General features: G+C 51.8%; 4 protein-coding genes, 1 long non-coding RNA gene and 1 other non-coding gene across 12 annotated transcripts; 3 read left to right on the top strand and 3 right to left on the bottom strand.

Annotated features, from left to right (window-relative positions):
- The first annotated feature begins 6,027 nt into the window (after window positions 1-6,027).
- LRRC59 (leucine rich repeat containing 59) lies at window positions 6,028-21,056 on the top strand. Of its 4 annotated transcripts, none has more exons than XM_036339325.1 (8): window positions 6,028-6,358; window positions 7,296-7,356; window positions 8,100-8,159; window positions 10,253-10,411; window positions 10,671-10,775; window positions 14,967-15,039; window positions 17,084-17,257; window positions 19,135-21,056. In XM_036339325.1, exons 2-8 carry the CDS (start codon window positions 7,345-7,347, stop codon window positions 19,377-19,379), a joined length of 828 nt encoding a protein of 275 aa, XP_036195218.1. In that variant the 5' UTR covers window positions 6,028-6,358; window positions 7,296-7,344; the 3' UTR covers window positions 19,380-21,056. The 4 variants fall into 4 exon arrangements, with proteins under 4 accessions (XP_036195218.1, XP_036195217.1, XP_036195215.1 ...); XM_036339324.1 differs by having other exon boundaries at window positions 7,293-7,356; XM_036339322.1 differs by lacking the exon at window positions 7,296-7,356.
- On the bottom strand, window positions 18,916-38,950 carry EME1 (essential meiotic structure-specific endonuclease 1). Of its 4 annotated transcripts, XR_004972724.1 has the most exons (10): window positions 27,979-28,108; window positions 25,914-26,707; window positions 25,703-25,830; window positions 23,606-23,695; window positions 23,392-23,513; window positions 23,056-23,185; window positions 22,697-22,812; window positions 21,767-21,956; window positions 20,379-21,510; window positions 18,916-19,555 (listed from the first exon to the last, which is right to left on the bottom strand). XR_004972724.1 is itself a non-coding variant. In XM_036339318.1 (9 exons), the coding sequence occupies exons 2-9, from the start codon at window positions 26,680-26,682 to the stop codon at window positions 21,334-21,336; spliced, it is 1,722 nt and encodes a 573-aa protein (XP_036195211.1). In that variant the 5' UTR covers window positions 26,683-26,707; window positions 38,822-38,950; the 3' UTR covers window positions 20,821-21,333. The 4 variants fall into 4 exon arrangements, 3 of the variants coding, with proteins under 3 accessions (XP_036195211.1, XP_036195212.1, XP_036195213.1); XM_036339318.1 differs by lacking the exons at window positions 18,916-19,555; window positions 27,979-28,108 and adding an exon at window positions 38,822-38,950 and having other exon boundaries at window positions 20,821-21,510; XM_036339319.1 differs by lacking the exon at window positions 18,916-19,555 and having other exon boundaries at window positions 20,821-21,510; window positions 27,694-28,049.
- On the bottom strand, window positions 24,209-24,342 carry LOC118672548. Its single transcript, XR_004973112.1, has one exon. It is a non-coding gene; the product is annotated as a small nucleolar RNA SNORA13 (small nucleolar RNA).
- On the top strand, window positions 28,008-33,853 carry MRPL27 (mitochondrial ribosomal protein L27). Its single transcript, XM_036339326.1, has 4 exons — window positions 28,008-28,126; window positions 30,200-30,331; window positions 30,717-30,784; window positions 33,486-33,853. The coding sequence occupies exons 1-4, from the start codon at window positions 28,087-28,089 to the stop codon at window positions 33,690-33,692; spliced, it is 447 nt and encodes a 148-aa protein (XP_036195219.1). The 5' UTR covers window positions 28,008-28,086; the 3' UTR covers window positions 33,693-33,853.
- Window positions 36,253-47,843, bottom strand: XYLT2 (xylosyltransferase 2). The gene is made up of 11 exons (XM_036339317.1): window positions 47,643-47,843; window positions 42,952-43,444; window positions 42,506-42,681; window positions 42,045-42,247; window positions 41,534-41,614; window positions 41,173-41,389; window positions 40,905-41,081; window positions 40,430-40,692; window positions 39,964-40,159; window positions 38,822-39,155; window positions 36,253-37,422 (listed from the first exon to the last, which is right to left on the bottom strand). The coding sequence occupies exons 1-11, from the start codon at window positions 47,775-47,777 to the stop codon at window positions 37,100-37,102; spliced, it is 2,598 nt and encodes an 865-aa protein (XP_036195210.1). The 5' UTR covers window positions 47,778-47,843; the 3' UTR covers window positions 36,253-37,099.
- LOC118671298 lies at window positions 45,683-49,172 on the top strand. Its single transcript, XR_004972725.1, has 2 exons — window positions 45,683-47,127; window positions 48,767-49,172. It is a non-coding gene; the product is annotated as an uncharacterized LOC118671298 (long non-coding RNA).
- Window positions 49,173-61,255: the final 12,083 nt, after the last annotated feature.

The raw sequence follows: 61,255 nt of genomic DNA, 5'->3' as shown, positions 1-61,255 counted from the left end.
TACAAATTCTTACCTAGCAAACAAAACCAAGAAATAGCTGTATAACTATGTTGTTTGGAAGTAAATCACAGAAGATAATAAAGCAGAAATGGCTAAAATAGTTCAAAATGTTCTCCTTTGGACTTGAATAGACATTTCTCTAAAGAAGATACACGAATGGCCAATAGGCTCTAGGAATGACGACATTCCTAGTCATTAGGGGAATGCAAATCCAAACCAGAGTGAGAAATCTCCTCATATTCATTAGAATGACTATTCAAAAGAACAGAAAACAAGTGATGGTGAGGATGTGGAGAAGCTGGAACACTTGTGCACTGTTGGTAAAAATGTAAAACGGTGCAGTTGCTATGGAAAAAATGTTGACCGTTCCTCAAAAAATTAAAAACAGAATTTACCACATGATCCAGCAATTCTGCTTCTGGGTATGGGTCCAAAAGAATTGAAAGTAGGGCCCTGGCCAGGTTGTTCAGTGGTTAGAGCGTCGGCCTATGAACTGACGGGTCATCGGTTTGATCCCTGGCCCTTTTGGGGGCCCATGCAGGAGGCAACCAGTCAATCTCTCTCTCTCTCTCTCTCTCTCTCTCTCTCTCTCTCTCTCTCTCTCTCTCCCCCTCCTTCCTCCCTTCCACTCTTTCTGAAAAATCAATGGAAAAAATATCCTCACGTAAGAATTAAAAATATAAAGATTTGAAAGTAGGGATTCGAGCAGACATTTGTACACCAATGTTCATAGCAGTATTATTAACAGCCAAAACACAAAACAACCCAGATGTTCTTCAATGAATGGATAAATAAAATATGACATTCAGGGTGGGGCACAAGCAGGTTTACAGTTGTGAGTATGCAAAACACCAGAGTTTATTCTTGTATTATTATTATTTATTAATTACTAGAGGCCCAGTGCATGAAATCTGTGCACGGATAGAGTCCCTAGGCCTGGCCAGTGAACAGGTCCCATTGGGGCCTTTCAGGTGCTGGCTGGGCCTTCCTCCGGCTGCAGGCTGGGGCCCCCTTTCCCCAGCTGCCAGCTGCCAGCTGCCAGCCAGGGCCTTCCTTCATTCCGCACCACCCCCTGGTGGTCAGCACACGTCATAGCGAGCGATTGGTCTCCTGGTTGAACTCCCGCAGGGACAATTTGCATATTAGGCATATATATATATATATATATATATATATATATATATAGTATTATTTTTTGTATGAATAACTGTAAACCTACATTTGCTCCACCCTTACATTACAATAGAATATTATTCAGCCTTGGCCTGGCTGGCGTCGACCTATGAAGCTGGAGGCCATGGCTTGATTCTCGGTTAGGTTCCCATGCTCGGGCTGTGGGCTCAGTCCCCAATGTGGGGCGTGCAGGAGGTAGCCGATCAGTGGTTCTCTCTCATCATTGATGTTTCTATCTCTCTCCCTCCCCCTTCCTCTCTGAAATCAATAAAAATTCATTTAAAAAAGAAAAAGGATATTATTCAGCCTTATAAAGGAAGAAAATTCTGACACATGCTACAACAGGGACGAACCTTGAAAGCATACACTAAAGTGAAACAAGCCAGACACAAAAGGATGAATGCTGTATGATTTCACTTATATGAGGAGCCTAGAGAGTCGCATTCATAGCGACAGGAAGTAGAATGGTGGTTACTGGAGGGAGGGGCATGGGGAAGGTGAAAAAGTTCTGGAGATGGATGGTTACACAACAATGTGACTGTCCTACTGAGCGGCACACCTAAAATGTTTAACATGTTAAATTCTATTGTCTCCTTTACCACAATAACAGGAAATGGTTCTATTTGGAGCATGGGACTGAGAGGAGGTGTAAGGCAGAGAACGGCTGCTTTTTGTTAAAAAGCCTTTTTCTTGTTTTATTTTCCTAAGACAGCGTACATGCTTTATCTTAATAATTTTTTGGTAGCAGGGGCTACTAGTATGTGAGGTTTTTCACTCTAAAGCGATGAGTGCAAGGGGCTTACCCAGGCCTGTGGGCGGCCTGGGAAGAATCCATCTCTGCTTCTTTTTCTCTCAATGACCTTGAGCAAATATCTCCTCTCTGATGTAATTTTTCACAGCTCTCTGTTGTCATCGACTGTTTCCAAGTAGCATATGAAAAGCGTCCCTTTTAAAGAATTTTCTTCACTGTATGTCTGAGAAGGGAATGGTGTACTAAGAAATATCACAGAGTTGGGGGGGGGGGGGGGGGCGGGGCGGGGGGCAGAGAAGAGACAGCTGGCAGCCACATAAAGGAGAGGAAGGTGAGGAAGAGAGTTTTAATTTTGAAAGGAGATGATAGTGACTTGGAATATAATGCTTATACTTTGCCCATTAGATCCAATACCAAACAGTACATAACAGTAGCCAATACCCACCCCCACCCCCTCAAAAAAGGCTAATAAAAATGGTTCTAAAAACGAATGTTTCTGATTTTCAAATGGAAAGTGAAAAGAAGGAACTTGTTCTGGACTGCTGTGTAGGGTAAACTTATTCTGATCACCACTGATCATTGAAGGCGGACGCAGGCCGAGGTGATCTTAAACAATCAGTATTTTCTTGCAGGCAGCCCCAAATCGAAAAGCCGAATAAGCGGCAGTGCCAGCAGCTGCCAAACGCTGTGCAAACCTTGCTTTCATAGAGTGTGGGACAAAAAACTCGCTTTGGGTGATGTCATTTTTAACTTGAGTCAAAGTCAAGAGCTAAAGTTAACTGTACAGTCTTGGATAAAGACCCCGTGTCTTGATAAATTAGAACAAATCCCATTTATCTCCCTTTCCTCATTCATGGTCTCACAGACATTCACCGAATGCTGACGTCATACCAGGCGCCATGGTGGGTGCTCAGGCCGGAGATATGAATGAGACAGGGCGTCTGTCCTCAGGGAGATCACTGTCCAGTAAAAGACACCAACCCCGAGACCATGCTGTGGGTGAGAGGGTGTGGGGGACAGCATTTACCCTAGGCGTGTCGCAGAAGGTCTCCTGGAGGTCTGAGCCAAGGCCTGAGAAATGAGTCGTGCATGCATTTCCTATTGCTGCTGGAATAAATTGCACAAATGTAGTGGCCTAAACAGCAGAAGTTTATTCTCCTACAGTTCTACAGATCAGAAGTCTGAAGCATCTTCTGGGACTAAAATCAAAGTGTTGACAGGGCTGGTTCCTTCTAGAAGGTTCAGGGGAGAATCCTTATTGTCTCTTCCAGCTCCAGGGAGTCCTTGGCTGGTGGCCACAGCACTCTCATCTCTGCCTTCGTGGCCACACTGCCTCCCCTCCTATGTCCAGTCTCCCTCTGCCTTTCTTATAAGGACACTTGTGATTGCATTTAGGGCCCATCTGGAGAATCCTGGGTGGTCTCTCCATTTCAGTATTCTTTTTTTTTTAATATATTTTATTGATTTCTTACAGAGAGGAATAGAGAGTTAGAAACATCGATCAGCTGCCTCCTGCACACTCCCTACTGGGGATGTGCCCGCAATCAAGGTACATGCCCTTGGCCGGAATCGAACCTGGGACCCTTGAGTCTGCAGGCCGACGCTCTGTCCGTTGAGCCAAACCGGCCAGGTCCATTTCAGTATTCTTAATCACATTCTAATTTATTCAATCACTCTCCTTTTGATGGATTTCATATATATATATATATATATTTTTTATTTCAGAGAGGAAGGGAGAGGGAGAGAGAGAAACATCAGTGATGAGAGAGAATCATCGATCGGCTGCCTCCTGCACGCCCCCTAGTGGAGATCAAGCCTGAAACCCTGGCAGGTGTCCTGATAGGGAATTGAACCCTGACTTCCTGGTTCATGGGTCAATGCTCAATCACTGAACCATGCCGGCCAGGCTCATCATTGATGTTTCTATCTCTCTCCCCTTCTTCCTTCCTCTCTCTGAAATCAATAAAAACGTACTTTGAAAAAAAAAAAATCTCTCTCAAAGTGACAGCTGCTGTCAATTCCTCACTTTGCTGCCTCATTTCTCTGGGCTGTGTCTCTTCTTGTTGGAATCTGAGCCATTCTTCAAAGCTGGAGTTAAATGCCACCTCCGCTGTGGAGCCTTTTCTGATTTCTTCTTTCTTCCTAGGCTCCTCCTTCCTGCATACGCACCACTTCCCTTGGAATGCATTTACTTACTTGCTGCGACAGTCCTGCGATGACCTTTCTGAGCCTCAAGTAGTTCCTTTGTAAAACTGAAATAATATCTGCCGTTTATGGATGTTGTGAGTTAAGAGAAATAACGTATGTGAATCACAGTCCCAGGACACAGAATACACTTAACATATGTTAGTCAGACGTTATCACGTATGTCTGCGCAGCCCTGAAATTCACACACAGGTTTTTTCCTGTATGCGTTAGGGCTCTTATTCTTTCTACTTTATATAATAGCTATTTGTGTTGACTGTAGGCTCCTGGGGCGGGGGGAGGGAGTAGGAAGGGAGGGAAAATAGGGTATAGTGAAAAGAAACAGGATTTGGAATAAAAAGATTTGGATCTGCTCCTCAACCAGCTATGTGACGGAGGACAAGGTATTTCTCCTTCCTGAGTTTCTTTCTTCGTAAAAGGAAGATACACAAGAAATGTATGTTATCATGTACGTTATCAAAACAAAATAACGGATTGCCAAGCACTAATGTCTTACTACCCAATTGCCCTTGTCTATTTCCCAAAGCTCAGCACAGTGTTTGCCTGGGGGCGGGAGGAGTGTGCATACGGATTTGTTAAATAAGTAGGCCATTGCATTGACTTCATTTGGTCTTCACATTTCCCCTCTGAGATAAGCTTTAATATCCCCATTTCAAAGATGAGAGAACTGAGGCTTGGAGTGAATAAAGTGCTTCATCCATTCCTTCACTAGACACCTGAATGAGCAACTACCATGCATCAGACACTCAGATACTGGGGATACAAAGATTAAAAACCTCTGCCCCTCACAGTCCAGAGTGGCAGGCAGGCACTTAAAAATAAGTATAACTAGTATTTATTGGGTTCTTACTAAGTGCCAGTCACTATGGCAGCTCTTCCTGTGTTTCAGTCAATCAGTCCTTCCCAAACCCTTCAGCTAGGGAACATTCTTATGCCTGTTTCTCATGTATTCGTACATAAGGCATAGTGATTGCTTCAGGTTTCATAAGTAGCAAGAGGCAGAGCCAAGATTAATACCCAGTTGGTCTAGTCCCCACCTTAGCCACCAAGCTCCACCACCTCTGTCTACAAGGCAGCAGAGCCCCATCGACAGAGCCCCAGGGAGGGGCCTCTAACTCAGTCTGGGGTTCAGTGGGTGGCTGGAGGGGTTTCCTGAAGGACTGGGGGAATTAGCTAAGCCTCAGAGGTGCCTGAGGAAGGCAGGGCCATTCCAGGAGAGGGAAAGGTGAGGAGCCCCCCAGGGAATGTCTCACACAGCATCCCAGAGAGGGTCGGGGACTTAGGAGGAGGCTGCAGAAGCAGGCTGGGCCAGTCTAGAACGGAGAGTGCTCCATAGCTTAGAGGTCGCTGGAGGTTTGAAGGGTTCTAAGCAGAGGGGAGGCCTGGCTAGATTTTTAAAAACATCATGTGGGCAGCTGGGTAGAGGCGGATGGGAGGAAGAGAGACCCAGAGTAGTACCAGGTGCGAGTTGGTGGTGGCCTAGACAAGGTCTGGGGCGGTGAGGAGGGGATAAGAGACGGGCAGAGGTTGGGTTTTCCGGATGATTTGGAGGGAGATTGTTGGGTAGAGGACAAAGAGCAATTTTGAAGGACACACAGTTTCAGCTTCTAATCCAGGAGAATGGGGGTGATGTCATGAGGTCAGTTTTGCATGCAGCCCAGGTCTTCTGGCCCCATTCGCGTGCCCTTTCGCCTCTTAACGTGGTCAGCAATGATGCCCGCAGACGTGCCCCCAAGTCACCGGGGAACGCGGCGGCCCCGCCTCGCCAACCAGCTCGGAGCCTTGAACCCCACCCCTCCGGGGTTGGCGGCGCCTGCAGGGCGCGACCTCCGGCGCCAGAGGGCGCTCGGGCACCTGCGAGCGCCCCTCTAGCCCAGCGCGTCTCGGTGGCCGTGAAAGGTGACGTGGACACGGAAGTGGTCGTCGTCGCGGCGGCACCGGTGGGAGCGGGGCGCGGGGATCAGAGAGCGGCCGGCGGGCAGACGGGCGGCGGGGGTTTTGCACCGGCGGCGGAGGACTCAGTCCTTGTCGGTTGGGTGCGAGACCACTGAGCCCAAGGGCGGCTTCTGGAGCATCTCCTGCCGGTCGCAGCCCGAGAGACGGGGCCGCTCAGCCGGCGTCACCATGACCAAGGCCGGTGGCAAGGGCGGGAATCTCCGCGACAAGCTGGACGGCAACGAGCTGGACCTGAGCCTTAGCGACCTGAATGAGGTCCCGGTCAAGGAGCTGGTCAGTACAGTCGCGGGCCCCGGCGTCCACCGATCCTGCCCCTGGCGTGGGCCGCCCCCTTCCCCGCGCCCCCGTGGGGAGGTCCTGGAATCGGGTGGGGAGCGTGGGGCCGAGCCCCCCCGCGGGGAGGCCGCGTCGGGTCCCAGGGCTCTTCCGAGATGTACACGTGTCCCTTTGGCGCAGGTCCAGGAATGGGGTTTGCGGGCGGGGGGCTGCTGGTCCGGCCTCTGGCTTTGCCCGGGTCAAGAGTAAATCTCCCCCTGCCCCATCGGGGGGTGGGGGTCGGGGTTCACGACGCCCAGCGCCGTGCCTGACCCCCGGGAGGCGCCCACGGAGTATTGGGAGAATGAATGAGCAAATGAATGAATGACTAGGTCTGAGAAAGAGGCCTCCAGGTGGACCGGGGTGTGGCCCGGAGCCAGGGTTTCATAGGGAGCCGGCCTGCCCAGGTGGCCGCCCCAGCCCCGAGGCGTCCTTCCTTGAAGAAGCTGAGGCCTCCCTGCCTGGTTGGCAAGGTCTCTTGCCCACTGGGCTGAAACTGACCGGCATCCCCGCTGCCCGGGGGCCCACCCCTCCAACCCCCTACTCCCACCCTCCCACCCAGGAGAGGTCCGAGGCCCTTAGATTACACCAACTGGTTGCCAGCGTGGAGTGAGTGAGATGGGGCATCCCTGTTTTTCCCACCTGGTGCCCCACCTGCGCCCTCCTCGCCGGCCTCACTTGGGATGACGTAGACTTTTGTCAGGGCCTTTGGCACTGGACCCAGCCTTTCCCCCGCCTTGGCTGTGTAGGGTGGAGGCTAGCACAGGACTCCCAGTTCATATGTCAGCTCCCCATTGCTTCATAGCCGAGTGCCCTTGGCAAGCTACTTCACTCCCCCCCCCCCCTCGATTTCCTCTTTTATAAAATGGTGATAATAGTTCCCGTCTCATAGAAGTTATGAGGATTCGGTACGGTTGTGATGTGAACTGTTTGGCAGGTAGCAGATGCTGAAACATGTAGGTATGATGGCTTTCTTCCCACTGTAAAATCTAAAACTTTTTTTAGGTGGTCAGACTTATTCTCGGGACTTTCTGACAACTGGAAAGTGTAGGTTGGCCCAGGGTCCTTTATCGGAGTATTTGGCTTCTTTCCCACCCCGGGAAGATGGCCAGCCTTGTTTCCACCTGGCCCTGGGACTGCCGTGGGGAACCATGTACTCCAGGCATCTGGTCGGCGCAGCCTTGCCCCTAGGGAGAAAGAGGGTGGGTTTCGCTGAGCTCTTCTGGTCCTGAACACTAGGGAGAATGGAGATGGGGCCGGCGGGCCTTATTTTCACTCTGATAGTCTCTCGTTTACTCATTCATTCAGTCATGAACCAGCCAGCATGTATATTGAGAGCCCAGAAGGCCTGAACTAGGGAATATGGAAATTGCAAAGCCATATTAGACACAGTCCCTTTGTTAAAACGAATAAGGAAGGGCGCTAGAGAAAATATTAGAAATGCTAAGGAGAATTCCTTAAGAATCTGTTTTCCTTTCTTGGATGTTCCATAGCCAAACCCCTATTTGCCTTCTTCCATAGGTTTTGGTTGCTTGGCTCATTTTTCCCCCTCCTATCCCTAGGAACATTATACTTTAGTGTTAATTTTTTTTTTAAAAGGCCTTTCCTGATTGTGGGAACTGGTAAATGCTTCCTTAGCAGATGTCACTGAATCATTTCATGTGTTGATTTGATGTTTGGTTCTCATTCCCTTTCCTAGGCTGCCCTTCCAAAGGCCACCATACTGGATCTGTCCTGCAATAAACTGACTACTCTCCCGGTAAGACCGGCAAGCACGCACAATTCCTTCTGGAGCCCTGATGCTTCATTTTCCTGTTTGGACAAGTTGTGTCATAGGCATAGTTTCAGGCTAGGCCTGCAGGCAGCCTTCAGCTAAATCTGAGTGTGTTGGGGGTGGAGTCATCTCAGTGGGAAGGAAAGCAAGGTAGGGGCCTCGTTCTTTAGAACAGTGGGAAAGTCGGGCCACAGAAAACTAAAGTCAACAACAGGATGCTGGCTGAGTCCCTTACTGGGCTCACCCTTTTTTCTGCCTGATATCATTACTTTATAAAATAGTTTATCTCACTGTTGCATAGAGGAGACTGGAGAACTTCTTAAATTGCTCTGCATTTCAGAGAAAAAGCTGCTTATAAACAGCTTCCTGGTGCAACAGTTAATGGGAACAGGAAAAAGCGTGGTCGTATGGGACTACTGTGTCATTATCCTTTCAGTCTTTAATTGCTTGAGATAAGCACATCCAATCTATGGTCAAATCCTTTTGATCAATTTTCTGTACCAATTCTCCTTTGCTGCACCTGTGTAGGCGCTGGACTCGCTCATCCCTCAGCCTCTCCTGGGTGATGTGCTTTCTCCTCTATAGCAGTGCTCCCTCGCAGTCCGGTCCAAGTGGGTTGTCATTGTTGCCTTTCCCATCCATTACCCTGGCCAAGTCCCTCTTGCCATTCTCTGGTATTCACTCATTCACTCAGGAATCGAGTCTCAGGACCCAGTTTCTTCTCTGGGTCGGTAGTCCATTCCCCTCTCGGCATTCACCTGGACCTCACTCATTGTCTGCAGCATCATCCCACAGCTCATCAAGAACCATTTTTAATACTGAAAAGGCATCTGAGCTCCCACTTCTTCCAGGAAGTATTTTGTGCTGAATTAAAGAAGGGCAGAATTCCTTGCACCCTGACACCTGCTGTCCACTTTGTCGGATGGTCACTCAGCATTCCCACGTGTACTTTTCAATCAGTTGTCTTGCCTTCCTCGGCAGTGCAGGTCCCCTGGCGTAGGTCCCCTGGCGTAGATCCCTTGGCGTTTACAAGTCCCCAGAGAACACGAATAGTACCTTGAAGGCTTAATGACAAGAGGGATGTTTTGACATGAGCTGAAGAAGAGCCAGGATATGGGTAGGGTGTGCCTCAGCCAGTCATTTAAAGAACCTTCATAGGGCACCTGTGCTAAGTACTGTGCTAAGTGCGACAAAAATAAAAAGAATAACACTGGTATTCAAGGGGCACTTGATCTTAGGAAAATGGATGGTCTCACTATGTTTTTTTTGTTTGTTTTTGTTTTTTTTTTTTAATATATTTTATTGATTTTTTTACAGAGAGGAAGGAAGAGAGATAGAGAGTTAGAAACATCGATGAGATAGAAACATCGATCAGCTGCCTCCTGCACATCTCCCACTGGGGATGTGCCCACAACCCAGGTACATGCCCTTGACCGGAATCGAACCCGGGACCTTTCAGTCCGCAGGCTGACACTCTATCCACTGAGCCAAACCGGTTTCGGCTGGTCTCACTATGTTTTGACAGCTCCTGTGAAAGGTGAACATAGGCTGGTGTGTGAGGACAGAATGTGTCTCCAGTCAGTCTAGTAGCAATGTGGAGGACAGGTGCAGCAGTTCTCTACCTGTGGGTCGCGACCCCTTTGGTGGTTGAACAACCCTTTCACAGGGGTCGCCCAAGACCATCCTGCATATCAGATATTTACATTATGATTCATAACAGTAGCAAAATTACAGTTATGAAGTAGCAATGAAAATAATTTTATGGTTGGGGTCACAACATGAGGAACTGTATTTAAAGGGCCAGAAGGTTGAGAACCACTGGGTTAGAGGGAGAACTGAGGGTGAAGGGACCCACATTTATTTTGTGCCTACTTTGTGCTCAGCCCTTTTGCATACACTTCTCACTACTTATGACCAGGAGTGATGCTCATTATGTCCATTTTCATTTGAGATGGAATAGCTGGTAAAAAGTAGAGTCAGGATTTACACATACTAGTAGGGGCCTCTGAGCTGGGGGCTCCTGGGCTGTTCACCAGTGTGTGAGCGCCAGGCTTAGGTGTTCTCTCTTCGGGTCCTAGTCGGATTTCTGTGGCCTCACACACCTGGTGAAGCTGGACCTGAGTAAGAACAAACTGCAGCAACTGCCAGCCGACTTCGGCCGTCTGGTCAACCTCCAGCACCTGGATCTCCTCAAAAACAGACTGGTCACCCTGCCTGTCAGCTTTGCTCAGCTCAAGGTAATAATTCATGAACCAATGCTTCATGGCCAGGGATGGCCAAGGGAGGCTCAGGGTCTCCTGGACCATGGCTTTGAGAAAGGCTGACCGGAATAGGTGCTGCCTCATGGTGTTTCCTACAGCTGGGACACAGAGGCGCTCTCTCCCTACTCGTTTTGTTCCCCTTGGAGGGACTCCGTGTGTGAACTCAGGCTTAGCCAGTCTCAATGCCCCATCTCTTTCTTTTTTTAATTTTTTTATTTTTGCCCCATCTCTTTAGAGCCTGAAGTGGCTGGACCTGAAGGATAACCCCCTGGATCCTGCCCTGGCCAAAGTGGCAGGGGACTGCCTGGATGAGAAGCAGTGTAAGCAGTGTGCCAACAAGGTAAGCACCCCCCCCCCCCCCCCCACACACACACACACACACTGGTGTCTCTTCCACAGACTCTCCTGGGACTCGCCTCTGCCTCCTCTTGTTCTCCCTGCCAGGGCACCCGTAGCTGTGTGTTGATGAAAGTACTCAGGCCTCAGTAGTTTGTCTACTATGAACCTGGCAAGCAATGGGACCTTTGTTTCTGTGTTTACTTTACAAGTAGTAGAACAATACTACTTTGGCTCTACTGCAGGCCTTCCATTCTTAAGGAACCCGGACCTCCCTGATCCAACATTTCACTGTCACTGTTGTTTGAATGGGGCCAGAGAGTTAGGGGCAGTGGCCTTTCTGAGTCACAGAAAGGAACTTTGATAATAAAGGTATTGTTTGTATTTGTGAGGGTTTTTTAAAAAAATATATTTCTTTATTGATTTCAGAGAGGAAGGAAGAGGGAGAGAGAGAGAGAAACATCAATGATGAGAGAGAATCATTGATCGGCTGCCTCCTGCACACCCTTCACTGGGGATCGAGCCCGCAACCCAGGCATATGCCCTTGGCCGGAATCGAACCTGGGACCCTTCAGTCCGTAGGCTGACACTCTATCCACTGAGCCAAATAGGCTAGGGCCGTATTTGTGAGTTTATAGCTATAAACATCCTTTGCAGACCTGGCATTTGATTTCAGTCGAGTCATGTGAAATAGCGAGGAAATAAAGGCAGCATGGAAGGCAAACATTGCCAGTAACCTTGAAGACGCCTCACGTGGCTAAGAACAGCACTACTCCCATCTCTCAAAAATCCCCACCTCTAGTCATTTTCCCCTCCTGCTTCAGAACGGATTGCTGCTACTTCCGCTGGGCACCAGATGACTTTGGGAACTATTATCACCATTTTGGCCGGGTACCAGATGCCTTTGGCTTTTGCTTACATGGTGAACAAAAAGGCCTTAACTTTACACTTGATCTTAGCCAAAACGCCGAGAAGCAATAAGGCCTTAACTTTAAAAGCAAGAATTAATATAAGCGAGATGTGTGTATGATGAGTCTCTATAGGAATCTCGAGAGTAATGGACTTTCTTATCATTAGCTCAGGGCTTCTTAGATAGTCCCATCATCTGTACCACCTATTGTTATAAGAAACCAACAGCAAAATTAAGGCAGCCAAGTAACCAAGGTGACAGTGTGCCCGTGGCTGATGACACTGCAGGTGATCAGTGAAGTCCCATTTTGAAAACGTGGTGCTTTAGGAGTGAGGGTTTCGAAGAACAGTAGTAGCTACCATTGACTACCCTCTCGGCACTACACGCTCGGCGGGAAGTCTGTGTTCATATCTCTGACGCTAGACACCCTCGTTGTGCACAGGCCTTTCATTTGTCCATTTGGTCAACAAATAATACATTGAACCATATGAAACTGCTGATACGCTACAGGGTGTGACCTGTAGAAACAGTTTTTATTGAGTGCGAAGGTCTTGAGGAGTACGCACACACGTCTTGCAGACAAAGCCCCAGGTAGCACAGTGCACTGCGGATGTGGTAACGCCACCCTCCGGCATGCCGCCCCTGCGCTGTCTCCTGCAGCACACCTTTGGGCATTGCTGGGAAGTGGCCTGGGTCGTCAGAATGAGGTCACTAGACTCCATGAGTTAATTTAGATCTCACCTCGCGTGGGATAGTCGTAGTAACTGGTCAGCTTGGTACACAGTAAAGAATCTTTTAAGAATAATTTGTGCCCTCACCGGTTTGGCTCAGTGGATAGAGCGTCGGCCTGCGGACTGAAGGGTCCCAGGTTCGATTCTGGTCAAGGGCATGTACCTGGGTTGCAGGCACATCCCCCTGGGGGGTGTGCAGGCGGCACCTGATCGATGTTTCTCTGTCATCAGTGTTTCTAACTCTCTATCCCTCTCCCTTCCTCTCTGTAAAAAAATCAATAAAATATATTATAAAAAAAAAAAAAGAATAATTTGTTAGTTCAACAGTGTTCATCAGTGCTTACTATATGCTGTGAACTGGGATAAGTAGACAAAATCTACCCTCTAAGGCAGTGGTTCTCAACCTTCCTAAGGCCGCGACCCTTTAATACAGTTCCTCATGCTGTGGTGACCCCCCGTTTCATTGTTACAAATTGAACATAATTAAAGCATAGTGATTCATCACAAAAACAATATGTAATTATATATGTGTTTTCCGATGGCCTTAGGCGACCCCAGTGAACGGGTCGTTTGACCCCCAAAGGGGTCTCGACCCACAGGTTGAGAACCATTGCTCTAGGGCATGGATGGGGAATGTCTGGCCCACGGGCCATGTAAGGCCTGAGAAATCATTTGGTCTGACCCTGCTAAGGCAGTAGATGTAAGTTAATTAAATGTTTGCCCAGATACAGGCTAATTTTCAAGTTGATCATTTTGTATGGTCCGTGAATGATATAAATATCCAAATGGCACTTGGCAGAAAAAGGTTCCCCACCCCTGCTCTAGGGGCTTACAGCCTAGACTAGAAGAGTCCCTCCCATTTCTGAACTTGCTGAGTTTTCAGATAGATACAGGTTACTCCTGATATAAAGGTAAAGGGATGTCTCTTAAACCTCCTAGCTCTTTATTAGCCAGCTGTACACTCCCCAAAACCAACTGAATGGTTGATGCTTATTTAATATTCAGAGTGACGCAGGGACTGTCTCCTTCATGCTTTATACCTCCCTCTAGATCCTGTCACTCCTCGTTGAGAAGCCAATTTTTAGGAAGTTGATTCCCTTCAGAGAGAAGAGATTGGACTCCTGAGTTACACAGGATGGTTCCTTGTGGCTTCAAACCAGACCCTTGGAGGGAGCTGCTTTGGCAGGCCTGCCCCTGAGCCCTCTCATGATGGGCGTGTGTATGTCTGAAGTTCCCACGAAGTAAAACAATTGCATTTGAATACATGTCTGTCCTGTAGGGTGTCTAGTGCGGTAGTGAAATGCAGACCATTTGCTGTTGTAATTTACAATAGTTTAGGTTTTCCTCCTCATTCATGCGGTTAGAAAGATGAAGTAAAAAAGCAGCAGTATTTATTGAGCACACATAATGCCAGGGGCTATGTTAGGCAGCTAGTACAAGTTATGTAATTTAATCTTTGCAACAGGCCAGAGAAGTCTTATCTCTGTTTCCCAGATGAGAAAATCAGCTCAGAAAGGTTAGTCAAAGAAAGAGAGAGAGACAGAGAGAGAGAGGGAGAGAGAGAAAAGGAGGAAGGAAGATTAAGTCACTTGCTAAGGTCACGCTGTTAGTAAGAGTCAGGATTATATTGGGCTCCAAGCTTGTACTATGTCCCCTACATCCAAGGAATGTCAGCTGCTAAAAAAATAACAAGGCGTTCACCTCCTCCCCTAACCGTGCCCATCATGAGAATCTCTGAGGTTTTTTAAATTAGAAGTCAGCCGTGACTGAGCTGAGAATTCGAGGGGCTCAGGCACCAGTGAGTGGTGTGGTGTTAGGGCAGAATGGCTCCTTCCCTTTCTCCTCGAGCTCTCCTGCCTCTGCACCAGTGAGTGGGACAGGCTCTGGTCTGGGAACCCAGAAGACCTGCCCTCCCAGCTGTGCTGCTTCCAGCCCACGAGGTGTGGACAGATCGCCCTGAGTCTCAGTTTTCTTCCTTTTGAAATGGGAATCCTGTTACTCCTATACCCAGTCTGTCAGTTGTTCATCAAACATGTATTGAATGCCTATAATTAGCTAAGCTCTGTGCTCGCCTACGAACAGGACAATAGTCCCTACACTTAGGAACTCAGTCTTATAACTGAGTTAGATAAGAAAACTCCCCAGGACTAAGGAGAGGGGAACATGAGGCAGCCAGAGGAGGGAGATCTGGAAAGCGTCTTGGGGAACTGTCCCTGCTCATCACAGAATAGTCCATGCTCGTCACAGAGTTGCTGGGAGAATTATGAACTTGTGCACATCAGAGACTGTAAGTGGCAGGGGGTTTACAGATTCCAGTTGTCACCGAGTTTAGTGTTTCTTTCCTGACAGCTACAGTGAGCGGGGGCTCACAGACTCTTCTCCAGGGTTGGCACTGAGTTGGGACACAGAGGGTGAGCTCCATTAGCTCTGCACTGCGTCGGGCTTGCGCTGATCTGGGATCCGGAGAAGAGCAGTCCTTTGAGACTTCCCCTGAGCAGAGTGGAGCTGTAGACCACTGCGCAGAGTCCCTGAGCGCCCTCTTCTGCCTTTGCAGGTTTTACAGCACATGAAGGTCGTGCAGGCGGATCAGGAGCGAGAGAGGCAGCGGCGGCAGGAAGTAGAACGCGGTAGGTGGCCATCCCTCTTCCAGTCATCTTCCGGGCCCTGATCCAGCCACTGGTTCTGCTTCAGAAGCTGGATCCAGTGGAGGAGTCGTGCAGAGCAGTGGGGAACAGTGTGGGGGTAGACAGTATCATCTTTGTCTGACGAACCTCTTTCCAGTCTTGGTTTCTCCACTGAGCTCCCAAGTCACGTTCAACTGCTTGTCTGTCTGTCTGCCTGGAGGATTAATAGGCATCTCAGATTCAGCCTGGCTAAACAGGTCCTCAAAGTGTTCCCCAGAAGAGGAAATCAGCATCCCTGCAGTCATTCTAGCCAGGAATAGAGAGTTGTCCTGATTCCTTTCTCCTGTTACTCCTACACCCAGTCCGTCAGCACGTTTGTATGTGACTATTCCCCCGCCTCCAGGGCCAGCACCAGAATCAGGCCTCCATCCCGTGGACTGCCACAGTACCTCCTGACACAATGTCCGGTCTCCACGCGTGTGCCTTCTCTGCAAAGTCCTTCTCCACACAGCAGCCAGATAAATCTTTTAAAACAAGTCAATTATGCTGCTATTTGTTTAAAACCCTCTAATGGCTTCCAATTGAACTTAGAATGAAACTCAAACTCAGTAACATGGCCGTCAAGACCTGCCACAGCCCACGCCTGCTTGCTTCTCCAGCCTTGCCTGCCCCTCTCTGTCTCTCTCTCACACACACACACAGAATACAGTTAACTTCAGCCACACAGGCTCCTGCTTTTGCTGGAACGCACCAGGTAGTCTCACCTCTGGGGCTTTGCTTGGCTTCCTTTTCCCTCAGAGCTTTCCACAGTCGGTTTCGTGTAATCCCTCATGTCTCTGCACAGATGTTGCCTTAGGTTAACCCTTTCTGAACCACCCAAACTAGAACAGCATCCCACGTGTCACTCTCCCTCATGTCCTCTATCATTTACTCCATGGCACATTTCTTTTTTACTATTTGCTCACTTGTTTATTGTTTGTCTCCTTCTCTCCAGAGTAGATGACTCAGGCACTAGAACCTGGCTTGTCTTCACGGCTGTATCTCGAGCACTTAGAACAAGGCCTGGCACCCAGGTGCTGTCGCCTGGCTGGCTGGCTCCTGTGGTACTGATTGCAGTCCCTGAGATCAGAGCTCTGAGTTACGACTGTCCCTTACACGTGCATGGCTACTGTAATGCGTGTTTACTCCGACCACTGCTGCTTCCACTGCTTCATGGCCCAGGCTCTCTGGAGGCTGAGTGTAGCGTGTTCTTGGCATTCCCAGTGCTCAGCTGGAACTGGGAGCCTGTTTGTTCAGAGAGGCAGTGGAAAGCTACAGTACTTATAGTGCTACTATTCAGCTACATGAAGGTTCAAACAGGCCTTTAAGCCCTAAAAGGACATTTAGCCACCATCTGTGGCCTTCTGGCTTTGGAAAAATGTACTTGAGATGTCCAAATAACGAATTTGGCAGTGCATTTTTAGAACCCAATAATTTGTAAGTTGGGGACTGCGTGTAAACATCTTTGAACTGTGAAGTAAATCAGAATAAGTCTAGACATTACGAACTATTCATCTCGCTGTTTCAGAAAAACATTTCCATCGTCTCTACCCCTGAACCTGAGTGCTCACTTTCTCTTCTTGCTTGTCCTTCTCAAGTCACATTCCTTCCCCAAGCGTGGGGAGATAGGACTCCCGTGGACTCAACACCTCCATTGTTGCTTCCTCTCAGAGCCGAGTTGTAGGAGGCTGTCGATCGCTGTGCTTTCTGAGTCGGTACCTGTTCTAGGGGAGCACCGGTCTCATCACCCATGCCTTATGCCCCTCTTGTCAGCTCACCCTGATCTCTTTGCAGCTTGTGGCTAGAAGCCCCCTCATGAGTCCATTCAGCAAACCCCGAGAGCCGTTTATTATACTGCAGGGAGGGCAGAAAGGCAGCTGGTTCCTCTCATGTGTCCTTGTGACCCTTGGCTAGGGGAAGGGCGGCGGAATCCATGCTTTTAATCGCTCGGGAAAGCACACTGGAAGGTGTGGGGAGGGAAGCCATTTGGGGATATCTTTTCCTGTAGAGGCGGAGAAGAAGCGGGAGGCCAAGCAGCGAGCCAAGGAGGCTCAGGAGCGGGAGGTGCGCAAGCGGGAGAAGGCGGAAGAGAAGGAGCGCCGGAGGAAGGAGTACGATGCCCTCAAAGCATCCAAACGGGAGCCCGAGAAGAAACCCAAGAAGGAAACGAATCAGGCATCGAGTAAGTGTTCCCTCAGTAAGGCTCCGGCAGGGGCAGTGGGGAGGCGCACGATGTGTTCCGGCGTGGGTGAACTTGTACACTTGGTCAGATACAGTGACCCCTCGGGCCTGGGAGCACCTCGGAGGGTTTGCTTACAAGGCGTGGGGGATTCTCCTTGGGAACAAGCGTCGGGCCTGGCTGGCTTGTTTCCCCAGAGGCACATGTGGGGTTTTGGTCAGATGTAGCTGAGAGCATTACCAGGACAGGGAATTGCACTTTTTTGTAAGAGTTAGATTCTAAAAAATATATTTCTTTATTGATTTCAGAGAGGAAGGGAGAAGGAGAGAGAGAGATACAAACATCAATGATGAGAGAGAATCATTGATTGGCTGCCTCCTGCACACCCCCCACTGGGGATCGAGCCCACAACCCAGGCATGTGCCCTTGGCTGGGATCAAACCTGGGACCCTTCAGTCCACAGGCTGACGCTCTATCCACTGAGCCAAGCTGGCTAGGGCAAGAGTTAGATTCTAAAGTCACCAAGAAAGGTGAAGGATGCATGTGGTCACATGACTCTTAAGTCCCTCGCATCATCCGTGAAGTACACTGGGCGTGCTTTGTGAGCGTGGTGCCATCTCAGGAAAGCCAGCACTGCCTACGGCTTTCTTTCCGCGTTGGAACAAATTACTCTCTTTTTGCTTGAACACCACGGGAATCATTTGGTTCATGTTCAGGGAGCCATGTGGTATAAAAGACACATTAGCGTTTTGCCTGAGTGTGTCCAGTTGAATCTGTGTTGTTATGTGGCTCCTCGTACATGGGAGGGTCGTATACCCTCTGGGCCAAAGGGACCCCTGAGCAGGGGAGCTCTGGAGGGAGGCGGAGGCCCTGCTTTCCCTTGCTGGCCTTGAGCAAGTTGCCTGACCTCACCACTTCTTTGTTTCCTTGTGCAAAATGAGGATCCTCCTTCTTACAGGGCAGTGACAGGGTAAAGTGAGAACATCATGAGTTCTCACATGAGGTGCTCAGTCAGGCTCTTTTAAATGTTGCTGAGTAATCTCAAAACCATTTTTTCCTAATTATAAAGGTAATATATGTGTTCATTGCAGAAAATGTAGAAAAGTTCTCTCTAAATAGATGAGAAACTGGCAGTCACCTCTAATCCCTCATTCCCAGCAGTAATCACTGTTTTTTTTATATGTATCTTATACAGGGTGGGACAAAATTAGGTTTATAGTTGTTCCTATGGAAAATAATACCGTAATTAATAAAAAATACAAAAATAAACGGTTTCATGTATTCACAACTATAAACCTATTTTTGCGCCACCCTGTATGATATTAACAATATTAATACATCTCAAGGTTCTGGCCGGATAGCTCAGTTGATTAGAGCATTGTCCTGATACACCAAGGTTGTGGGTTCAATCCCAGATCAGGGCACATACAGAACCAATGAGTGCAGAAATAAGTGGAACAACAAATGGATGCTTCTCTCTCTAAAAATCAATAATTAAAAAAATAAAAGTCTTAAAAGTGTTTCCCCAAGTGGGCAGCCCTCCATCCTTGCCTCCTGACAAGCCCCTCCCCTGATCCTGAGGGGCCTGGAGCATCACCATGTTTTCAAGGAGGACTTAGGACCCTGGGACTGTGTGCGCCATGTGAGACGTCCAGAATGAGTTCCAGTGTTGAATGTCTTCCCTTGAATCCAAGGAGAAGGCAGCTTATATTTCAGTCTGCACATAGCAAGTTTTTAAGAGCTCAGATGTTCTTAAAACAATATTCATGCCTAAGGGGGGTGTTCGTGGATCTGCATGGAAGAGAACAGCATTGAATGGTGGAGAGTGTGGGTCTCCTCAAACTGACTGAACTTTGTCTCCTGTGCCTTTGTCACTCCAGAATCCAAGTCCGGCTCTCGGTCCCGTAAGCAGCCAGCCCGGAAGCACACCCGGTCCTGGGCGGTGCTGAAGCTGCTGCTGCTGCTGCTGCTGTGCGTGGCGGGCGGGCTGGTGGTGTGCCGGGTGACGGAGCTGCAGCAGCAGCCCCTCTGCACCAGCGTGAACACCATCTACGACAATGCGATCCGGGGTCTGCGCAGCCACCACATCCTCCAGTGGGTCCTGCAGACCGACCCCCAGCAATGAGCGTGTCCTCAACACCTGCTGCCTCTCAGCCCTGGGACTTGGATTCCTATGGAATTGGGTTCTGCTGGACACAACCTCTTTTTAGCGTCAGACCTACCTGCCGTCATTAAATGGCTGCTGATTGGTACTTGAGACCTCCTCTTTGTAGGACTTCTTTGTTCCTGAGTCAGGGTTCCCTGGTGGAATACGAAGTGGGAGTTAGGGAGAGGAAATAACCTCAGGCCTAAAGGAATAGGCTCGGGGGTGGGGAGAGGAACAACAGCCTTTTCTAGTTGTTATACGGAACTGTAAAGGCAAGGCTCATTTCTCCTAAGTGGTCAGCCGTCACTACATTTACACTTCTGTGTGTCACAAACCCTTTCATTCCTCCCTGGGGACCCAGGGCAGATCAGGAGGCAGTGGGTTGTCATTGGGGATTAGGATACCATGCTCAGCAAATTGGAGGGGAGGGGCATACCTATTTTCTTAAGGGCCTCAGGCATTCAGACATTTTAATGACCATACCGTCTCAGGCTCGGGGACTTCTAGACTACGCAGTCCAATAGAACACTTGCAGATAAGGAACTTGAGGCCGTCCGTGACTTGCTTTTGGTCTCCCAGCTATTTTGAGGGAACTGGACTCCCACTCTGATATTTCTTTCTTTTCCATAATTTTGCCTTCCTTTTAATGTCCTGAGAGGCCAGAATGGAGTATCTCTCAGCCAGAGAGTGGAATCTTTCATGTAGACAGATTCATGACCCACAAGTAGAAATCTCATAGCCTTGAGGGTCTTGGGCAGCTCCTGTGGAGTCCTGCCCCTACTTATGTGACTTCCAGAAAATGCCTCGATTTTAGAGCATTAACTTCCCCATTGCCAGTGAACAAGGCAGAGCCATGCAAAGCCCTCGCCTTCTGTGACAGCTGTTAGTTGGTGTGACTAGATACCTCAAAGGCAACCTGAACACTCCAGCGTCGGAGCCTGAGGTTTAGAATGGTTTGATTCCAGCCCTAGAACTTACCTGGGCAGTGAGGGGATCCAGGAGCATCGAGGCATTTAAAGGTGGTCAGGAATGCTAATGACTTGTGCAATGAAGGGCAGGGCTGTCACTCTCTTGTTGGCCAGAGTGTTTTCTTGCTCAGTGGCCTCCTCTGCTTCATCTTTGACAACAGCTGGATGAAGGGATCAGGAATGGCCATGTCATGGTGCCCACTCACTGAAACTCCCGACTGCAAGTTCCTTGCCCCTCGCCGAGGACAGCAAGAAGGTGTTCAGGTTCAGAGATGAAGAGGACAGGCTCCAGCTTTTTAGGCTTAGTGGTCCACTGGATAGGTTTGCCAGTTGTGATTGTCCTGATCCTGAAAGAAATGACTTTTCTCCCCCAAGGATAGCTCTGCTGTACAGGCCCACCCCTTACTCTGGATCACTACACATTCCTTTAGTCTTCCTCCGAGCTCCAGAGCCACTGGTACAAATGCTTTATTGAAACTAAACACATAGTACATATAAGACGGAGAGAATACAGAAGTGGGCATAGGGATCAGACCCGTTCCCTGGCTGGTTGAGGCAGCCTCAGTGGGCCAACAGGGCTGGACGCCCAGCCTAGAAAGCCAACCCACTGAGGGCACTTCACTCATGATCTCAAGACTTGATGTTGAGGTTCTTTTGGATTTCTGCAACTATTAAATATGTGTCTGAATGGTCTGTCTGTGTTCCTTTGTATTTTGAGGGCTGGCTGGGGCAGGGGTGGCTCATGCATGGCACTTGGTTTTTGCCAGGAGAGGAACACTGAATGCTGGTGAAGATAAATGCAAATATCTCAGCCAGTTGACAGGTAGGGAGACTTTCACAATGGCACCCAGGATCTGTTGTGGCCCTGACCCAGGCTTGTGCTCCAGGCGACACCTCCCTCTCTGCATTGGTCATGTCCTGAGGCAGAAATCTCCAGCTTTTCATCCTGTCCCTTGGGGCTAGCTTCAGTCTGCACTGTCTAAAGAGAGATCTGGCTGCAACGCGGTCATCTGAAGGTAGATGCGCCTGGACAGATCTGGTCCAACACGGCGGGAGGTAGATGTCACGCCTTCCCCACGGCGCACCTGTATGTCTGCAAGCAGATTCTGGCGTTCTTGCTCCGAAAAACACCGCCTATAAGCCTGAAGGTGGAAAATGATCTCTTAATACCACACCATTCACAGTCATCCCTCATCGAGGAACAAGGGTGTGGTGAGCTTGGGTTGGGGGATAAGAATTGTCCCCCCGCCCTAGGTCAATGTTAACTCGGATCTCAGCGGGCCTGCACTGTTGACCTACAAGGCAATCTTGGGCCCTCACCAATGCTATCCGTGAAAACCATCTGGGAGTCCCACTAAGGCCACAGGGTACAGGGCGGTGGCCCCTGCAGCAGCATACCTGGACCAGGAGCTGTGGGGAGGGATAGGCGGCCACAACAGCGCTGGCCATTTCCAGGCTGACTCGGTTCAGCTGCTGAATCTGCCTCCGCCAGACCTGAGCAAGGCCCCTGCCAGCACGGTCCACCTTCGCCCCTCCAGCCCAGTCGCTCTCCAGGCAGAAGGAGAAATTAGTTTGATCTCGGAGTCTCCTGCAAACAGCAGGGATCAAGAGCTGTGAGTCACTGGTTACTTTCCTGAACCTGTCCCCTAACTGGGAACTTAAAACTCCTCCCTCCAGTGACCTTGGAAGAAGTGGGCATAGGTTATATCTTGCTCACTTTGATCCCAAGCAACGCTAGTTACTGCTTCCCTTAAAAATATCTAGTCCTTTTCATTAAAAGAGGAGTTACCAGAAAAGTACCAGAATCTTTAGTTTATGTTGAGATTGGGTTGCACTGACTGGAGAGGCAGCACACAGGGTCAAACACCAGGGACTGGGCCTCAGGCACTGCGCAGTCTAGTTCTGGTGGTTCTAACGAGCTAGGAGCTTGGCTAAGTCCATCTCTTCAGGCCGCAGTTCCCTCAGGTAGAAAACGAGGGACCTGGATTAGATCTCTGAGGTCTCACTTAAATTCTGACTATGAACACTCCCTGAGCTAAGCAGGCTAAAACTTATTTTTACGAGAGGCTGTCACATTGTGACCCGACCTGCACTGAATCCTGGGTAACTTTGCCCACTGGTGAACCTGGACCAACTGGCAGCACAGAACACCTGAAAGGGACTGGGCCTGAGGGCTCTTCCCCAGAATCCCCCTTGTGAGGTCAGCTCCTGCTTCAAGCTTGAGACAATGACTGACAGCGGAGTTCAGGGAAAGGGGCATCTTTGGGTACCAGAACGACTGTAAAGAACTGGACCCAGCAGTGGGCTAGGATTGGCCTGGGCACTTACTTGAAGGGCGCCTCAGCCACAGCCTTCGTGAACGAGCACGCGAAGTCGGCCAGCTCTTGCCAGCTCTGCACAACTCGGGCCTGGGCGTGTGTGTGTAGCTGCAGATCCACCAGTGCCTAAAACCCAAAGGCAGATGGACTGGAAGGGCGGCGAGACTAGTCCGAAGTTTTTCTTCCCTCCACGTTCCCTGAGGCTTCTCTCCTCCCTGTTCCCACCCCCTTGGCTCCTGTTTGGCCCATTCTCTCCTACTTAGTCCCAAGGCAGAGAGAACTGGCCAGCAGGCGTGTCACTCTTTCTCAATAGCAAATCGGGTTAGTAAAATGGGTGCCCGGCCGACTCAGGCAACAGGACGCTCTTACCGCCTCCATGTCTACCCTGGACACCACGGGCCCTGTGCTGGCCTCTGGGGGTCTCTGCTTCTTCCTCTTCTCCTTGGCCTGTTCTCCGTTTGCCACGCCCGGCTTCCTTCTCCTTGGAGGATTTGGAGCACTAAAGCAGGGAGGAAATCAAAGAACGGAAGCAAGCACCTTCAGGCTGAGCTGAGGCAGAAGAGGTGCAAGAAGCCTGGACCAGCGCATCCCCGGGGCTCGGCAGGAATGCTGTCTGGCAGAAGGATCTAGATTTGGGATGAACGACTTCACCCCTGCTGGCCCAAGAGCTGCCCCTTTCGATGCTAAGTCTTGACAAATCCAAACCTGAAGCATTTCTCCTGATCCACAATCACCAGTGACAGAGCCTTTCCCGCTGTCCTTGCCGTGATGTCTGCTACAAAGCTCCGGAGTGTTTCCTTCCCTTTCTCGGTGCTGCCTGGACCTCCCTGCACAAAGGGGCAGGACCTGCATTAGTGTCTGCTCCCTAGAGTCAGCCCTCTGTCCCCGCCCCGGCGCCCACCCCTCCGGCTCTGCCCACCTGCTTGAAGTTGTGGATCATGGACACAAACGCCTCTGCCGGGAGCAGCACCAGGACCATCGGCTCCTCCACCCAGGCCTCCTCTCCATCCTGCCAAAGCACCGGGACCCAGCGGAGGGAGGCAAGTCAGCAGGTGCTCAGCACTGCGAGAGACCCAGGCCTTCTAGAGCAGCGGCTGCCAACCTTTCGGACCTCACGGACCACCAGTGATCTGTGAACCACCAGTTGGCGACGGCTGTTCTAAAGGAACTCTCCCCCATCAGCCTAGCCCATTTTATGTTATTCGTTTTCTTCTGGAATGAAGTCATGGTAGCAAGAACCAATAACCATGATCCTGTCCCTCCCCAGTCCTCAATCAACTGTCCAGCATCTCAAGGCAGTAGATTAGAAAGGAGCCCGGGCAGTGTGGCTCAGTGGTTGAGCACCATCCCATGCACCAAGAGCTCACTGGATAGATTCCGTCAGGGCACATGCCCAGATTGTGGGCTCGGTCCCCAGTAGGAGGTGTGCAGGAGGCAGCCAAGTGATGTTGATGTTTCTTTCTCATCCTTGTTTCTATCTCTTCCCCTCTCCCTTCCACTCTCTAAAATCATTTTTTTTTTAAACTGTTACTTACACAGCTCCTCCACCAAAGACATCAAATTCAAGGGCAGGAAAGGGCTGCAAAGTGTGTAGTTTACGCCTTTTTTGACACCACATTCACTAGTTTCCAAAAGTGAATGGGCAACACAAAGGCTATCAATTTTTTTTTAAATAAAGGAACATTCACAAGTTGAAATGGGCTGAGAAAATTATGAGATCCAAGCAAGAGAGCAAAAATATAATGTTTCATCTACAGACTCTTGAAAATGCGGGGTGGACTATTTTGGATTCGCAGATAAGAGGAGTGGAAGGTACAGGAGGTATAGTAACCTGGGTGCCCCAGGCCAGGAAGGAGCATGTACTATGTGCTTGGTGCTTGGTTACCTCATTTAGTTCCCATAACAAAGGTCGGGGGACTGAAAGGGACGTAACAGTATCCTCATTGTATACATGAAGCACAAAGTGATGAAATAATTTGCCCAGGGTCATAGCCATAAAGCCACAGGCTGCAATTCAAACCAAGCCCGCCTATTCTCAAAGCCCAGTCAGAGGGAATTAGGAATCCTGTGTAGATTAGCTTCCCTCTGCCCCGCAGATCACTCTCCTCCCTTCCCCACTCTCTCTGCCCAAGGAAGGTGATCTCTACAGACCACGTCACAAAGTCCACATGCCCTCTGGCTGGTGGCCCTGGAGATTGGAGGGAGGGAGGAAGGGAAGGAGGAGAGGGAAGTCAGGGTATCTCTTTCCCTGGCCCCCTCCTAATAGGATCACCTAGTGTTTGCTACACTCCTCTATGGGAGGTCACGCTTCTTCCAAGGTGGTCTTCTCTACATTTCTCTCCTGGATTCTGGATTCCAGTAAACACTTTCTCTCCTCATGCCTTCAGGCCTACGCATGATAACAGCTATGATAACCTGGTAGTACCCAACCAGGGCGATTTTCCTCAAAGAAACATTTGCAACATCTGGAGACATTTTCAATTGTCACAACTGGGGAAGGTGCTACTGGCATCTAGTGAGTAAATGGCAGGGATGCTGCTAAATATTCTGCAATGCAGGACAGCCCAGCACAGCAGCATGACCTGAAATGACAACAGTACCTGAGGTGGAGAAACCCTGAATCAATACTGTTATCACCCTGAAGTACTGCATCGTCCTTTGCAGTTTCCTTGTACCTCACCCACGCCTTGGAAAGTAGTTCCTGTATTACCTAAGTTGAGTGTACCATCTGTTGTGTGTGTGTTTTTAATATTGATTTTTTTACAGAGAGGAAGGGAGAGGGATAGAGAGTTAGAAACATCAATGAGAGAGAAACATCGATCAGCTGCCTCCTGCACACCCCCTACTGGGTATGTGCCCTTGACTGGAATCGAACCTGGGACTCTTGAGTCCGCAGGCCAGCGCTCTATCCACTGAGCCAAACCGGTTAGGGCTGTACCATCTGTTTCCCCCCCGGGGCCTTGACTGATATGTATAAGACGGGGGAGGGAGAGGAAAGACATAGCAGAAACCCTACCACAGCCGGCCCGGCCCTCCTCCTCCAGGCGATGCTGCGGGGCACGGCCTGCGCCTCAATCACACAGCAGCACTCCATGGACTGCAGTGCTCCGAGGAGCTGGCCGCCGCCTTCCATCTGTAAAAGCACTGCAACAGACGGAAAGGGCTGTCAGTGGGCGGCCCAGGAAGCACAAAGCTCAGCACAGGGTGAAGACAGATGCTGGGAGGACCTGGATCCAGCGCCACAGCGATGTGCTTTAAGCACTCCTCTGGCCTCCGGGCTTTTGGTCTGTTAGCCAGTGCTGCCTTTTTTTCTCTCTGTGGTTGTCTCAGGGTGCTTTCCTTCCGGCTTGCTTGTCCCTGTGAGCCTCTCCTCTGGACCTTCTGACTGTGCTTGGTTCTCTTCTGAGGTGGGAGGGCCTCGGCATTTGTTTTGGTGACTGACGAGCTGACGCTCCGGGGAGGGCAGGTAGCTTGGTGGGCTGGAACCTGATGGCATGGACTGTCTATCGTAGAGTCCTTGTTATTCGATGTACACTTTTCTGAGGTGTCTTGGAGGGGAACATCACAGATCTTTGGAAAGGGCTGTTTTTTCCAGTCATGTGATGCTCCTTCATTATTCTGATGATCCAAAACGCTTTTACCTGGGGAGTTAGAATCCTCAGGGCTCAGCTGCTTGTGGGTCAAAAACTTACATGTCAGTCTCTCAGCCAGGGGAATAAGTTCCTCCTCATCCTCACTTCCACTGCTCAGCACCCTGACTGGCTGTATTTGTGTGATGGGTTCAGCTGTGTCTGGGACGGGCGGTGGATCTTTCCACCTTGGTGATGGAGGACAGGAGGCCTCAGAATCTGAGGTGTGAACCACTACGATCCTCTCCTCCCTCTGAGGCTGCCTCCTCTTTGTTGAACATGGTTCCTTCTTCAGAAAGGTAAATACTGGCAACTCCTCAGCATCACTGGAAGAGTCCAGGGAGAGCGATGACTTCTTTAGAGCCATTAATACGTGCTACCAAATGAATTCTCTAAAAGACAAAGAAAGATGAGACAGACTGCGGCATTCAATTCAGCCCACTAGGTGTGTTCTATGGCCAAGCTTTATGGAGATAAATACGATATACAGAAACAGAGAAATAGGGTATGTCCCCAACACATTCAACCTGGAACTCAGAGAGCTACACCTTTAGTCTAACAGGAACCCTCCTCAAATCCTTTCTGGGTCAAGGTGAGATATTAATGAAGTGGAAGTTTCTAATACAAAATGTTAAGGGGGCCGTAACAAGATTCACACACCCCTCCCACATTGATCTTTACATTTGAAATGGAGATGACAAAAGTCATCCTTAAAAAAAAAGATATTAACATCATGAAATTCATCCTTTTATTTAAAGTGCATAGTTCAGTGGTTCTTTGTATATTCACAAAGGTTGTGAAACCATCATTACTATCTAATTCCAGAATGTTTGCATCACCCCTCAAAGAAACCCCATAGCCATCGAGCAGTCACTGTCTATTTCCTTCCCCCCAGCCCTTAGCAACCACAAATCTACTTTTTCCTGTTCTGGATATTTCATATCAATGAAATCATACAATATGTGGTCTTTTGTGACCAGTTTCTTTCACTTAGCATCCAAGGTTTATTTTTATTGTAACATGTTCCGGCACTTCATTGCTTTTTACGGCCTCATGATATTCCAATGTGTAGATATCCTTTCCTCACTTGGACATTTGGGTTGTTTCCATTTGGGGGGTATTATGAATAACGCTGCCATTGCACATGCATGGACAAGTGTTTATGTGGATGTGTTTTCAATTCTCTCGCTAGGTATGCAGTTGCTGGGTCTGTGCAAGAGTCATTCTTTGAACAAATTTTTGTAACACTGGAGGTGTGAGCCGGGATAAACCTTGTAACCTTTCTGGGCCTCGCTTTCTTCTTCGTAAAACAGGACAACACCTACTTTTACAAGGTGGTGAGAAATAAAAGAAACCATGCATCTTCCACAGCGCTTACCCCAGTATCTGGCACACAGCAGGAGCTCCGTAAAGTAAGCTCAAGGCCTCGGGAGGGGCCTCATCGCGGCCCCTCGCAGAGCCTCCATAGACTCCTGCAGAATGAGGGCGTGGGGCGGGGGGCCCCAGAGCCCGCTCCTCTACCAGGCCGCTCCTCAGTTCATCCAGGACGCCCAGGCCCGCAAGCCCCTGGGGAGCAGCGCCCCGGAGGGAAGCCAAGCCCAGCCCAGCTCAGCCCACCGCGTCCGCACCCGCGTCCGCACCCGCACTGCGCGCACTAGCTCACCTGCAACTTCTCCCGCTTCTCTTTGAGTTGCCACGCAGGACCCGGAAGTAAAGCCCCCGATAGCGGAAGCAGAACCTTTGTGAGACCGGAAGCGACTGTACGGCAAACATGGCGTCGGCGGTGCTGGCGCTGACGACGCGGGCCGCTGGTAAAGGGACGCGTGGCCGTTCCGGGGGGCGGAGTGGGGGTGGAGCGGAGACCTTGCAGGGAGGCTTGGGGGCGGTGGTGGAGGCCGCTCCCTGCGGAGGACCCTGGGTGCGGGGCCGCGAGGTTTGCAGGGCGGCTGTCGCTGATCACGTGACAGCGGGGGCGCCGAGCGGTGGGTGGTGGTTCGAGGCCCACGTGTCCTTCCTCTGCCTGGAGTGTAAATACCTGCAGCTTCCCTAGCGATTGGTGACACGGGCTCGCCGCCTCCCTTCTCTGGCTTTGTTTGGACACTTTGTATCATCTATATAAATGGGTTACTAACAGGCACTCCGAGCTCACAGAGTTAGTCTGTTGGCTCAACGGGTGGAGGACTTTGTGCCAAACACTGGGGATCTCAGCAGAAAAGAAGACATAGTATCCCCGGGACGATTCTTTCTAGTGACTACGCCAATAAATGAGCACAAATGAAGTGTAAATAGTAACAAGTGCGGTGAAAGGAAGCCGGTGTGTGTGTGTGTGTGTGTGTGTGTGTGTGTGTGTGTGTGTGTGTAGGTTGAGTGGTCAGGGGAGCCCACGAGGAGGTAACATCTAAGCTAAGACCTGAAGGATGACCGGAAGCTTAGCTGACCTGACTCAGCTTTAAACTTCGAGAAGCAAACTCTTGTTCTTATGTGAATCTAGAGACCTAGAGGGTAGGAGTGGAAGTCAGGAAACCAGACTTCCTGACAGATGAGCAATGATTTAGCCGAGATGTTACTGTCAGTGAACTTGGAGGCAAATGGGTGGATTTGAGGTCTGTTTTGGAGGCAGAACCCATTGGGCTTGCTGGTGAACTGGAGATGGAGGTGAGCAAAGGGAAGGAATTGCGATGACTCCTTGATTTCCGCCTGAGCAACTGCATAGGTGGTAGCATCACTTACTTTGAAAAAGAAGACTGAGGAGTAGCGTGAAGGGCGAAGGTTTGTGAATGAGATAATGTAGGTAAAGCAAAAGCCCAGTTCCTGAGCTTAATACGTGAGTAAGTGAACAAATGAAGCAGCATTTAAAGGTAGGTAGACTGTGATGCTGGACATGTATTGAATGTGCCTGTATCTAAATCCTTATCCCTGGTGTTTTTGCCCCAGCTAGTCTCAGTTCTCATTAAAACTTCAGAAACTTGGGCTTTAGGAACTCTGAACTTACAGGCTCCAGAGACCCACAAGATCTCTTATACGTGGCATGTCCCTGGCTAACCATGGCTGTGCCTGGAGACCTGAATGCAAGGACTGCCGGCCCTGGCCTTGTCATATAGCAAGCGGCTTACATCTCCGTTAGTATGAGTTTTAGTTCACTTTCCTTTTTAAAACAAATGCCTCTGAGCACCTTAGAATGGGTATAGAGAGGTCAGATGAACAGGGCAGAGTGTCAGTTTTCTTGGTTGGACCTGTGCTTGGTGGGCTTGCTGAAGACAGGGTCCAGCCTTCTGGAATGCCCAGGATCCCGTGGGAGCCATCCTCAGGGAAGCTGCTCTTTAACAAGTATTTGGTGTGCAGGCGATGGGTGGCTGGCGAAGGAAGTGGTGGGTGTCTCTCTGGGTGTCCTGTTGCTGGGCTCTGTGGTCTGGCCCCTCCACAGTGCTAGGAGCCTGGAGGGCATGATGGTGAGTGAGGCTGAAACAGGCAGCTCTGTGGTGCCCTCTTGCCAACTTCATTTCTGTGGTGTTTGTTTCTCCGCAACAGGGCTGAATGTGTCAAGACCCAGGGCACATGGTGTTTGGGGTTTCTTCCCCCCATTAATATTTTACTGCCCCACCCCTCATCCCCTGGCCACACACACACACACACACACACACACACACACACCCCATGCCGTGCTTACACGCTGGACAATACAAGGAATGACTTGTCTCCTGCCGTGGGAGAAGGCCAAGGGCTTGAGACACTCCCTGAAAACCAACACAGCCAAGTGGCATTTCTGCTTCACATACCTCCTCACCGTCCCTGCTACTGCCTCCTGCCACCCCTCAAACTAGCAAATGGCCCACTGGGGGCGAGAAACAGAGTCTGTCTGAACAGCATTTCTGTTCCCTCTGCAGCTACAGCCCTGCTGAGGCCCCCTCAGGCTGCAGCTCTTGCCGTCAGATATGCATCCAAGAAGACAGGTGGCAGCTCCAAAAACCTCGGTGGAAAGTCACCAGGCAAACGCTTTGGCATCAAGAAAATGGAGGGTGAGGGTGTGCCCTGGCTTTCATTTCCCAGCTGTACCCTATCTTGTGCCCCTGGCGTTCCTTTGAAGAGCAGGAAAACCTGGCCTAGTGCTCTCCGCTTAGCTCACCAGAGCATTTAGCTCCAGATTAAAGAGTCAGATAAAACCTGAGGCGGGGTGGGGGGCCTGAGGAAGAGCAGGTAGTGTTAACCTTGGGCATGCGAGGAGAGGAGGCTGCTGGGTCGGAGACGGAGCTGCTTGCGTTGGACCACCTGGGAGTTGGTTTTACCCAGGGCCAGACTAGAGGTCGGTGTGCAGCGTTTGGGTCAGGACAGTGTGGGCCATCATGTTTTCTGGGCAGTTTGCTGTGCTTCCCATAGTCAGCGCACTGTGGGCTTCTCTTCCAGGTCACTATGTTCATGCCGGCAACATCCTTGGGACTCAGCGCAACTTCCGCTGGCACCCAGGTGCCCATGTGAGTTGTTTTGTGCCCCTCCCCATTTCTTTTCTGGGACCACCTCTCCATGCTCCTAAGCACAGGAATCTATATATATAAAAGGCTAAGCAACCGTTATGACTGGTTGACCGGTCGCTGTGACGTGCACTGACCACCAGGGGGCAGATGCTCAACGCAGGAGCTTCCCCCTGGTGGTCCGTGTGCTCCCACAGCCAACCTCCCACTGCCAGCCAACCTCCCGTGGTTCCTCTTCTGGCCAGCCAGCCAGCCCCAATCACCGGCCAGGCCGAGGAGCTCCACCCATGCACGAATTCGTGCACCAGGCCTCTAGTAATAAAATAAAACAGTTGCGTTTATTGGGTACTTACCAAGTGCCAAGCATTTTGCTGATTCCTGGTCCTACATTTACTCCTTACCCCACCCCTATAAGGTATGTAGGTATCATCTCCATTTTACAGGTAAGGTGCCAGAGACTTAGAGAGTGGAGGGGCCCAAGTGACAGAGCTGGGATTGGAACCTTGTCTGCCTGACTCCCAAATCACTGTGTTTTGCCTAGGGATAGCACTGGTTTCCCTTCTAAACCCCAGTTCTTTGAGAAAAAGATGCCTAGTGATTTAAGATATTTTTGAATCTTGGGAAACTAATTTTAATGTATTCATTTTTCTTTATTTCTAAGAATTCCTTCTTTGCATAAAACTGTTACTAGGTAGCTGAAAGAGAGCTTGAATTTATTAGTACAATAGAATTGAATGTGTATATCAGAAATTAGGTCCATATCAAGCAGGGATTTCAGTTCAGCAAGTTAAGATTACTTTCTGAGGTAGGAAATTTCTTGGGTAACACAGGTCTGTACTGTACTCTTCACATTTTATTTTTCTATTTATTTATGCTGTTTGTTTGTTTATTTATTTACTTATTTTTCTTCTCCCCCCCCCCCCCACATTATTTTAAAATTAGTTTAGCCCTGGTCAGTGTGGCTCAGTTGGTTGGAGTGTCATCCCATACAGCAAAAGGTGGTGGGTTCGATCTCAGGACAGGGCACATGTGAAAGGCAACTGATTGATGTTTCTCTCTCACATTAATGTCTCTCTCTCTCAAATCAATTAAAAAAATTAGTTTCCTTGTTAATCAATGCCCCCAAACCCAACCCCTTTTTGAGCAATTTTAGTAGGAACAGAAGGACTGATAGTAACCTATAGTTATTTCAGAAATATTAATGCATATGTGAATTGATTGTATTTGTGTAGCTTTATATTTTAGAACTTTAGACTGTGTTGCTATGTTAACTCTTGGGACTTGCTAAAATAATGACAATAATAAGAGCCAACATAATTTGAACTAGGGCCGTGGTTGGCAAACTGCGGCTCGCGAGCCACACGCGGCTCTTTGGCCCCTTGAGTATGGCTCTTCCACAAAATACCACAAAATACCACATGCGGGCACTCACATACAGTGCGATTGAAACTTCGTGGCCCATGCGCAGAAGTCAGTATTTTGTGGAAGAGCCACACTCAAGGGGCCAAAGAGCCGCATGTGGCTCGCATGCCGCAGTTTGCCGAGCCGCAGTTTGCCAACCACTGAGCTAGGGTATTCCAAGTATTCTAAGCTCTTTATGATTGTTAATTCATTTAATCCTCAGGGCAACCTTATAAAGTAGTTAATATTAGCCCAATTTTGCAGATGAAAAAATGAGACTCTGAGGTAAAGTAACTTGCCCAGATCAAACATAGCAAGTAGTAGTGCTGGGATCTGAATGAAGCATCCTGACCCCAGAGTCCTTTCTTTTAAGCAGAGAAGTAATAAGTAATGCCGGACTGCCTGGGTGAAAATTGTCACACATCCAATCTCAAGTTCTAAGAAAAAAGCTAAAATATATAATGTTAAAAAACTAAGTACAACACACAGTTTATTTAATCACTGTTTGACATACTTACCTGAAAAACAGAAATAATACCTACTAAACAAGGTGAGTACTAAATGGGTCGATGGCTATAAAAGGGCTTAATTATTATCTCTCTATATAAAAGCCTAAGTGACCATTACAACCAAATGACTGGAACAACCAGAATGACCAGACGACCAGCTGGTAGCTATGATGCACACTGACCCAGACCTTGCTGTTGGGGCCCTGACATCCCCGAATCTGGTTCACCCAGACAGGAGGGAGGAGGGAGCCCAATTCCTTACGGAATCAGCCATTGGTTAGCTTGCTGCTGGGGCCAACCTCCCGTGGTCCCTGCCCCCCTTCCCCCCGCTGGCCGCCCACCCCCTGACCCCCCAGCCCCCCACCATCAACCCCCATCACTGGTCAGGCCAAAGGACCCACCCGTGCATGAATTCATGCACCGGGCCTCTAGTATATTATAAAAGGGCTTGGAATAGTGCTTATACTTGGTAAGCACTATATTAAGTATTACCTAATATCATTATGTTTTATTAGCATATACATTGTCCATCTAGCTTTGGTCTGTTGTTTCGTTAAAGCCTACACTTGACAGGTCACTGTATAAATGAAAATGTATGTCAGACTAGTGTTTAAGTGTTTTTGAAGTCTAAGTGAAACAAGTTCCCAGGGGCAGTGAGTAGGGGAATTTTCCTGGCCGGTTTTGGGATCTGGCCAGTGTGGCTTCTGGCCAGCTGCGCAGACATGAGTAGCTCCCAGGGTCCCTTTCCCACCTACCTGGCTTTCCCTGTAGCTGAGCAGGTCTGTGTGTTGCAGGTGGGGCTAGGGAAGAGGAAATGTCTGTATGCCCTGGAGGAGGGGATCGTCCGCTACACGAAGGAGGTCTACGTGCCCCACCCCAACAACTCGGAGGCTGTGGATCTGGTCACCAGGCTGCCCAAGGGCGCTGTGCTCTATAAGACTTTTGTCCACGTGGTTCCTGCCAAGCCTGAGGGCACCTTCAAACTGGTCGCTATGCTTTGAGCTCCTGGTCGAGGCTGTTGGACTGAGACTGGAGCCCAGGTGACAGGAGCGGTGGTACCAGAGTCAAGGGTTGGGGTGACAAGGCTTCCTGAGGAAGAAGTCTGTGAAGTGACTTTGGAGACCTGACCTGGGGGCAAGAATAAAGTTAGTTGGAGTCGTGAGTCTGTGTATTTGGGGACAACCTGGATGGAGCTGCTTACTGATTTGTTGGTCTTTCTGCATGTTCTCTAGTGCACACCCAGGGGGAACCTCCAGCAGGAAAGAGGAGCTTGAGCAAGAGGGGACTTTCTTTGAGGAGAGAATTGTTTTAGTCCTCCCCCAGAGGGGAAGGAAGGGGAGAGCTTGTGCTTGAGGGTGTCACTGCTCCTTCCCCTCCTGGATCCCACAGAAGTTGGGCCGGGCCCTGGGAAGAGCAGGTAGGAGGGGCCAGCAGAGGAAGCACTCCAGAAATGGCCCCAGTACTCTTGGCACCTTTCCACTGCCTGGACCTCAGTGAGGCGTCCCATGGTGCTGAAGCAGGGAGGGGAGCCATCCTGGGGATCATGAAGGACGACTCAAAGTGAAGCTCAGGACTTAGGTTTGGTTTCTGTTGAGCCTCACAGCCAGCCAGGATCTCTGCACTTGGCACTCCCAGATTCCCTCCCAGCTGACTTTGCCCCACCCCACTTCCCACTGACCCAGGTAACTGGGCTCTGAATGCCAATCAGCTATCCTCTGGTCTTGGCTTCCACCACGAATGGAACCTAGATGTCCGTGGTTGCCTAGAAACCGGGCATGCAGGCCACAGAATACAAAAGCCCTGGCTCTCCCTCCAAAGGAATTGTGCAGGGCCCGGGCCCCTGCCTTCCTCACCACTACCCCACTGCCTGACAAGAATCCTGATCTTGACCCCAGGGAAGGATTTCAAAGAAGCCTCAACAAGCCCAAGCCCCTAGACTGAGCTAACCCTACAGAAAGATGGGGTGAGAAACACTGTGGGCAGAGAAGCTGCACTGACCTGGATGGGGGAGAGGACGGCCTTCACCCCCAAGCCTGTCCTCTGAGTCTGTCAGGAGTCAGCGGAGCCTGGTCCCTGGTCTGCAGTGATTCTACTCATGGGGCCAAGACTTGCCGCCAGAGCGATGGGGGCGGGGCTGGACTTGTCCTTCACACAGGTGTGCAAGTTAGGATCACCTGTGGGAGCTTTGAACCCAGACATCCTGGTCGTAGTTGGGTTCCCACTGGAGGCCAATTAATTCAGAGCCTTTGGTGAGGATCACGATCCACTGGACTAAAAGTGCAAAGGCAAGATGTTCAGCAGGTGACAGTAATGAGTAACAAGGACCTGGTGTGTCAGTGAGAGTGACAGGGACTGACCCAGGGGCATGTGTCCCACCCAAGCTCACACAGGAAGACCGAGAACCTGTACTAGCCTGACAGTAGCAGAGCCACAGCCCGGGTCAAACTCGCAGGCTGGTCCGAGTCCTTAGCAAGCAGTCTGAATGTTCTGATACTTACTACCTGGGTCGAATGTGCTGACCTCAGTCTTTCTTTTTATTTACCTAAGATTTGATGTTAAAAATATTGTAGAGAACGGGAGCAGAGCTTCCCGATGGTCACTAAAGTAGCGGCCAGAAGAAAAGTTATCTTAGCCCCTGAACACAAACACTGTTTTCTTAGAGTTCTTGCTGTTAGGTCCCTGCCCTTAGCAGAATGTAGGAGCAGAACGTAGTGACAGAGTGACAGGAGGCCTGTCCATCTGAAACTGCTGCCACCACCTAATGGTTGTGACGTTGGGCTCATCATTTCAGTTTCCGGATGTGCTAAATGAAGGTAAGAAAAGCCTGCCTCAAAGGATTCTGAGGGCTAAACGAGATACTGCACACGGGGGGGTCAGCACAAATGGAAAAACCCAATGCCCTTATTGGTGGTCAGGGGTGCCCTCTCCTGGCCACTAGGAAAACTTCACATGCGGCAGCCAGGGCAGGCTGAGCTGACCAGGCCAGCGTGACTGGCTGATAAAGGCTAAGAACCCTTCACCCTCACGCCCACGTGAAGTAAGGTGAAGGACTGCTACTGAGAGCCCCTGCTAACAATGGCAGGAGAGGAGGAGGGAAGCTGATGACCCTTCCCGTCATGGCCCTCAAGGGATCAGCTCTGAAGGGAGCCGGTGGGCCCTGGCCGTGACCCTCTGTTCTTGAGGGCGCTCCATACTCAGGACTGGGCGGGAAGCAGAGTGAGGAGGGCTTCTGGGATGAGCCCTGGAGACACCAGAGCAGTAGTATTTGCCTTGGCCTGGCGGCAGGGGAGGAAGTGCTGGGTCAGGACTCTCCGGAACTGAACGGGCTCTCCGGCAGGCCTCCTGGGAGGCAGTGAAGTCTCTTTACCCCTCCGAAAAAGACAGAGCTGAATTAGATGGGTTTTTGCATCCCTTCTGGTTCTTGGGTAGATTCTAAGCTGTCGCCATTCTGGAATGAGACCTCCACCTGGTGGCTGCCAAAGTGTCAGCCAAGACTCGTAGGAGGAGAAGGCCGAAGGGTGACGGCTTCCGACGCCCGGAGGAAAAACACGGAGGCTCGGCTTAGAGAGATAGAGATATATTTCTTCTGTTGCATATATCAGACTCCACACTGAGCTTCAGGCACAAGGCTGCTCCAGGCTCTTCCGAGAGCCCTGGCCCAGAGTTCTTCCCACGCTGCTCGCGAGGGCTCGCCCCACAGGCAGGAGCCCCGGCCCTGCTTGCAGTTCTGGGTGCCTGGGAGACTGCACTGGTCTCAGTGGGCCCTGGTGCCTTGCCTTTCCCATCAAGGAGCAGGGCATGCCGGGAAGCCCCAGAGTCTGCCCCAGCCCCTCACTACGGTCCCCTGGCCACGAGAGGAGAGGCTGTCCCACTTGAGTCCAGCACTGCAGTGCTCCCCCAAATCACCTGTTCTCAGGTCCTCAGGGCCTGGCATGGCACTTACAGAGCCTCAGCCATGAGCGCCAAGGCCCAGGCTGGGGGCGAGGCCCTGGAGAGGGAGGCAGGCCCCACCCCCAGAGCAACAGCAGATGGGCTCATCAGGCCCTGCTCCCCAGAGCCATGGCCCACTTCCTGGGGCTCCTCTGAGCCCTATTGCACATCTTTTGTTTCCAGTTCCTCCCCCATCACCCATTTTCCTTAAAAAAAAAAAAAAAAAAAAAAACTAGTGGAGAAGGATTGGAAGCGTGGGGCGTGGAAACTGGAGCCCTTCTCCCCACATTCCTGCCACCCGCTGGTCCCCAGCAGAGCCATCAGCAGTAGTAAGGACCACGCCCATCTTCCTTGCGGGTTCTTGATGGCTGCCACGGGTGTGTTGCCTGGGCCTCTGGTCCTTGCGTGGGCGGGGACAGCCCTCCGTTGTCTTTAAGGTGCAATTCCCCGGTGTTCTGGAAGTGCCGGCTGGGCCCTGCTACCTGAGTCGCCCGTCGGCTTTGACAGGCCCCAGCTCCGATTTGGGGTCGGGGAACAGAGAGCTCCAGCTGGTCCGTCTGCAGAGCTCCAGGGAGGGGCAGGCGGAGGGGCCCGTGGCGCACAGTCCAGCCACAGACCAGAAGCCGCTCAGTTCCCCGTCTGTCCAGGCCTCGAGCGCCGGGCCCGTGAGCAAGGCATGCCGCCGGGCGGCCTCCTCGGCGGGCTCCGGCTGAGGCAGGCTCAGGATGCCACTCAGGCCCTGGAAACTCTGCTCCATGTACTCGTTGTGGGGGGGCCCGGCATGCAGCCAGCTGGCTTCATCTGGGGGTGCAAGAGCACGCAGTCAGCACGCCTGGCCCCACTGATTTCATGAAGGCCAGACCCGGGAAGTCAGGCCTGGGCACCCCAGCTCTGTCCCCGGTCTGCTCCTGAGCCACACCTTGCCAAGTGCCCTGGGCTAATCCCCAGGACTTCCTGTGCCTGTGGAACCATCAGTTTATAAATCACAACAGTCCTCGCTGAATTCCCCGCTGGAGGATTCAGTGAAGCAGTAGGTTCGAAGCACATTAGAAAATAAGGTAACTTTCCCGCCCCTTCTCAACCATCTCCAGTGGTTCCCAGAGCCGTCGGAAGCCTCATGCCCAGGCCCTCCAGCTGTGGGGTCCTGCTTCGCCAGCCTTCTTTCCTGCCACCCCTGCATCCCACTGCCCTCCACTCTGCTTCCCCCATGCCCCGGACACCTGCCAACTGTGCTCCCTCCGCTGAGAACACCCTCTGTCTATAAAAATCCAGCCAGCTCAGGGCTCGGCTCCTGTACCTGCCTGCCCTGAGGCTGCCTCCATTCCTCCCTCAGCCCCTGTCAGGCTGAGTCCTGGGAAAGCAGGGGTGCGGCTGCCTGTTCCCAGTCCGATCCACCTTCTCTATGACAGGGTGTGGCCAGAGGAAGGAAACATCTACCACCTATTCACACCTGACACGTTTACCACATACTCATCCCGAATGTCTCCCAGGGACTAGTTACTTGGGAGACGTAGCTCGCCCCCCTCCCCCGCCCCCCTGCCTGGGAACCTGCATCCTACACCCGTGTTCAGGGTCTGCTCCCTTAACCTCAGCCAAGTGGGTGGAGAGCTATGGGACCCTGCCCACCGGGCACAGATTTGCTGTCCCAAGAATGTAACACCTGGGGACCAAGAGGCCCTGGTCAGCCTCTGTTGCCCTGAGAGGCCATGTGTCATGTATCCAGAATCCATGCCCGAGGCTAACACAGAGAGGAGACAGGACGAGGGGCAAGAGGCCCCAGAGCGTCTGAGAAAGCACCTCTGATGCCCTGTGAGATCTGAGACATTTCCTGGGGCCTTGGGGCACAGCCTGCATTCTTCCAATAACCCCTTTTTCATCTGAGCTAGTTTGAGCGGATTCGTGGGGAGCGCTCGTGGGGAGCGCTCCGATAGTTACATTAGCTCCTACTTTACACGTAATAAGACTGAGGCTCAGGAAATAGATGGCCAAGGGTAAAAGCCCAATTAAAGCGTCAGAGCTGTTCCAAGCCAAGCCTACCTGACTCCACAGCTCCCTTTTCAAGCCACGGCAGAGCCCCAGGATGCTAGGGGCCAGACCATCAAGTTCCCAGCCTTCCCCCTCCCCTCCTCTGGCTATGGGAGCTTAGCTCTGACGGTCAGCTTCCTGGGGTCACCTCCCTGGCCTCTGGGCAGATCCTTACCTTTCCTGAGAGGTAGTTTGTGGTTGAAGGTCAGGGGCAGCACGAGGAAGCGGGTCTCCCCTACGGGTTCCCAAAACTGAAGCAGTCGAACCGTCCAGGCCCCCGGCCGCAGGGGCCGGCTCAGTGGGGGCTTGTACTGAGTGACCTCGGTCTCTGCGTCGACCACGATGTCGTAAGACGTGGCCACCACGTAGGTGGGGTCGATCCACACCACGGTGGCTGTGAGGTTGGGGCCCCGGGCCCAGCGCTGCATGGCCACAGGCTCATCCAACGGTCCCAGCAACCCCCCGAAGTTCCGGAAAAGACGTTCTTTGGGGTCCCACTCGGTGCCAACCTGTAAGGAGGGAGGCAGGTGGGCAGGAGCCTGGGGAAAAGTCCTCTCTACTTGGATGCTGCCTCTAACTCACTGTGTGACCTCGAGCTAGTCACTGTCTCCTTCCGGGTCCCAGGTTCCCCATCTGCAAAATGAAGGTCTTGGACTAGACTTCTTTCTAGGCTCGCATTCCAACCTGCTCTGCAATGGCGGGGCAGGAAGGCAGATAAGGTTCAAGGCCCTGCCCACAGACCACCCCACAGGAAGCCAAGGCCTCTGAGGAAGAGAATAAGAGACACTGAACGGCCTCACCTATGGCCTGAAGGGAATGTCCAAGCCCCTGCAGTGGTTCTCAACCTTCCTAATGCCGCGACCCTTTAATACAGCTCCTCATGTTGTGGTGACCCCCAATTTCCTTGTTACAAATTGAACATAATTAAAGCATAGTGATTCATCACAAAAACAATATGTAATTATATATGTGTTTTCCGATGGTCTTAGGCGACCCCTGTGAAAGGGTCGTTCGACCCCTGGTTGAGAACCACTGCTCTAGAAGAAAGCCCTGGCAGTTTAGAAGATGAGTTTGCATTATAGCGGAACTAGTCCCCTCTCTGTGTGTCACCCCAGGGGGCGCTGCTCCTCCATGTGTGCATGCAGGGGGAGGGGGAGGGCCAGGCATGCGCACGAGGCGCCGCCAAAGCTGCCGTCACTGGGTAAGAAGGGCCCATGAACCCAGTCCTGAAAGGCCTAATCCAGCCCTTGCCCCTCCCTTAGTGTCTGTCCCTCTCTTCCCACTACCCTGAGTCTTGCTGGGGGTCAGATGTCGCACCTCCAAACTCTGGAGCCGGCTGGCCTGGTCACTGCGCCCCAACAGCTTCAGCGACCCCTGGGGCATCAGCCACATCTCAAGCGTCTCTGCCGGCCCCTCCGCTGAGGACTGCACCTCCTGCGTCACCAGGTAGCCCTGGAAATGGTCGTCATAGAAATACAGGTGCACGCTGGACGGCAAGCCCCTGGGCTCAAACCTAAGAAGGTTCCAGCAGGGAAAAAGGGAGATGCCATCAGCATATCCAACATGGTCTGGAGTCCCAGGGAGGGGGCTCTGGGGACTCCCATTCCCAGGTACTTCCTTTGCCCCAAATCTCACACCCACAGCACGTATGTGCTGTGTTTTCGTTGCATTTCCCGCTGCCTGAGACTGGGGCTCCCTGGGAGCAGGGGTGTCTCTTTCTGATTGGCTTCCCCCTAAGTCACCACACCCTGAGGGCCTGCAGTATGTCAGAAGAAGGTCTCACCTGCAGAGAGGGGCGGCCGGCGCGGGCGCAGCAGTGACGGCATGGCGTAGGCTGAGGCGGACAAAGGCGGTGTAAGCGGTGAGCATGACATCACTGAGCCCGCTGGGGCCATCGGCCGCGTCATAGGTGTTCTCCCAGTAGGCCTTGAGGGCTGGCGTGCCGGGCGGGTAGCTGCCATACAGGTGGAAGTCCAGAATTTCCAGGACCTCCTGGTTCACAGTGGACTCAAACTTCCGGGCGAAGAAGGTGGGCCTAGAGACTTGCTGGAGGGGGAGAGCAAGCATGGTAAGGGGTCTGGAGGCCCCAGGGGCCCCTTCCAGCACCCCAGATCGGCCACAGTCACCCCAGAGCACCAAGGGCAGCTCCAGGTGAAGGCCCTCGCTCCTCTGATTGGCCCACCCTGAGTCCTTTCTGACCTGGCGAAAGGCCGGGGCGAGGCCCTAGCAAGGGGCAGCGACTGGGGCCAGGGGAGCACCTGCAGCCGTAGGAAGTCCTGTGGCTTGAAGTCGTTGGGGGAGCAGCCGCACCAGTCCACGATGTGCTTGTACTGGCACTTGCAGCCCAGCTTGCGGTTCCAGTTGGTGACCCGCAGGTTGTTGTCCACGAGGCTCTCGCAGGCCGGGCTGTTCTCCAGCACCGTGTGGAAGAAGGACTGCAGGGGGCAGGGCAGGGCAGGGCGGGCGGTGAGCGGCGGGCACCCCACCATGCTCCCTCCCTGGCCTGGGTCAGGGCGGGCCACCCACCTCGGCCGGGAGCAGCGTGTAGGTGTAGAACTGGCGCAGCTGGGCCACAAGCGGGTCGTCCGTGTACACCACGTACTCCACGAAACTGCGCGTCAGCACGAACCAGTCGGAGCCGCCGTCCACCACGATGCCCGCCGGGATCTGCCGTTCGCCCAGGCGCCACATGTGCGAGTCACATTCATGGAAGAGCCGGTCCAGGCCCTGTTTCTTGATGAACCTGTGGGTAGCAGACCAGCCCAGGCTGGGGGTTGCGTAGGGGGGGGTCCCATCCACCTCCATCTGTGATTGGTTGGCTGGGCACCCACATCCCCCGGTGGGAGGGGTTGTGTTGAGACCAGGGCCCTCTCCCCAAGCCCCTCACCTGGAGTTGTCCCTGCCATGTGACTTGAGGAAATTCTTGTCCCGGTTCTTGGACAGGAAAGCCACCAGCTCCTCATTGGTCCTGGAGAGGGGATGGGTGTGGGCAGTGTGTGAGGGGTTGCTCAGTCGCTGGCCCAGAGCGGACTCCCTCCAGCCCTCGTCACCTTCACCTCTTGGCCTCCAGACCATGTGCCCTACCCCAGGGTGATGGGTACCTGAGGCCCCCGAGAAAGACCACCCCATCCTTCCTGTACCCCTTGCTGTCTGACCCAGCACCCCCCCGTACACACCTCTGGCTCCTCCTCCTCCCCATCTCTTGTCACTCTCAATCCTCACATCATCATTCACCAACCCCTCCCCTAAAACATGGCTGAGGCCAAGACAGGAGAAGGAATCTGGGCTGCGTGGATCCCAGAATGAGGCCTGGGGAGGGGAAGGGGTCTACCAGGACCCTCCAACCCCAGGGCCCACATGCGCCCCCTCCCATCGGGAGGTTCAGAGCACCCCCCCACCTGGTTGGGTAGTCGGTGGCACTGAGGTTGATGAAGAAGTCCCAGGCCCAGCCAGGCACCTCCAGCAGGTCCTGCATGCTCCGCAGATACATCCTCAGCAGGCTGGCCCCGCCCCAGATGGTGACCATGCGCCAGGGCGTCACGCGAATATTATCATACTGCCGCGCCAGCTCCACCACCTCCCGGTGCAGGTAGTTGGAGCGCTAAGGGGGGTTGGGGAGTGGGGGGAGATTCTTAGCAGCTGTAGGTGGGCCCTCAGCATTACGACCTCCCCACCCCAACCTGGGACAGAGTACAACTGGCAAGGAATGGAGAGCACGTGTCACCTGGTGCTGGTGCGCCCTATTCGAGGCCTGTTCCCCTAACTCTGGGCCACCTGAGCAGGTCAGAAACCCTGTGTGTCTGTGACCTTCCTGGTTTCCGCTCTGCTCACCCAGAACCCCTGGGTCTCCCCCCAGTACCTTGTCCACGTGGATATAAAAGAAGTGCTGCTCGTGGTAGACGGCCTTGAGGAGACGCTTCAGCTGGCGGATGGCGCGGCCGTGCACCACCAGCATGTAGGCGATTCGTACTGGGGGGCCCTCCACGGGCTGCTGGGCCCGGGCCTCCTCCCACTGGAGGCCGGGGTTCACCTTCCCTGTGAGGAGAGCAGGGCATCAGTGAGGCCCTGCCCGTCGCAGGGTGGAGGCCAGATGGGAAGAGGGAGCCGCCTGCCGTCCGAGGAAGAATCTGGCCGTGGAGCCCAACACTCCTGGGCCAGGGCCCCCTCTGCCACTTGGTATGCTTGTCACCCAGCCAGGCAAGGAGGTGCGCCCCCTCTGAGCTGTCTCCTCTGAGACAGGGGAGTGGGGTCCCTGCCATGTCACCTCCCAGGGCTGCCACCTCCCCACCCAGGCCTGTCCCTTACCAGCCAGTTGGCAGTGCCGGGGCACAACCTTGGGCATGAGGTTCCCGGCCTGGTGCTGGCACACCACATTGGCGATCTCTTGCTGGCACTGCTTGGAGCTGGCCCGGGCCAGTGCGGACAGCGCGTCCTTGCCCAAAATCTCGCACTTTGGGGTGAAGCCATTGTCCGTGGGCTGGGGGGCGCCCTCCACACTCCCTGTGTCTCCATGTGGGGGGAAGCCAGCTGCCCCGACCAACGCCTCCCCGGCTGCTGCCCCACTCAGGTTCTGGCGGCCAGGGGCCTCTGGGGGCGGGGCGGGAGGGACCCTCCGGCTAGCTCTGTGCCGGCTGGTAACTGCCCGCACCACTTTGGCCACGGGCACACCTGGGCTCTCGGCACGGCCCCGCCAGCGCCCATGCCTTCTGCCGGCGCTGCCGCGCCGCCCCGCCGAGCTGTCTGTGTCCTTGGAGCCCTCGCCGGGGTCCAGGGGCCGTGGCTTCCTCTGTCTTCCTTTCTGTAACAGACAGGCAGGCACAGGTCACTGGGACAGTCGCTCTCCTCTGCTCCGTCAGCGCCCTGCGGGCCTCATTCTTGCCTCCTTCAATTCTTGGCTCAGGTGGTACCTTCTCAGTATGGCCCACGGTAACACTGTATCTAAAACTCCAGCCCGCCCTCATCTCTGCTTTATTTTCCCATTAGCACTTGCTGCCTGCTCTCCTCCCACCATGGATTTATATTGTTATTCTGTGCCCCTCCCCTTCCAAGAAGGACAGCTGCAGGAGGACAGGGCCCGTTCTGCTCACTGATGTATCCCGAGAGCCCAGAATGTCCCGCCGCGGTGCACACTCAGCAAATACTTGTCGCGTGAATGAGTGAAACGAAGGAATAGAAAGCTCCTGGCAGAGGCTAGAACTTGATAATTATTCTTGCTGGAAGGGGAGGAGGACCTAGTCCAGTGGTCGGCAAACTCATTAGTCAACAGAGCCAAATATCAACAGGACAACGACTGAAATTTCTTTTGACAGCCACACTTTTTAAACGTAAACTATATAGGTAGGTACATTGTTGTTAACTTAATTAGGGTACTCCTAAGGCTTAGGAAGAGCCACACTCAAGGGGCCAAAGAGCCGCCGTTTGCCGACCACGGACCTAGTCCAATGTGATGTCAGGAGAGGGCCCAAGGCCCGCAGACCCTTTGGACGCTGTTGTGTTGGTTTTTCTCGGCCCCTCACCTCTCTAGGGCCTTCTTCCTCTTCCCTGTTGGAGCGTGGAGCGCGGCACCTCACATGTCAGGCTGACGGCCACCTTAGGGCCAGAGCCCCACGCCTCCACCCTAGCACCCATGCCCTTTGTGCCCCGCACCCAGCCAGCCCGCTCATCTCATGAGAGCCGGGAGTGTTTACTCCCATCTGAGAAGGGGCATCTGCAAGAGGGAGGGCAGGGTGGGGAGGAGGCAGCAGACCCTATTCTGTGCCCACGTAGGAGAGGACACCTTGAACTGGGCAGTCCCCAGGAAAGGTGAATGCAGCTCCCCTGAGCTGAGTGTCAACCTGGCGACGTCTGATCTGGCCACACAATGGACAAAGATACCCTCAAGCTAAGGTGGGCAGAGATGGCAGAGGAGCTGTGGGCTCTCAGGGTGGGAGCCAGTCTCAGCAAGTCAGAAAGCTGGTCAGGAGGGCAGGGTCCAGGGCACAGGGCCAGGTCGGCTGTGGTGGGAGGCAGGATGTGGGAGGAGATGGGCATGCTGGTACCCTGCACTGCAGCAGGGAGCTGGCTGCCTCGGAGAAGGACAATCCCTGAGGAGGCCGGGGGGCCAGGAGGCAGCAGTGAGGAATGAGGGAGAAGAGGGTCCATGGTAGACAGCCAGCCCCTGGCCCTGCCCCCTTCCAGGCGTGTGCAGATGGGTAGCTGCAGGGCTGCTAAAGGAGCTGTCCCCAGGAGTCCTTGAGGTCAGAGTCCCTGAGGGCAGGGTCCCCTCTGATTACGGAGGGTGGGGACTGTCCCTCTGACCTGGATGCCTTCTGGCCTCTAAGCCCCCCCCCCCCCCCCTCCCACAAAGGCATTTGAAGTCCTCTGCCACCTTGGGGCTCTGCAACTCCCCGGGATCCTCTGAGCCGGGGAAAACAGAGAGAGCAGTGCTGCTTGCCCCACACCCCACCTCCCTGGGACTTCTCAGGCTGCATTTAGAAGGAGCAGCGAGGCAGTGTCTGTGGAAGCTTCGATAAACTGGCTCTCTGGATGTTAATGATCATCCTGGTCTCCACGCCAGCCCCCTCCACACATGGGCAGAGTGTGCATCCTAAGTGCACATCAGATCCCATCTCTGCGCAGCCCCCTTCTGGGCTTTCCCACTGCACTCACACTAAGTCCCTCAGCCCTCACTGGTCTCTAGGATGCCCCCTGGACTAACTCCTGAGCCTTCTTCCAGGGAACGTACCACACCCTCCTTTCATTCCTCGAAGGCGAGCCAAGCCCATTCAACTCAGGGCCTTCTGCCCAAACTCGGCCCCCTCTCCCTCAGGCTCCTTCCACTCACAAGCTACCTTCAGCAGAAGCCTTCCCAGACCAAGGGACCTAAACCAGCCCCCTTGTTATTCCAATGAGTTTCCTTTCCCCTGTGGGGCTCTCCCTGCAGACTGTCTGCCCGTGAGGGCTGAGACCCTGTCTATGTTGTTTATTTCTGTATTCCCAGTATTAGCATAGTGCTTGGTACCAAGTAGGACTTAGTAAATATTTGTTGAATGAATGAATGAATGAATGAATCCCTACTCCAATGTGCAGTGCTGGGATAACGAGTTATTTACTGATGGCTTAGCAGATGCCAGGAACTCCTGCAAATACTAGTACTTCACAGGCATCATTTTCATGTAACTGTTACAGTCACCCAGCGAGAGAGGTGCTATTAGGATCCCCATCGTGAGGGGAGACACTGATGGGGGCACAGAGAGGGTAGGTGACTTGTCAGTGGTCACCCACGACTCAGCAGCAGCGCTGGAAGAGGACACAGGACGGCCAAGTGGGGCAGTCCAGCTTCAGTGTCCATCTTCCTAAGCTCTAGGTGATGTTGCCCAGTAACCCCAAGACCTGGTGAGGTGGCTGCTGAGGGGGCCAAGCACTGATGGCTACGTGGACTACACAGTCTCAATCACCAAGGATCATCTTCCATTCCAGCCCAGGATTTCCTTAGCAGCTTCTGCCAGGAAGAGGGGGGAAGGGGGATCCCAACCACGCCCCTACCCCAGGTCCCCGCCCGAGGGCAGCAGGGACTTTAAGCCTGCACAGTCTCTCAGTCTCAGGGGCCATCCAGAGACTCACAGGGTTATGCGGCTGCAGAGGCCGCCGTGCCCCTCCCCAGAGGCCGCTGGCCCCTGCTCACCTCCTCCAGGGTCAGAGGCCTCCCTGCCTGCCTTGGCAGCCCATTCGGTCTTAGGATGTCTCCTCTGCCGGAAGAGCCTTCTGACACTGAGCCCCAAACATTCTCTTCCTCCTACTCATTGGTCCACAGAATAAGCTCACTCCTTCAGATGCCCAGAGCCAGCCTCCCACGCCCCACCCTCAGCTCCGTTAGGAGTTATGGTCTCCCGTGACTATGTCCCATCTCCCCTCACCATCCCAGCCTCTAGGTTCTCCCAAAAAAGGCAAGGACAGCTCTCAACCAGCCTCCACACCAGGCCTCCCCGACGGCCCAGATGCACAGAGGGAACGTGGTCTTCACCCTGCCAGGTGGAGAGGCCCGAGAGGACAGGACGAGGCAGACAGAGCGCCCGCCTCAGAGCCAACCCCAGGGGGCGGGGTGGGCACAGGGGAACTGCCCTCTGGCCCACAGCCTAGGGCCGGGATTTGGCCCTTCCTCCCCCACCTTCCAGGTCAGCCTTAGGCCCCATTGGACTCCGGACCACATGGGGAAGGACCTACGCGGGCCTCTAGCTGAAACCATGGTGAGCCAAGAGTGTCAGCACCTGAGACCTTGGGGCGCAGGGACCTGGGAGTGAGCAGGGTGGGTCTGCCCCGCTCCAGGGCCTGGGGCTCCACTGAGCCAGCTCTGCCGCCGCCACTCCCTTGGAGCCAATTCCCCGAGGTCGACTCACCAGTTCACGCTTCCCCACCCGCCTCTGGCATCTCCTACCCAAGACCCGTGCAGCTTCCACAGACCCCTGGCGTCGCGGGGCTAAGAAAGCCGCGCCTCGGACACTAGTAGGTCTTTCCCTCGGGGTCACTGCCTGTTCCCTCAGTTGCTGGACTGAGTTCCACCCCGGCCTCCACGTCCCCACCCGCCGCTGCCCGCCAGGCGCTTCTGGGGGTCCCTCGGCCTCCCGCCTCCGCCCGCGGCGCGCACACCAGCCCCCTCCCAACTTCAGAAAGTTTGGCCTGGGGCTCCCCACCCCGGAGCAGGCTCGGGCCCAGCCCCGCCTCCCGGCCCCGCGCCCCGCGCCTGACCTTCATTGCTCCCCGGGCCGGAGACCACCCCGCCGAGACCCGCTGCTCCCGCTCCGGCCCCCGGCCCGCCTGCGGCCCGAGCCTCCGGGACGCGCACCGCCGCGCGTGCAGCCCCCCAGGCCCGCCGGGGAAGGGGCGCCAGGAGTCGGGTGCCCAGCTCCAGACGGCCTCCCGCGTCAGGCACGCCTGCGGCCCGTGCCCCACGTCCCCAGCCCCGGCCGCCCTCAGCCCCGCCAGGACCCCGCGCGCCCCGCGCCCGGCCGTCAGAGCACCTCGCCCGGCTCGTCGTCCTCCAGGCCGCTGAAGCTCCACACCACCAGGCCCTGCAGCAGCAGGATGGCGAGCGCCGTGGCGATGGCCAGCTTGTAGCGCCGCACCAGCTTCTGCACCCGCGCGCTCGCCACCATCTTCCTGCCCCGGCCGCGGGGCGCGCGCTCGGCCCTGCAACCCGGCCGCGGGCGCGCGCAGGGGCGCGGGCCGACACGGCTCCCCCCACGCGGGAGGCGGGCCGAGCGCGCGGGGCCGGGGCGGGGCCGGGCCGGGGGCGGGGCCCGAGGTCTCGAATCGCCGCGCCCCGCAGGCCGGGGGCGGGGCCTGGGCGCGCGGGGCCGCCCGCTGGGCCGGAGTGGGCGTCGGTCCCGGCACCTCCTCTCCTGGCTTCGCTGGTTCCCCAGCTCCCGCGTGGGCTCACCTCCTCTGGGATCGCAAACGCGTGGCTCCGCGGTGCGGAGATGTCTGCGAGCCGACCTCCCTTCTGCGCGCCGCCTGGCGTTTGGGGGGTGAGGGAACTCGGCACCTTCCCGGGACCCAGGTGCACAGGGAATGCCTGAGCTGCCAGCCGCGCCGAGTTGAGAGATTGCATAAGTGCGCAGGCCCCGGCTTTTGTCGCCACCCTGGAGGCAGCACCTACGGGGCAAAGTCTAACCCCCTGGACCGGCCGTCACAGAGCCTCCTTTCCCTCCTCCTCGTCCTCTCCTCTCAAGATCCTCACTCAGGGCTCCACTAGAGCCTAGATATCCGATTCTAGGTGCGTCAGAACCCCCGGGGGACTTGGTAAAACACTGCTGGGTCGCACCCCCGAGTGTCCGCTTGGGAAGGTCGGGAGTGGGGCCCGAGAATTAGAATTTTCAGCCAGTTCCCAGGCGATGGGGATGCTGCTCATGTCTTGGCCAAGTTCCAGCAGCCGTCCCCCACCGCCTTCCCTAGAGTGGCATCCTCCCCAGGTGCTTCCCCAGCGCTGACCACACAACTGGTTGTGATCTCTCCGGGGCCATTCACCGGGGAATCCTTGGCTGCTGGACATTGGACATACAGCAGTGCTCCATACATGTTGTGAAAGAAAGAGCCGGTGAGGCCCAACTTCCTGTTTAACCTGCTGACCCTATTGTTTTTCGAGAGCCTGGCATGTCCAAGCTCTGCGCATACAGGTCTGAGCCCCTGCAGCCCTCCTCCGAACCCGGCAGGTGCGTGGAGAGAAGGCATGCGAGAAGAGGGAAATCGGTGCCCATTTAACGCAAGAGGCATGCCCAGCTGAGGGAAGCCAAGCAATGTGAGAAGGAAGTCGTAAGAAGAGCAAAACCAAGACTGAAGATTTAAAATGAAGACTTTAGGAACCATTAGCGAGAGGTCTAGGGGGGGAAAAAAGGCTTTAACAAAAAAGTTTGAAAGCAATGATGAAGGGGTTGGGGAGTTGCCAGGAGATTAGCTTGGCGAGGGACTTGTAAGCTGTGATGAGTACAGGAGATCCAGTTATCCAGTTATTTGATGGGGCACTGAAATAAAACTTCCTTTAATGTCTCCTGCCCCGTTGGCATTTGTAATCATTGCATTCGTCAGTCTTAGTTAAATGGGAGGATTATAAACAATGTTTCAGATGACAGTTTGGCTGGGAAGAGAACCTACCCTGCAAGCGTTTTCGAAAACATCAGTTGACATGCCAGCAATTGATATGTTAATTAAATATCGATCTTTGATCTTCTGTGCTCATTAAATGAGGCCCCCTGGGGACCTCTACGTGCCAATACTCCCCCTCCCCCCATAAACATAGCTTTGTTTTCCACAGATTATATAAATAATATTTACTCATGATAAAACCTTTAAAACGCAGAAAAAAAATATAAGGAAAAAAGTAAGTCACCTGCAATTCCACCCCCTGAGATAACCATCATTAATATTCTGGTGACCACCCTTCCCCCCATCTCTATGCACATAATTTTGCATGGATGGGGTCACATTATACACATGGTTTTTAAGTATAGAGACTTATTTTTAAGTAGTGTTTCTCTCCCCACCCTCTCCATGTTAACAGCCTGTCTAGCTTGCTTGCTTCCTTAGTAACTTCCTTCCTTCCACCACTCTATCTAACAATTCACACACACACACACACACACACACACACACACTCTCAGAAGTTTTATATTTTGAGGGGATGGGTGTTATTCTATTTAAAAAGTTGAATCATGCCCGGCTGGCATGGCTCAGTGGTTGAGCATCGACCTATGAATCAGGAGGTCACGGTTAGATTCCCAGTCAGAGCACATGCCCAGGTTGTGGGTTCGATCCCCAGTACGGGATGTGCTGGAGGCAGCCAATCAATGATTCTCTCTCATCATTGATGTTTCTATCTCTCTCTCCCTCTCCCTTCCTCTCTGAAATCAATATATATATATATATATATATTTTAAAGTTGAATCATATTAACATGCAATATTCTCCACCTTGCTGTTCTCCTTAACTGTGAGTACATAGAAATCCCACCATGTTGGGGTGCAGGCCTACCTCAGTCTTTTTACTAGTAATGGCTGCGTAGGATTCCACTCCCTTCTTGAAAGGGCCTTCCTTCACTCACTTGGTTTCCCGATTGCCACCACTACCTGGCTATGGTAACGTGGTTCTAGCCAGATCCCAATGAATTGCTGCCTTTATGTCCATGGTAGTTTCCCAGGCATGGTTTTACTAGGAAAAGGGAATTTTTTTTAATTGTAATTCACATTTCCAACAGCCATGGATGAGAGTATTTCCAAGCAAGCCTTTCATCAGCAGGTGTGATCACTATTTTTAATTTTTGCTCCTCCGCCAGGTGAGAAGTGACCTTCTTGGTTTTTTCAATTTGCAGTTCTCTGCTGGGGAGTGTCTGTTAATTGGTTTCTTGCCTGGATTTGCTCTTGCCAGAATTGCCTCTTCACCATCTTCATGAATTTATCTACTGCTGTTACATTATATGTCTTTCTCTTCTTGATTTTAAGAGGTTTTTTTTTTATCCTTTTAAATTTTCTCTCAATTTATCACTGCACTTTGATGTAAGACCTTTCTAAAATTTTTAATTTGAGGGGAAATCAAATGTGTTCCTCTTGTTTTATGACTTACCGTTTTCTGTTCTGGTTCAGTAGATCTCCTGATCTTGGAATAAGTATATGGTCTTGAGACATGAGTGTGAACTGTTGTGTTTGTTGTCCATGAATGAATTCACGGACAAGGGAGGGGTAAGCAAAAGGGAAGTGAAATTTACTACAGCGGAAGTAACAAAGCTCTCAGCATGCCAGAGGGGTCCCCGGAAAGGGTTGCCCTCGCTAGTCTAGGGCAGTGATGATGAACCTTTTGAGCTCGGCGTGTCAGCATTTTGAAAAACCCTAACTTAACTCTGGTGACGTGTCACATATAGAAATTTTTTGATATTTGCAACCATAGTAAAACAAAGACTTATATTTTTGATATTTATTTTATATATTTAAATGCCATTTAAGAAAGAAAAATCAACCAAAAAAATGAATTCGTGCCCTAACCGGTTTGGCTCAGTGGATAGAGCGTCGGCCTGCTGAAGGGTCCCAGGTTCAATTCCGGTCAAGGGCATGTACCTGGGTTGCGGGCACATCCCCAGTAGGAGGTGTGCAGGAGGCAGCTGATCAATGTTTCTCTCTCATCGATGTTTCTAACTCCCTATCCCTCTCCCTTCCTCTCTGTAAAAAAATCAATAAAATATATATATTTTTTAAAAATGAGTTCGCGTGTCACCTCTGACACGTGTGTCATAGGTTCCTCATCATTGGCCTAGGGGTTTAAATTTCCTGCACTTGCCTTCTATTGGCTCTTTCAAAAAACACCAGCAAATCTCCTGTTGCCCTCATCTCCCCACTTTTAGTTCCCACTCTTGGATTCCGGGGCAGGACAGCTCTGTGGCTGACTGGTACATTCTGCCTGTCTTGCTCACATCCTGACCATTGGCTCATCTCCTCCTTATCTACCATCTTCCCTCCCCGAGGCCCGTACCCTAAACTGCCTGATCCCATCTAATCCTCAGCCCATGTATTTTCTCCCACATTTTTATTTTACAGCTTTACATGGAAGCCTTCAGTGCACCTGGACTTGTTTTTGTGTACACTATGAGGTAGAGGTGCGGGGGTCTTTATGGAACACGCGTTCCCAACCACTCTATCACCCTCCATTTAGACTGAACTATTTTTTAAAAACGCCTTTGTTATTGAGGTCTAACATGAATAGATGGATTGAGATTCGACCCCAGAAAATACTAGGTTCTTTGCTCCCCACTGTCTCCTCTCCTCCCCAGGTTCCCCTGTCATTGTCACTGCACTCCCCCTCCCTTTTTATCGTAGAAAATCTTGAAAATGCAAAATGGCTCCTCAGAAAATCGGAACAGGAAAGCATTTGTTTTTTTTAGGTTGAAGTGGGCTGCCTTTAGATGCATCCTTTCTCGTGTGAAGGCCTTGTCCTTAGCGTCTTAGGCTTAAGAGCTACTTTATGAGACGTGGATGCTGAATGTTTTCAAATGCGTTTCAGTAGCTTGGGTGTACACGCAGCTCAGGACCAGAGGACATGAAGGCCCAAGCCCTGCAGTGAAGCGCTCGCCTGTGCCTCCACGCGTCTCCCCTGGCTCCGTCCTCTCACCTTTACCTGGCTGCTGCTTTTCCGTCCCGTTCTTTGGAGTGGGCTGTCTGCTGGGCGTCATGCTGCCTTGACCCCTAGACGCCACCTTTGGGACACCCTCTGCCAGCCCATACCCAACCCAGCTCTGATCCCTGGACCTCTGCTATTTAGTAAGTTAAGTTCCAACATCTATTGAAATGATCACATGGGTTTTTCTAATGTGACCTATTGAGATGATGGGTTATTTTTTAAAAAAATGAATTTTATATATTAAAACATTTTTGAAACCCTTAGAGTACATGTAACTTGGTCATAGTAGTTTTTTGTGTTTTTTTTTAATTGTAGTATAGGTTGAATTGGACTTGCTAGTATTTTTTTAAAATATTTTTTATTGATTTCAGAGAGGAAGGGAGAGGGAGAGAGAGAGTCAGAAACATCAATGATGAGAGAGAATCATTGATTGGCCGCCTCCTGCACACCCCCTACTGGGGATCGAGCCTGCAACCCAGGCATGTGCCCTTGACCGGAATCAAACCCGGGACCCTTCAGTCCACAGGCCAACGCTCTATCCACAGAGCCAAACCAGCTAAGGCAGACTTGCTAGTATTTTATTCAGGACTTTTATATCCATGTTTATAGTAGAGATCAACCTACATCAGAGCTGCAAACTGATGACATGGACTTGTTTCTTTGACCAGCCCAGAATCTGATTTGGATTTCCTGATGATGGGCTACACACTCTCCAGTTCCTGTAGCTGCCATTTCCCCATTTTATGCCCAATTGACTTCATCCTTTTATAATACTTTCTGGCTCTTGTAGACACTTGCGTTTGCAAATCCTGGTCTATGATTTCCTTTGCTTTTTTATTTATTTTATTATTTTTTTTGGTAGACTTGAGAATTAGAGTTATACAATTTTACAACCCAAATTGAGGAGCATTCTTTTTTTATTCTGTGTTTTGAAATAATTTATAAACAGTAGACACTGCTGTTCCTTAAACATTAGAAAAGCCTGCCAGCAAAAGCACCTAACCTTGGAGTCCTTCAGGGAGCTAATTTTTGGTAACTTCTATTTTTCTCTTCCTCTCTTGTTTGTTGGTCTATTCAGAATTGTGTGCTTCTTTCTGGGGGTCAATATTGAAATGTATGAATCTTTTTCTGGAGAAGAATTTAAACACTCGACTACATCTCTCTGTTTTTCTTTCTCAGTTATTTTGTTTATATTGTATGTCAACAGTATGAATTGTTCCCCAAACAAAAGGGTCAGATCTTGTGTATTTTTCTATTCAGCCTGCTGAGAGCCCTTACACAGTATTAGCTTTCTCTTTGAGATGTGTTGTTTGTGCCCTGACTGGGGATCGAAAACCTTGGCATATTGGGATGATGTTCTACCCAACTGAGCTACCTGGCCAGGGCAAAGTTTGACAAGCACTCATTGCTCCAAATAAATAACAAGGAGAGAACAAGTTTTAAAAGACATTAGCAAGACACAAACAGGCTGAAAAACAGGGGAAACATCTCAGTGGACAAGAAAGAGAACTAACTGAAAAGCAGATTGGTGGGTAGGGCCAAAGCCAAGGCCTGTGAGGTAGTGGGAACTAAAATGTTGCACATGGAATAGAGGATGGAGCCAGACTCCCTGGCTGAACCCAGAGCCTGGAATGAGGCCGTCTCCCTTGAGAAAGAAGGCTGGGGGAAATGGCAACTGACCAGCTCGCAGGAGCTATGGCCAAAACTGTGGGCTTAAGGAGGCAGCAGAGGAAAGATAGCCTTGCAATCAAGAATTGGTCGAGTCCTGGCCGGATAGATCAGTTGGTTAGAGCATCATCCTGATACACCAAGGTTGTGGGGTCCATCCCCGGTCAGGGCACATACAAGAATCAACCAATGAATGCATAAATAAATAGAACAACAAATCCGTGTGTGTGTGTGTGTGTCTCCCCCTCCCTACCTCCTTTCCTTTCCTTCTCTCTAAAATAACTTTTTTTTTAAAATATAAATTTTATTGATTTTTACAGAGAGGAAGGGAGAGGGACAGAGAGTCAGAAACATCAATGAGAGAGAAACATCGATCAGCCGCCTCCGGCACATCTCCTACTGGGGATGTGCGCGCAACCCAGGTACATGCCCTTGACCGGAATCGAACCTGGGACCTTGCAGTCTGAAGGCCGATGCTCTATCCACTGAGCCAAACCGGTTAGGGCATAACTTTTTTTAAAAAAAGAAAAAAATTGGGTTGAGCCATCTTTTAATGTTGCACAAGATCCCCAAATCAGTGAAGAGCACAAGTTCGAAGCTGTCACCACAATACCAGTCTGGAATAGGGCGCAGTGGATGCCACCACAAAATTAAATCCACCAGACAAGAAAGGAGAAAGAGGAGAGGGGAGCCCAAAGCAAAAGCAACAGCTCCCAGCCACAATGAGCCTATAAACCAAAATTCTAAAGCACACGAAGAAATCAAGTGCTAAAAAGACAACCAGCCAATTCAACAGCTGAACTAGAAACCCATAGAGAAATTAAATTTTTGGACTAATCTGGCAAACATCTGAAAATAAAAAAGATGCTCAAAAGAGATAGAGACATTGTTTAACAAACAACAAATTATGAAACAATGCAGATGAAGATGAAAGTATAGGTATCCTATATAATAAAAGCCTAATATGCAAATCAACCGAATAGTGGAACAACCAGTTGCTATGATGCACACTGACCACCAAGGGGCAGACGCTTAATGCAGGAGTTGCCCCCTACTGGTCAGTGCGCTTCCACAGAGGGAACACCGCTCAGCCAGAAGCCCTGAGCTGGGTTCATGGCTGGCAAGCACAGTGGCGGTGACAGGAGCCTCTCCCACCTCAGCAGCAGCACTAAGGATGTCTGACTGCTGGCTTAGGCCCGCTCCCGGGGAGTGGGCCTAAGCTGGCAATCAGACATCCCCCAAGGGCTCCCGGACTGCGAGAAGGCACAGGCTGAGCTGAGAGGAATTCCCCCAACCCCCCCTGCATGAATTTTATGCACCAGGCCTCTAGTGAAATATAAACACTATACATATTGCTGCAAGAATCATCTTATCTCATAAATCCTTAGATACTGGTGTCTTAATTTTTGAATGATAGATCCCTAAGAGTCAGATGTACATATCACATTTCAATTTTTAAAAGATATTACCAGAAGATTGGGGGAAAAAAAGATGCTAGGAATTCACATTCTACAATACATGCAAGTTCTTCTTTCCCTAAACCACTAAATGGGTGCTTCAAACTGGATTTTTTTCTCATTCTTGAGGGGTTTTTTGCACATGTTTTTTCCTATATCCCAACAGGCATTTTTTGTTTTGTTTTGTTCCTCCTCATCTGAGGATATTTTTTCCATCCAGGCAGGGATCAAACCTGCAACATGTGCACAGGTACGTGCCCTGTTGTTTTTGAAAACAACATCCACACCTGAAAAGGCCTTTCCCTCGCCTTCATCCATGATGGCAACGGGCTTTGCCTTGAGGCTTTTGTAGGTCAGTGTGTTTCAAACTGAACTGGTCACAACCCACTTAACTTAATAGACTGTGAGTGCGTTTTTTAAAAACATAGAACACCATAGACAAGAATATAAAATATTAAAGTGCATTGAATGTGGTAAAGATAATTATTGCACCATGAATGTCCAAAGACCTAAGTAAGCGGAAGATTTAATTTTTCTTTTTTTATCCTGTTTAATTATATATTTACAAAGCAAAATGTATTCTTAATGATGAGCCCGAGGTAAAACATTTGTGTCTCTGGCTATTGTGAGAAGTCTAAAATCATTTTAATTTTAGGCTCTTTGTTCTTTTATGTCTGTAAGGTCCTTATTTATCACCCTTCCCTCCAACGTAAGCTTGTTTTTAAGATTATAAAACACAACAGAACAAAGGATAGAAAAAGAAAAGAAAACTCTTTCTCTCCCTTCAGTTCCCTGTTGCCAGGGTGTGTGTGTGTGGAGGTGGGTCGGTGTGTGTGGAGGTGGGTTGGAGTGCGTGTGTGTTTCAGGAATTTGAACTCCGTTCACTTTAAGAATTCCACCGGAGTGTGTCTAAATGTGGTCCTCTTTTCGTCAAGTTTGCTTGGGACTCAGCACACACTCTCGGTTTCCGGCCGAGTTCTTTCTGTGTCCACAAAAGGCCTCTCCTCCCGCGTCTTTGATGACTGCTTTCGCTGTGTCTGTTCTTTTCTCCCCGGAATTCCTATTATTGCCGGGTGCTGTGCCCTGTGCCTGACCGCCTGCCTCTTTCCTCTGCTTCTCTTTATCGTTTCTCCCCTGACGGTGTTCATTTGATTCCCTCCCGTGTCCTATCTGCTATTTACAGCTGGCGGCATGGCTCCGAAGCCCAGCTGTTGTGGTTTCTGTCTTCTCACTACACATCCTGCTCTCAGGTTTCTGCTTCTTTATTATGATCTTCTCTAGCCTCTAGGTCTTTTCCAGAGCCCCCCTGGAATCTTACTGAGAATGCGAATCAGATATTCAGATTTAAAAAACAAACAACGTGTGCTGCAGTAACCTCCCCCCATCCCCCCTCAAGAGGCACCTTTGGGGATGTTTAGCCTCTAAGCTGCACCATCTTCCCAGATCCTACGAGCTTTTCCTCATCCTCCCAGAGGAAAGTCTAAGTCAGCCCAGTATGGCTGTTGGGGTAGAATCTTCATTTCCTTGGTTTTATTTTTCCACGTCGGGTGGGATGCGAGGTGGCACTGACTTAGGGGGTCTCTTTGTTGCCTGCTCCTCAGACGAATGTCCTACCTGATCTGTGAAGGTGGTTCAGCTCCTCCCCAGGAAGTGTTTTCTGGGTGGCACTTTGCCTGCAATAATCCACTTAGCCCTGCAGGGGGCAGTGTATCAGAGGCTGATGGCCAAAATCTGTCTAATTCAAGTGTCAACCACAAGGGAGCCCATTGGTCTAAGAAACGAAGGCCATATTCCCAGTCCCCTTTGTCAGGGATAAAGCTGACATTTCCATCTCCGGTTGCCTAATTCCTGTGACCTGTTTCCCAAATGACCCCGCACTTCGTGGGAGGACGAAACGGATACTAGGTTTTGCCTGTTCAGGACTCAAGTCAAGAAGAAAGGAGCCGGGTTCAGTGGGAGGTGGCGACTTTCTCAGTCGTTTAGGTTCAGACCAAAGGCCTGGAGGAAAATTGACAGAGAACTCAGCAGGGAACCGCCCCTCCAGACATCAGCAGCCCAGGAGAGTGGGCCCTGCTGGGAGATGTAGTCACCTCTATGGGTGAATCTTTAGGAAAGGGGGGAAAAAGAGGAGTTTTATTATTTTTAAATTCTCAAGAAGAAATAATCATTGCAAATATGTTACTAAAAGGTTTGGGGGAATTCCTGGCAGGATGGAGGCATGTTTTTCCGCTTCACGGAGCCACCAGCTGCTTCTCAGGGCTTCTTGGTGGCTGAGCCCAGGGGCGAGCAGGCAAGCACCCAGAGCGCACTTGGGGTGGTCTGAAAGCGACAGGTAGGCAGAGGTGGGAGGGAAGCTGAGGCGGGCACCCTCACCCCATCATTCCTCGGGCCACCCTGGCTCCAGGCCTTGCCTGCTGACTCCCCTGGTGTGGGCCGCAACCCTGGCCAAGGAGCTTCCCGGGTGAAATCTAAGCCAGGCCCTGCCTCCAGGAAAGAGGCAGCCCACCCCAGACTGGCAGGTGGCAGGTGTCATAAGCAGCGGAACTCATAAGTAAGTCTCAGACGACTGCAAAACAAGAAGTTTTCTCACACCCACCCGCCAAATCTTACATGTTTGTAGGGAGGTTTTAACCGGATTAAGTCATGTGCACAGAGGCCTTAACTGGGTCTCATCACGTCACCAGTCCAGAGAGTCTCAAGGGTGTGTCTTTGGCAGCTTCTGGGAGTGAGGAAGGCAAACAGAGCAACATTCCAAAAACGGGGGAGGGGGTGGGGAGCCTCCGACTGCCGGGTCTTTTTCTAAACTATATTTTTATTGATTTCAAAGAAGAATGGAGAGGGAGAGGGAGATAGAAGCATCAGTGAGGAGAGAGAATCATTGATCGGCTGCCTCCTGCAGGCCCCGAACCCCACTGGGGATCCAGCCCGAAACCTGGGCATGGGCCCCGACTGGGAATCAAACTGTGACCCCCTGGTTCGCAGGTTGATGCTCAGCCACTGAGCCACCCAGGCCAGGCTGGTGTGTCTTCCCCCGCCCTTCCCCGCTCCCCCATCTTCTTGATGACCTCCCAGACCACCTGGGTGGCCAGTATCACCGACTTTGTCCCGAACACACGGCCCCTGTCCGATGGGGAGGCAGCCGGCTTCTCTCAGATGCCTTCTGTTTGGTCTCACAGGGCGCAGTCTGGCGAAGTCCCGTTCCCTGGCGTGGATGGCTGGTTCCCCGTGCTGATGCAAGTCTTGGCCTTTTTCTGATGGCCATTTCGGGGTGTTCTGTTGGGACAGGAGAGAGGGGAGCACTAGCACGAGATCCAGAGAGCAGTGTCTCGGCCACCATCTTGCCAGGAATTCCCAACTACGTGTTGTTCACTGATTTGCTTGAACTTGCATAAGAACTTGAATTTGCATAAGAACTTGAAGTTCTTATGTTTACTTGGAACACTTGGAAACAAGAAAACTCAATCCTCCTCTCCCACTCCACGCCCCATTCGTAGTATTCCAGGCTTTCTGGACCCTTTCCCCCATCCATTACCAGGATACAGTTTTCTGATGATTAAAGGCATTGAAGACAGAGGCTTCTGCATGAAAACAGTGTCAGATGGGAGAGACCTAGGCCTGGGTAACCTCTAACCCACTCACGAGCTGTTATCTGCTGAACACTACCTCATCTTCAAATGCAGTGTGGCCTCAGATTAGCATAAAAATATATCAGTTTACACACACACACACAACACAAACGCAGCGTAGCCTGGCTGGCGCAGCTCAGTGGTCAAGCATCGACCTATGAACCAGGGGGTCACAGTTTGAATCCCGGTCAGGGCACATGCCCGGGTTGCAGGCTCGATCCCCAGTGTGGGACATGCAGGAGGCAGCAGGCAGCTAATCAGTGATTCTCTCTCATCATTGATGTTTCTATCTCTCTCTCCCTCTCCCTTCCTCTCCGAAATCAATACTAAAAATATATCTTAAAAAACAAATGCAGCTCAGCCACCCTCCTCCTGGCCCTCCCCCCCTCCAGGCAGCAGTCACCTCGTGAAACCCCCAGCCCTCTGCACTTACCGGCCTCCCACAGGCTCCCCTGTTCCACTCTTGCTCTGCTGACGTTTTAAAAGGTTCCCCCCTCCCTGATTTCTGATTGTGAGAGCACTTACAGAGTCATCTTCCGTGCTTTTAACATTTTAAAAATTATCATAGAGAGGCTAAGGCAGCGAAGAGAGCCATTCCCAGTTAATCAGGCCTGCCGGTGTTTGTGCAGCCGAGGCGCTAATGCAGGTGGGAAGCCTGCGCCTCAGACGGGGCGGCCGAGGCAGGGCTGCAGGGGGCTGTCGGGGCAGCTGGGAGACCTTCCAACGCCCTGATGGCTGGCCCTGAAGAAACTGCCTTCTGAGAAGTGGAAGCAGTTGTGGCGGACGCTTGAATTCGCCTTTGTACCACGGCTGATTCTTATTCTGGGCAAAAACCGGGAGGAGACATTCATTTCACGGATGACCGGCAAGTTCCCACTTGTCCTTCCTGCAGAGGACCCGGGAGTCCCTGACCACCCCGAGTCCCTGGCCATCGGAGATGAAGTAACTCTCTGCTTCCACATGTGATGGGGCGTGTGTTTGCATGGAATTGGACCCCCGTCTACAGACTCAGGAGCATCTCAGAATGGACTTCGATGGTCTGTGATATGTGTGCGTGTGCGTGTGCGTGTGCGTGTGCATATGCGTGTGCGTGTGCTGTTCACACACTCGCAGACCAGGAACGCCGAGGCCCTGGCAAAGCTCTCACCGGCCTGACCCTGTCTGTCTTCACTCTGATGGACTTGGCAGGGCTTACCTTTGACCAGACCAGGGATGCCCTCTCAGAGCGGCCTTCAACCCCAAATGACCATCGCGAGGACAGGTCCTGCTGCTGGGAAATTCTGCCAGGGTTGGTTGGGGCTGAGGACTAGGCTGTACCCCTGAGGGAGGTGTACCCTGAGGACAATCGGTACTTCCTCCAGCAGGCAGGCTGGGGAGAGCTAGGTCCCTACAGAACACCAGAGCCCCGGGGGTGGGCCTCCAGCTGGGAGGAAGGAAACCTTTCCTCTCTCTGGGCTGTGGGACCAGGACTCCAAGTAGAGAGGATAGTCCACATTCAACAGCCAGTGGGTTTTAAATGAGCACCTACTGCGTGCCAGGCACATCCTAAGACTGAGATACAGTGGTGAGCGGAACAGAGTTCTTGCTCGCCTGGGGCTCACAGTCTACTCAAGAGAGATGACACTCGAGCAAAAATAAATGAGCGATTCATATAGTGACAGATGCCCCGAGGACCACAAAGGGCTGAGGCGACAGTGGCTGTTGTCAGAGGCCCCCCACCAACATTAGGAGCGGAAGTAAAGACCAAAAGAAGCCAGCCAGGCCAAGGTCCCGGGGGTGTGTCCCCGGACAAGCAAAAGTCCTGTGGTGGGAGTGGGCGGAGCACATTCTTGGAGCAGAAAGAAGGCTCAAGGGGCTTTGGGTTGATGAACAGGAAGCAGTAAGAGGAAATGAGGTACGAATGGTGGCCAGGGTCAGGTCATGTACTTGAGGCAGCTGCTGCCCTGCCCACAGCACCACCTGGGTGGTCCGAGAGAGGTCAGAGGCCCTGGAGGACGGGCCCAGGGTCCTGGAGGCAGTAGAAAGAGCTTCTGCTTTCTGCTTCTTTGTCTCCTGTCACCTTTCAGTGAAATCTTCAGTAGTTGGAACCCAGGCTCCTTCCTGAAGGCTCTGAGCGAGTGCTGGGGATGAGGAGGGTCGGCGCGAGGGCGGCTGGGACAGGCTGTGAGAGACAGGATGGCACGAAGCACACCCACGGTCACATACACCCCTGTGTGCATCTAG

Source organism: Myotis myotis, unplaced genomic scaffold (genome assembly GCF_014108235.1).
Source record: "Myotis myotis isolate mMyoMyo1 unplaced genomic scaffold, mMyoMyo1.p scaffold_m19_p_17, whole genome shotgun sequence".
Classification (NCBI taxonomy): domain Eukaryota; kingdom Metazoa; phylum Chordata; class Mammalia; order Chiroptera; family Vespertilionidae; genus Myotis; species Myotis myotis.
Note: the sequence above shows the minus strand (reverse complement) of the source record. Positions and strands in the feature narration are given on the sequence as shown.

Coding starts and splice junctions, on each gene's coding strand:
- EME1 (XM_036339318.1), bottom strand. CDS start 26,682: ATGGCTCTAAAGAAGTCATCGCTCTCCCTGGACTCTTCCAGTGATGCT. Junction 23,514..23,605: donor TGATCCACAACTTCAAGCAG/GTGGGCAGAGCC, acceptor CCCTTTGTGCAG/GGAGGTCCAGGCAGCACCGA. Junction 21,957..22,696: donor GTGGCTGAGGCGCCCTTCAA/GTAAGTGCCCAG, acceptor TGCTGTTTGCAG/GAGACTCCGAGATCAAACTA.
- XYLT2 (XM_036339317.1), bottom strand. CDS start 47,777: ATGGTGGCGAGCGCGCGGGTGCAGAAGCTGGTGCGGCGCTACAAGCTG. Junction 43,445..47,642: donor AGGACGACGAGCCGGGCGAG/GTGCTCTGACGG, acceptor TGTCTGTTACAG/AAAGGAAGACAGAGGAAGCC. Junction 40,160..40,429: donor CCGGCCGCCCCTCTCTGCAG/GTGAGACCTTCT, acceptor GAACCTTCTTAG/GTTTGAGCCCAGGGGCTTGC.
- LRRC59 (XM_036339322.1), top strand. CDS start 6,254: ATGACCAAGGCCGGTGGCAAGGGCGGGAATCTCCGCGACAAGCTGGAC. Junction 6,359..8,099: donor AGGTCCCGGTCAAGGAGCTG/GTCAGTACAGTC, acceptor TCCCTTTCCTAG/GCTGCCCTTCCAAAGGCCAC. Junction 8,160..10,252: donor ATAAACTGACTACTCTCCCG/GTAAGACCGGCA, acceptor TTCGGGTCCTAG/TCGGATTTCTGTGGCCTCAC.
- MRPL27 (XM_036339326.1), top strand. CDS start 28,087: ATGGCGTCGGCGGTGCTGGCGCTGACGACGCGGGCCGCTG. Junction 28,127..30,199: donor GCTGACGACGCGGGCCGCTG/GTAAAGGGACGC, acceptor TTCCCTCTGCAG/CTACAGCCCTGCTGAGGCCC. Junction 30,785..33,485: donor GCTGGCACCCAGGTGCCCAT/GTGAGTTGTTTT, acceptor TGTGTGTTGCAG/GTGGGGCTAGGGAAGAGGAA.